This window comes from Lolium perenne, chromosome 3 (assembly GCF_019359855.2).
Source record: "Lolium perenne isolate Kyuss_39 chromosome 3, Kyuss_2.0, whole genome shotgun sequence".
Classification (NCBI taxonomy): Eukaryota; Viridiplantae; Streptophyta; class Magnoliopsida; order Poales; family Poaceae; genus Lolium; species Lolium perenne.
In genome coordinates this window covers 231,745,372-231,817,460 of record NC_067246.2, presented here as the reverse complement: position 1 = coordinate 231,817,460, position 72,089 = coordinate 231,745,372, and the positions used below count along the sequence as shown (strand labels likewise).

The window sequence follows — 72,089 nt, the reverse complement described above, 5'->3', positions numbered from 1 at the left end:
CATAATAGGCATCTGGACTTAAAAAACCGGGTGTTGACAACACCGCCTCCGTCAATCCCATCTCGAGGGATTCAGAAGATCTCCTCCGGCGCCCTGCCGGAGAGGGGAATCATCACCGGAGGACTCTACATCACCATGCCCGCCTCCGGACTGATGCGTGAGTAGTTCATCCTTGGACTATGGGTCCATAGCAGTAGCTAGATGTTTAAATCTTGTGAGCTGCCTATCATGATCAAGATCATCTATTTGTAATGCTACATGTTGTGTTTGTTGGGATCCGATGAATATGGAATACTATGTCAAGTTGATTATTGATCTATCATATATGTGTTGTTTATGATCTTGCATGCTCTCCGTTGCTAGTAGAGGCTCTGGCCAAGTTGATACTTGTGACTCCAAGTGGGGGTATTTATGCTAGATAGTGGGTTCATGCCTCCATTGAATCTGGGACAGTGATAGAAAGTTCTAAGGTTGTGGATGTGTTCTTGCCACTAGGGATAAAATATCAATGCTTTGTCTAAGGATATTTGTATTGTTTACATTACGCACAGTACTTAGTGCAATTGTCTGTTGCTTGCAACTTAATACTGGAAGGGGTGCGGATGCTAACCCGAAGGTGGACTTTTTAGGCATAGATGCATGCTGGATGGCGGTCTATGTTCTTTGTCGTAACGCAATAAGTAAATCTCATAGTAGTCATCATGATATGTATGTGCATTGTTATGCCCTATTGATGACCCACAAGTATAGGGGGTGTATCGTAGTACTTTTGATAAATAAGAGTGTCGAACCCAACGAGGAGCAGAAGGTGTTGACAAGCAGTTTCGATGAAGGATTCACTGTAAATGCTCACAGACAAGTATTCAGGGGTTTTTGAATTAGCAGACAAATAAAGTACGAGTAAGTAAAATGCGAGAGAAATAATTGCAGCGAATGGCCCAATCCTTTTTATCACAAAGGACAAGCCGGTTTGTTTACTTATAATGACCAAACGTTCTTGAGGACACACGGGGATTTAGTCTAGTGCTTTCTCTTCATATAATTGATTAATCTTCATTGTTTTGATAAGTGTTGTGTGGGTGAACCTATGCTAATGTACCGTCCTTCCTAGGACTAATACATACTTGTGATTATACCCCTTGCAAGCATCCGCAAATACAAGAAAGTAAATAAGATAAATCTAACCACAGCCTTAAACTCTGAGATCCTGCTATCCCTCCTGCATCGATATACCAACGGGGGTTCAGGTTGCTGTCACTCCGGCAACCCCACAATTAGCAAACGAATACAAGATGTATTCCCCTAGGCCCATAAAGGTGAAGTATCATGTAGTCAACGTTGACACCACTAGAAGAATAACACCACAACTTAAATATCAAACCATTTAATATTACCCAACATAATTCACTACTAACATTTAGACTTCACCCATGTCCTCAAGAACTAAATGAACTACTCACGAGACATAATATGGAACATAATCAGAGGTGATATGATGATGAATAACAATCTGAACATAAACCTTGGTTCAATGGTTTCACTCAATAACATCAATAACAAGTAGTAATCAATACCGGGAGAGTTTCCCCAATCAAACAATCAAGATTCAATCCTAGATGTTACAGCGGTGACGAGGTGCAGCGGTGGAGATGATGGTGACGGCGATGGAGATGATGGTGATGATGATCCCAATGATGTCCAGCTCGATGACGGTGACGATGGCGTCGATTTCCCCCTCCGGGAGGGAATTTCCCCGGCAGATTTCAGCCTGCCGGCGAGCTCTTTTCTCTCTGGTGTTTTCCGCCCCGCAGAGGCGGCTGTGACTCTTCGCGATTATTCTCTGGAGCTTAGGTTTTCGGGGAGAAGAAGTACGCGAAGGAGAGGCGGCTGAAGGGGGTTGTGGGCCCCCTCCCCACAAGGCGGCGCGGCCAGGGCAGGGCCCGCACCGACCTATGGGGGGCCCATGGCAGCCCTCCTCGGTCCCTCCTTTTGGCTGGCTTCATCTTCGGGAAAAATAAGATCTTCGGTGTAATTTCCGTCAATTGTTGATCTTCAGAAATATTGAATTCCGACGGTGCTTTTTCCAACAGAATCTTGACTCCGGTGAGCGATTCTCCAATAATCATGAAACATGCAAAATAGGTGAAATAACATGAGTATCATCTCTAAATATGAAATATATCAATGAATAACAGTAAATTACGATATAAAATAGTGATGCAAAATGGACGTATCAACTCCCCCCAAGCTTAGACTTCGCTTGTCCCCAAGCGAAACTGAACTCAGTAAACAAGACCACATGTTTATGGAGTGAAGAGTCGATAAATAAAATACGGACAAGAAGCATCATATTAATTCACACAAGACATTCTAGTGAACAACTTCCTCATATAATTCAACTTGAAACAAGTAGAAGGTAATCACAAATAAAGGTGCATAGGAAATCATAATTGGTGATGGTAAACTTTGTTCTTGGTCAGAGAACAGTTAACAGGTTGTACTTATCTATCGAGCAGCGCTCTTATATTAAAGCTTATACGGCAAAGCTTGCATACTCAATCATAATAATCTCCTCATAATCATTGATAACCTTCAAAGCTATATTCATTCGGATAAAACTTGTACTAAACAAGGAAGAGTAAAAGGCATGATTAAGCAGATCACAATATAAAGGGTTTGATCACAACAACTCAATTGCTTGCTTAAGATAGAGGGAAATAGGTTTACTGACTCAGCATAAAGTAAAAGATAGGCCCTTCGCAGAGGGAAGTAGTGATTAAATCATGTGCTAGAGCTTTTTCAGTTTTGAAATCATATAGAGAGCATAAAAGTAAAGTTTTGAGAGGTGTTTGTTGTTGTCAACGAATGGTAGTGGGTACTCTAACCCCCTTGCCAAACAGACTTCCAAAGAGCGGCTCCCATGAAGGACATTATCTCTACCAGCAAGGTAGATCATCCCTCTTCTCTTTTGTTTACACACGTACTTTAGTTTGTTTGGTGATGACACTCCTCCCAACCTTTTGCTTTCTCAAGCCAAGGCTAACCGAATCCTCGGGTGCCTTCCAACAATCTCATACCATGGAGGAGTGTCTATTTGCAAAATTAAGTTGCTTACTGATGAATCAGAGCAAAACATGTGAAGAGAATTATTAATGAAAGTTAATTAATTGGGGGCTAGGAACCCCGCTGCCAGCTCTTTTTGCAAAATTATTGGATAAGCGGATGAAGCCACTAATCCATTAGTGAAAGTCTGCCCAACAAGATTGAAAGATAAAACACCACATACTTCCTCATGAGCTATAAAACATTGACACAAATAAGGGATGATAACTTTGAATTGTTTAAAGGTAGCACATGAAGTATTTACTTGGAATGGCAGGGGAATACCACATAGTAGGTAGTTATGGTGGACACTGATGGCATAGGTTTTGGGTTTAGGTTTGGATGCACGAGAAGCATTCCCTCTCAGTACAGGTCTTTGGCTAGCAAGGTTGATTAGCAAGCATAAGAGTTGAGGGAAACAAACAAATACACATGTGATAGAAAAAATCATGCATCTTCCTTGTAAGCACAGACAATTTTAACTTCAGAATAATAAGCTAAGAGCTAACAAGAAAGAAATATAATGAAATAACATATTTATATGTATTTCTCTTTTCTACTTAAACTCAAAATGTTGTTGCTATTGACCAATGCTAAGTTTGCCAAAACCAAATAGATTTACTCAATGCTCCCAAAATGATACCAATACTAATAACAAGATCAATCATATAATAGAGATTGCAAAGTAAAATAAGATGTGCAATATGTAAATGAAAAGACTTCTCATTAATATTCCATAACGATAACTCACACCAAGGGATACATAGACAACCAACTAAAAGAGAGATACTTCCACACTGCAACCCATCTTATATGATAACTTCCCTAATCATGATATGACACTACTTGATAGTAAAAAAAGAGTAAAAGATAGTGATGATGTGATACCGCGGCACTCCCCCCAAGCTTGGAACAAACCAAGGGGGTGCCAATACCAATGATGAATTACTCCTTCGGCGGTGATGGTGATGAATTCTTGATAAGCTTCTTAACAAGTTCCTTTAGCTCATCAATATCGTACATGAGGTTGCGGATAATCTCCGAATTGTGCTCGACGTGGTTAAGAAGTATATCCGACGGCGAGTCCCAACTCTTAGAGTTGTTTCCCCACTCTTCAGCTTCAGGCTTCATCCTTCCTGCAGTGTTAGAACGATCTATATCCCAATTTCTAGGCAATACTACCTTGGGAATCCTTTCAATTTGACTATTATGAATTAGAGTGTGGAAGGGGTTGTAGGTGCCTGGAGGAGATGTCCTTGGAGCTAGGAAGTGACGTGGAACTTTTCCTCCTGTGCGAATTTGCGAGCTCTTCTTGGGGTTGAGAGGATTTTCCACCACTTTGATGCTTGCGATGTTGACACGTGGGTGTTCCTCCACTTCTTCTTCATCTTCTCTCTCGACTTCTTCTTTGAACTCGGGGTCTTGAATATCTTCCTCCGAAAGCCCCTTGCCCTTGTTGTTGGAGACCATGGTTCTCCTAGATCAAAAACAGATCCTGGCAGAAAACAGCTTGAAACAAAACACGACGAGAAAACGATATACGGACCTCCAGGTGTCCGGGGGATTATATAGCAGAAATTTTCACGATGAAAGGAAAGTACCAGGTCGAACCAGAGTTGGAGAGGGACACCGAGGGGCAGTCCTCATAGGGCGGCGTGGCCAGGCTGGGGCCCGCGCTGGCCTATGGGGGCACGCCCTCGTGCGTCTCCTCCACTCCGTTTAGATCTCGTAATTTTTCATATTTTCCGAAAATAGCAAAAACATTGTTCGGAAAGTTAAACGCAGACTTTTTATTACCAGTACTATTACCTATTCAAAGTCAAACTCTGCAGAACTATCAATTTGGCCTTTGATGAAAGCTTCCGGAGTCACCACTCGAATAACATAAACGTCTTCATTATAAGAATCTCCAGAAATATAATGCTTGAGCCTTTGTCCATTCACCACTTGTGTGGCATCGCCTTGCAGAGAACTAATTTTAATTGCCCCTGAACGATACACCTCCACAATGACATATGGTCCTTCCCATTTTGAGAGCAATTTCCCTGCAAAAAATCTGTGACGAGACCGATACAATAGGACTTTATCCCCAACATTAAATTCTCTTTTGATAATTCTTCTATCATGCCATTTCTTAACTTTCTCTTTAAAGAGTTTAGCATTTTCATAAGCTTCACTTCTCCATTCATCTAGAGAACTCAATTGTAGCAATCTCTTCTTACCGGCAAGTTTAGGATCTTTATTTAGTTCTCTTACAGCCCAATAAGCTTTGTGCTCTAGTTTTAAAGGTAAATGACAAGCTTTCCCATAAACCATTTTATAAGGTGACATACCCATAGGATTTTTATAAGCAGTTCTATAAGCCCATAGTGCTTCCTTCAATTTACTAGCCCAGTTCTTTCTAGATTTATAAACAGTCTTTTGCAAGATAGATTTAATCTCTCTATTTGTTAATTCTACTTGCCCACTAGTTTGAGGATGATAAGCGGAAGCAATCCTATGATTAATACCATATTTAGCAAGAGTTTTTCTTAAACCACCATGAATAAAATGAGAACCTCCATCAGTCATAAGATATCTAGGAACTCGAAATTTAGGAAAAATAATATCTAAAAGCATTCTTAAAGAGGTCTCACCATCAGCACTTTTTGTGGGTATGGCTTCCACCCATTTAGTAACATAGTCGACAACAACAAGTATATGAGTGTTACCTTCTGAAGAAGGGAAAGGACCCATGAAGTCAAATCCCAACAATCGAATGGTTCAATAACAAGAGTATAATTCATAGGCATTTCATTGCGTATGGAGATATTACCAACCCTTTGACATTCATCACAAGATAAAATAAACCTTCTTGCATCCTTGAGGAGAGTTGGCCAATAAAAACCTGATTGTAGAACCTTTTGCGCGGTTCTATCTCCGGCGTGATGTCCTCCATAAACACTACCATGACACTTACTCAATATCTCTTGTTGTTCATATTCGGGAACACATCTTCGCATAATACCATCCACTCCTTCTTTATATAAGTGTGGGTCATCCCAAAAATAATGCCTCAAGTCATAAAAGAATTTCCTCCTTTGCTGGGCTGAAAAGGTTGGAGGCAAGTACTTGGAAACAATAAAGTTAGCATAATCAGCGTACCAAGGACTATCTCGCGAGCTCACCTTTATTACAGCCAATTGTTCATTTGGAAAACTATCATTAACAGGAACAGGATCATAAGAAATATTTTCCAATCTAGATAAATTATCAGCAACAGGATTCTCAGCACCTTTCCTATCTATAATATGCAAATCGAATTCTTGCAACAGAAGCACCCATCTAATAAGCCTTGGCTTAGCATCTTTCTTTTCCATAAGGTATCTAATTGCAGCATGATCAGTATGAATTGTAACTTTTGAATCAACAATATAGGGTCTAAACTTGTCACAAGCAAAGACTACAGCTAATAATTATTTTTTAGTTGTAGCATAATTTCTTTGAGCCGCATCAAGAGTTTTACTAGCATAATGAATAACATTCAATTTTTTATCTATTCGCTATCCAAGGACAGCACCCACAGCAAAATCACTAGCATCACACATAATTTCAAAAGGTAAGTTCCAATCAGGAGGTTCAACTACAGGAGCAGTTGTTAAGGCTTTCTTTAGAGTTTCAAAAGCTTCCTTACAATCATCATCAAAAACAAAAGGTACATCTTTTTGAAGAAGATTAGTAAGAGGCTTTGAAATCTTAGAGAAATCTTTAATGAATCTCCTATAAAACCCAGCATGACAAAGAACACTACGAATACCTTTAACATCCCTAGGATAGGGCATCTTCTCAATTGCTTCAACTTTAGCTCTATCAACTTCAATACCTCTCTCAGAAATTTTATGTCCCAATACAATTCCTTCATTAACCATAAAGTGGCATTTCTCCCAATTAAGAACAAGGTTAGTTTCTTCACATCTCTACAAAACTTTATCAAGGTTCCGCAAGCGGTTATCAAAAGAATTCCCATAGACAGAAAAATCATCCATGAATACCTCTACAATCTTTTCACAAAAGCCATGAAAAATAGCAGACATGCACCTTTGAAAAGTAGCAGGAGCATTACATAAACCAACAGGCATACGCCTATAAGCATAAGTTCCATAGGGACAAGTGAAAGTGGTTTTCTCTTGATCTTTAGTTTTAACAGCAATTTGTGAAAACCCAGAATAACCATCAAGAAAGCAAAAATGAGTATTTTTAGATAACCTTTCTAACATTTGATCAATAAAAGGTAAAGGGTAATGATCTTTCTTAGTAACTTTATTAACTTTTCGATAATCAATGCACATTCTATACCCTACAACTACTCTTTGAGGGATGAGCTCATCATTATCATTAGGCACAACAGTTATTCCTCCTTTCTCAGGAACATAATGCACAGGACTAACCCATCTACTATCAGCAATAGGATATATAATACCAGCTTCAAGAAGTTTTAATACCTCATTCCTTACCACATCCTTCAACTTAGGAATTAGACGACGCTGATGCTCAACAACAGGCTTTGCATCATCTTCCATGTTGATGGCATGTTGGCAAATAGAGGGAGAAATCCCCTTCAAGTCATCGAGAGTGTAGCCAATAGCTCCTCGGTGTTTCTTCAATATTTCCAATAACCTTTCTTCCACAAACTCTGAAAGCTTAGAACTAATAATAACAGGATATATTTTCTTATCATCATTATGAGCATACTTAAGATTATCAGGCAATGGTTTTAAATCAAAAAACATGATCTTCCTTTGGTGGTGGTGTTGTACCTAGATCTTCAACCGGTAAATCATGTTTAAGAATAGGTTGATGAAGGAAAATTTCATCAAGCTCATTCCTTTCTTCCCTAAAGACTTCACTCTCATTATCCTCCAAATGTTGCTGCAAAGGATTATTAGGAGCAAGAGCAACAGATGCACACTGTTCAACTCTAAAATCATTATTAGGCAAATCAGCTTTATAAGGAGTTTTGGAAAATTTAGAGAAATTAAACTCATAAGATTCACCAGCAAATTTAGTCACAATTTTCTCTTTCTTGCAATCTATAACAGCTCCACAAGTATTTAGAAAAAGTCTACCAAAAATGATAGGACAAGACTTACTAGCAGCAGAACCAAGTACCAAAAAGTCAGCAGGATATTTAATCTTACCACATAGAACTTCCACATCTTGAACAATACCAATAGTAGAGATAGTTTCTCTATTAGCTAGCCGAATAACCACATCAATATCTTCAAGTTCACAAGAACCAATTTCATGCATGATCTCCGTGTAAAGCTCATAAGGAATAGCACTAATACTCGCACCAATGTCGCATAAACCATAATAACAATGATCACCAATTCTAACAGAGAGCATAGGAACACTGGTTTTCCTAAACTTATTAGGATGTGAAACAATATTAGAAGCATCCTCACAGAAAATAATATGACCATCTTCTACATTTTCAGTCACAAGATCTTTAACTATTGCAATAGCAGGTTCAACCTTTATTTGCTCTTCAGGTTCTATATGTTTCTTTGCACTTTTATTAACCGCACTAGTTATAACAGAATACTCCTTCATTTTAGCAGGGAAAGGAGTTTTTTCAATATAAGCTTCAGGAAGAATATGATCAACAGTTTCAATTACAACACATTTATTTATAGATGAATCAGTTTTATCTTTATACGGTTCATGATACTTAACAAAATTCTTCCTAGGCAATTCAAAATGAGAGGCAAAAGCTTTATAAAAATTTGCAACGACTTGAGAATCAAGACCATAAGTAGCACTCATATTACGAAATCTATCAGTATCCATAAAAGTTTCAATGCATTCATAATCATAATTTATACCCGACTTTCTATCTTTGTCGTTCTCCCATCCTTCAGTATTCTCCTGAATCCGATCAAGAAGGTCCCTTTTAAACTCTTCTTTGTTGCGTGTAAATGATCCAGAACAAGTAGTATCCAGCAAGGTTTTATCTTGAAAAGAAAGTCTTGCATAGAAATTATCAATGATGATATTACCAGGAAGCTCATGAATGGGGCATTTGAGCATTAAAGACTTCAATCTCCCCCATGCTTGGGCAATACTCTCTCCATCATGAGGCCAGAAATTATATATGCGGTTCCGGTCTTTGTGAATTTCACTTGGAGGATAGAATTTAGAATAAAATAGAGGCACAATATCCTTCCAGTCAAGAGAATCCCCATTCTTCAGTAATTTATACCAATGCGCCGCTTTACCAGATAGCGATATAGAGAATAGTTTCGTCCTAACTTCATCCATAGCAATACCTGCACACTTGAATAACCCGCATAATTCATGTAAGAACAGTAAATGATCTCCAGGATGGACAGTTCCATCCCCTTCATAGAGGTTATCCACAACACGTTCAATAATTTTCATAGGTATTTTGTATGGAACCTCTTTCTCACCTGGCGCCTCATCCACTACCTTTGCAGTAGTAGTAGATTTACCAAATAGGAATTCAAGAGAAGATCTCTCCATAATGAATTATAGCAGCAGGCAGAAATAAAATCAGCACGTACAGTAAAAGTTTCCCTTACCAATAGCGCTTCACTCCCCGGCAACGACGCCAGAAAATAGTCTTGATGACCCACAAGTATAGGGGGTGTATCGTAGTACTTTCGATAAATAAGAGTGTCGAACCCAACGAGGAGCAGAAGGTGTTGACAAGCAGTTTCGATGAAGGATTCATTGTAAATGCTCATAGACAAGTATTGAGGGGGTTTTGATATAGCAGACAAATAAAGTACGAGTAAGTAAAATGCGAGAGAAATAATTGCAGAGAGTGGCCCAATCCTTTTTAGCACAAAGGACAAGCCGGTTTGTTTACTTATAATGACCAAACGTTCTTGAGGACACACGGGAATTTAGTCTACTGCTTTCGCTTCATATAATTGATTAATCTTCATTGTTTTGATAAATGCCTATGCTAATGCACCGCCCTTCCTAGGACTAATACATACTTGTGATTATACCCCTTGCAAGCATCCGCAAATACAAGAAAGTAATTAAGATAAATCTAACCACAGCCTTAAACTCTGAGATCCTGCTATCCCTCCTGCATCGATATACCAACGGGGGTTCAGGTTGCTGTCACTCCGGCAACCCCACAATTAGCAAACGAATACAAGATGTATTCCCCTAGGCCCATAAAGTTGAAGTATCATGTAGTCGACGTTCACATGACACCACTAGAAGAATAACACCACAACTTAAATATCAAACCATTGAATATTACCCAACATAATTCACTACTAACATTTAGACTTCACCATGTCCTCAAGAACTAAACGAACTACTCACGAGACATCATATGGAACATAATCAGAGGTGATATGATGATGAATAACAATCTGAACATAAACCTTGGTTCAATGGTTTCACTCAATAGCATCAATAACAAGTAGTAATCAATACCGGGAGAGTTTCCCCTATCAAACAATCAAGATTCAACCCTAGATGTTACAGCGGTGACGAGGTGCAGCGGTGGAGATGATGGTGACGGCGGTGGAGATGATGGTGATGATGATCCCAATGATGTCCAGCTCGATGACGGTGACGATGGCGTCGATTTCCCCCTCTGGGTGGGAATTTCCTCGGTAGATTTCAGCCTGCCGGAGAGCTCTTTTCTCTCTGGTGTTTTCCGCCCCGCAGAGGTGGCCGTGACTCTTCGCGATTATTCTCTGGAGCTTAGGTTTTCAGGGAGAAGAAGTACGCGAAGGAGAGGCGGCCGAAGGGGGCTGTGGGCCCCCTCCCCACAAGGCGGCGCGGCCAGGGCAGGGCCCGCGCCGGCCTATGGGGGGCCCATGGCGGCCCTCCTCGGTCCCTCCTTTTGGCTGGCTTCATCTTCGGGAAAAATAAGATCTTCGGTGTAATTTCTGTCAATTGTTGATCTTCAGAAATATTGCATTCCGACGGTGTTTTTTCCAGCAGAATCCTGACTCCGGTGAGCGATTCTCCAATAATCATGAAACATGCAAAATAGGTGAAATAACATAAGTATCATCTCTAAATATGAAATATATCAATGAATAACAGTAAATTACGATATAAAATAGTGATGCAAAATGGACGTATCACCTCTCTATTTGTCAATTGCCCAACTGTAATTTGTTTACCCAGCATGTTATTTATCTTATTGGAGAGACACCACTAGTGAACTGTGGACCCCAGTCCATTCTTTTACATCTGAAATACAACCTACTGCAATCATTGTTCTCTTTTGTTTTCTACAAGCAAACATTATTTTCCACACCATACATTTAATCCTTTGTTTTCAGCAAGCTGGTGAGATTGACAACCTCACTGTTAAGTTGGGGCAAAGTAGTTTGATTGTGTTGTGCAGGTTCCACGTTGGCGCCAGAATCCCTGGTGTTGCGCCGCACTACAGTCCTTCACCAACAACCTTCACGTGATCTTCATGTCCTACTGGTTCGTTAACCTTGGTTTCTTACTGAGGGAAAACTCGCTGCTGTACTCATCATACCTTCCTCTTGGGGTTCCCAACGGACGTGTGCTTTACCGTCACAAGCAGCTACTTTTCTGGCGCCGTTGCCAGGGAGATCAAGACACGTTGTAAGGGGAGTCTCTCACACCCAATCTCTTTACTCTGTTTATTGTCTTGCTTTATTTTATTTTATGTCTTGTTTGCTTTCTTTATATCAAAAACACAAAAAATAGTTACTTGTTTTACTTTATTTAATTTGGTTTTGTTTTATTTATTTTTATTATTGCTAAAATGAGTACTCCTGAGAACACTAAGTTGTGTGACTTCACTAGCACAAATAATGATGATTTCATATGCACTCCTATTGCTCCACCTGCTTCTACAGCAGAATTTTATGAAATTAAACCTGCTTTACTAAATCTTGTTATGAGAGAGCAATTTTCTGGTGTTAGTACTGATGATGCTGCTGCCCATCTTAATAATTTTGTTGAACTTTGTGAAATGCAAAAGTATAAGGATGTAGATGGGGATATTATAAAACTGAAATTATTTCCTTTCTCCTTGAGAGGAAGAGCTAAAGATTGGTTGCTATGTTTGCCTAAAAATAGTATTAGTTCATGGACTAAATGTAAAGATGCTTTCATTGGAAGATATTATCCTCCTGCTAAAATTATATCTTTGAGAAGTAGCATTATGAACTTTAAGCAATTGGATAATGAACATGTTGCCCAAGCATGGGAGAGAATGAAATCTTTGATAAAGAATTGCCCTACCCATGGACTAACTACTTGGATGATCATCCAAACCTTTTATGCAGGATTAAATTTTTCTTCAAGGAACCTATTGGATTCAGCTGCTGGAGGTACTTTTATGTCCATCACTTTGGGTGCTGCAACAAAGCTTCTTGATGATATGATGATCAACTACTCTAAATGGCACACTGAAAGGACTCCTCAAGGTAAGAAGGTAAATTCTGTTGAAGAAACCTCTTCCTTGAGTGATAAGATTTATGTTATTATGTCTATGCTTGTTAATGGTAAATCTCATGTTGATCCTAATAATGTTCCTTTAGCTTCATTGGTCGCTCAAGAGGAGCATGTTGATGTGAACTTCATTAAAAATAATAATTTCAACAACAATGCTTATAGGAATAATTTTGGTAGCAACAACTATAGGCCATATCCTTCTAATAGTGGTAATTCTTATGGTAGATCTGTTTTGCCTAGTGAGGAAAAGATGCTGGAAATTGAAAGAGCTACTAAGAACTATATGCAATCACAATATGAGCAAAATCAATTGTTTACTAAAACTATGAATGAACAATCTGCCTTGTTGAAAAATATAGGGAATCAACTTGAGAATTTGAATATGGAAATTTCTGGTTTGTAAACTAAGCTTTCAAATGCTGAAAACCGAATTTCATACATGTCTGAGTCACAAGCTTCTTTAATTAATAAAATGGCTGCTAAACCTGAGGATAATGATAACAAAATTCTTGCTACAGCAAATGCTATCCAAGTTTGAATTAATGAAAATATTAGATTGATGGCTGAATTGCATGCTAGGTGGGAAAGAGTAGAAAAACTTGCTAAAGAGAATAATATAGCTAGAGTTTGGACTATTACCACCACTAGTAATGTTGATGCTTCACATGTTGCTAAACCTCCTACTATCAATGGTAAAATAATTGGTGTTGGCAATGTTTCTACTTCTACTACAAAGCGTGCAAAATTGCATAAGACTGCAGAAACTGTTTGTGATAAAAGTCTTGAAATTTTTCAAAGTGTTGGGGACAATGGTCCCATTGCTTTAGATCATAATGATTTTGATTTTGATAATTGTCATATTTCTGAAGTTATTAAGTTCTTGCAAAAACTTGCTAGAAGTCCTAATGCTAGTGCTATAAACTTGGCCTTTACAAAAACATATTACAAATGCTCTCATTAAAGCTAGGGAAGAGGAATTAAAACTTGAAGATTCTATCCCTAGGAAGTTGGAAGATGGTTGGGAGCCCATCATTAAAATGGAGGTCAATGATTTTGATTGTAATGCTTTATGTGATCTTGGTGCAAGTATTTCTGTTATGCCTAAGAAACTTTATGATATGCTTGACTTGCCACCTTTGGAATATTGTTATTTGGATGTTAATCTTGCTGATAATTCTATAAAGAAACCTTTGGGGAGGATTGACAATGTTCACATTACGGTTAACAATAACATTGTCCCCGTTGATTTTGTTGTTTTGGATATTGAATGCAATGCATCTTGTCCTATTGTTTTGGGAAGACCCTTTCTTCGAACTGTTGGTGCTATTATTGATATGAAAGAAGGAAATATTAAATATCAATTCCCTCTTAAGAAAGGTATGGAACACTTCCCTAGAAAGAGAATGAAGATGCCTTTTAATTCTATTATTAGAACAAATTATGATGTTGATGCTTCTTCTCTTGATGTTACTTGATTTTCACTTTCTGCGCCTAGCTGAAAGGCGTTAAAGAAAAGCGCTTATGGGAGACAACCCATTATTTTATTTCTGCAACTTTTGTTTTATATTTGAGTCAAGGTGCTTGTTACTACGGTAGCAATACCTTTGTATCTTTATTTTATTGCATTGTTGTGCCAAGTAAAGTCTTTGATAGAAAGTTGATACTAGATTTGGATTTCTGCGCAGAAACAGATTTTTAGCCTCAGATATGTACGCAACTTTCATTCAACTGGAGCTTTTCCATCTGAGCATGTTAAGTGCCTCGAAAAAATTCGTCTTTACGGACTGTTCTGTTTTGATAGATTCTGCCTTTTATTTCGCATTGCCTCTTTTACTGTGTTTGAGTGGGTTTCTTTGCTCCATTAAATTTCAGTAACCTTGCGTAATGTCCAGAAGTGTTGGGAATGATTGTGTCCTTGCTGAACATGTGAATTTTTGATTATGCACTAACCCTCTAATGAGATTGCTTTGAGTTTGGTGTGAAGGAAGTTTTCAAGGATCAAGAGAGGAGGATGATATAATATGATCAAGAAGAGTGAAAATTCTAAGCTTGGGGATGCCCCCATGGTTCATCTCTGCATATTTCGAGAAGACTCAAGCGTCTAAGCTTGGGGATGCCCAAGGCATCCCCTTCTTCATCAACAACTTATCAGGTCACCTCTAGTGAAACTATATTTTAATTCCGTCACATCAAACAATCTCTTTACTTTGTTTTTGTCTTGCTTAGTTTTATTTACTACTTTGTTTGCTGCACTAAATCAAAATACAAAAAATTAGTTGCTAGTTTTACTTTATTTGCTATCTTGTTTGCTATATCAAAAACACAAAAAAATTAGTTACTTGCATTTACTTTACTTGATTCATCATGTTTCCTTTTAATTTTACCACGAAAGATATACCGGTAGGACGTGGGTCTATAATTGGGAGAAATAATATAGAGGAATTTTTCAACCATGTCAGTACCGTTGACGATTTTGAGGATAGACACTTGGTAGACCTTGCCCCTACCTATGAAATTGCTGCTGCTGCTTTAGTTCGCATGTTGGAAACTAAATTTGTTAATCTCAATCCTACAATCCAACACATGTTTCTCACACTTGGTGATATGGAAGAAGGGGAAAAGAAAGATTTTGTTTTAGAAACCCTTCTTAGAGAATTTGGTGGTATAGCAAGAGAGGCTAGAAAGGTCTTTGCTAAATTTAATATGCTTGGTTCTTATGCCGATTTTGTTAGTCTCCTTGAAAAGATGGATATGGATAGAATAAAGTACACTAATAATATTAATGATGGTGGGGAGATCAAAGCACCAATACCATGTAAACTCTTAGCTATGAATGATGCACTAGAAAATAACTATGCTTGGCTTGTTCCTGAAAATTTGTTTGATGAGAGTAGCACGCCTAAGACTAATGAAAAGGGGGATGCTAAAACTTATGTATCTAATATACTATGCCTGGTTGAGAAAACTCCACATCCCGCTGTAGAAGTACCACCCTCCGATAATACTTGATACACACTTTCTGCGCCTAGCTGAAAGGCGTTAAAGAAAAGCGCTTATGGGAGACAACCCATGGTTTTTACTACAGTACTTTGTTTTTATTTTGTGTCTTGGAAGTTGTTTACTACTGTAGCAACCTCTCCTTATCTTAGTTTAGTGTTTTGTTGTGCCAAGTAAAGTCGTTGATAGAAAAGTTCATACTAGATTTGGATTACTGCGCAGAAACAGATTTCTTTGCTGTCACGAATCTGGGCTGTTTTCCCTGTAGGTAACTCAGAAAATTATGCCAATTTACGTGAGTGATCCTCAGATATGTACGCAACTTTCATTCAATTTGAGCATTTTCATTTGAGTAAGTCTGGTGCCTCGATAAAATTCGTCAATACGAACTGTTCTGTTTTGACAGATTCTGCCTTTTATTTCGCATTGCCTCTTTTGCTATGTTGGATGAATTTCTTTGATCCATTAATGTCCAGTAGCTTTATGCAATGTCCAGAAGTGTTAAGAATGATTGTGTCACCTCTGAACATGTTAATTTTTATTGTCGCTAACCCTCTAATGAGTTGTTCTGAGTTTGGTGTGGAGGAAGTTTTCAAGGATCAAGAGAGGAGTATGATACAACATGATCAAGGAGAGTGAAAGCTCTAAGCTTGGGGATGCCCCGGTGGTTCACCCCTGCATATTCTAAGAAGACTCAAGCGTCTAAGCTTGGGGATGCCCAAGGCATCCCCTTCTTCATCGACAACATTATCAGGTTCCTCCCCTGAAACTATATTTTTATTCCATCACATCTTATGTGCTTTGCTTGGAGCGTCGGTTTATTTTTGTTTTTTGTTTTGTTTGAATAAAATGGATCCTAGCATTCACTTTATGGGAGAGAGACACGCTCTGCTGTAGCATATGCACAAGTATGTCCTTAGCTTCTACTCATAGTATTCATGGCGAAGTTTCTTCTTCGTTAAATTGTTATATGGTTGGAATTGGAAAATGATACATGTAGTAATTTGCTATAATGTCTTGGGTAATGTGATACTTGGTAATTGTTGTGCTCATGTTTAAGCTCTTGCATCATATGCTTTGCACCCATTAATGAAGAAATACATAGAGCATGCTAAAATTTGGTTTGCATATTTGGTTTCTCTAAGGTCTAGATAATTTCTAGTATTGAGTTTGAACAACAAGGAAGACGGTGTAGAGTCTTATACTGTTTACAATATGTCTTTTATGTGAGTTTTGCGGCACCGGTTCATCCTTGTGTTTGTTTCAAATAAGCCTTGCTAGCCTAAACCTTGTATCGAGAGGGATTACTTCTCATGCATCAAATATGATCTCTTGTAGATTGCGAAGTTAACTATTGCTATGATAATATTGATGTGATCTATTCCTCCTACATATGCATGAAGGTGACAGTGTGCATGCTATGTTAGTACTTGGTTTAGTCTGTTGATCTATCTTACACTATAAGGTTACTTAAACATGAGCATTATTGTGGAGCTTGTTAACTCCGGCATTGAGGGTTCGTGTAATCCTACGCAATGTGTTCATCATCCAACAAAAGTGTAGAGTATGCATTTATCTATTCTGTTATGTGATCAATGTTGAGAGTGTCCACTAGTGAAAGTGTAATCCCTAGGCCTTGTTCCTAAATACTGCTATCGCTGCTTGTTTACTGTTTTACTGTGTTACTACTGCTGCAATACTACCACCATCAACTACACGCCCGCAAGCTATTTTCTGGCACCGTTACTACTGCTCATATATATTCATACCATCTGTATTTCACTATCTCTTCGCCGAACTAGTGCACCTATTAGGTGTGTTGGGGACACAAGAGACTTCTTGCTTTGTGGTTGCAGGGTTGCATGAGAGGGATATCTTTGACCTCTTCCTCCCTGAGTTCGATAAACCTTGGGTATCCACTTAAGGGAAAACTTGCTGCTGTTCTACAAACCTCTGCTCTTGGAGGCCCAACACTGTCTACAGGAAAGGAGGGGGAACGTAGACATCAAGCACTTTTCTGGCGCCGTTGCCGGGGAGGAAAGGTAAAAGGCACTCATACTTCGGTTCCAGGTAAAGTACTTTTCTGGCGCCATTGTGTTTGTGCTCGAAGCTATTTCCTTTAGATCCTGCAATTGCATCTTTTTGTTTCTTGTTTACACTAGTAAGGCATAATGGAAAACATCTGTGAGCTTTTTATTCTATTTCCTGAGTCAAGACATGAATGGTTTAATGCGAAAATTAAAAAAACCCATGAAACATGTTAGTATGAACACTTTGAATACCATTGTTGCTAATGATATGGAAAATTCTAAGCTTGGGGAAGCTGGCTTTGATGAGCATGATATTTTTAGTCCCCCAAGAATTGAGGAGGAAATTTACTTTGATGATTCTTTACCTCCTATTTATGATGATTATAATAATAGTGGTCTTTTGGTGCCACCTACTATGGAGAGTGAATTTGATTATGATTACAATATGCCTCCTATATTTGATGATGAGAATAATAATGATAGCTACTTTGTTGAATTTGCTCCCACTACAACTAATAAAATTGATTATGCTTATGTGGAGAGTAATAATTTTATGCATGAGACTCATGATAAGAATGCTTTATGTGATAGTTATATTGTTGAGTTTGCTCATGATGCTACTGAAAGTTATTATGAGAGAGGAAAATATGGTTGCAAAAATTTTCATGTTACTAAAACAACTCTCTATGTGCTGAAATTTTTGAAGCTACACTTGTTTTATCTTCCTATGCTTGTTACTTTGCTCTTCATGAACTTGTTTGTGTACAAGATTCCTTTGCATAGGAAGCATGTTAGACTTAAATGTGTTTCTAATTTGCCTCTTGATGCTCTCTTTTGCTTCAACTACTATTTCTTATGAGTGCATCATTAAAACTGCTGAGCCCATCTTAATGGCTATAAAGAAAAGAACTTCTTGGGAGATAACCCATGTGTTATTTTGCTACAGTACTTTGTTTTATATTTGTGTCTTGGAAGTTGTTTACTACTGTAGCAACCTCTCCTTATCTTAGTTTTGTGTTTTGTTGTGCCAAGTTAAGCCGTTGATAGAAAAGTAAGTACTAGATTTGGATTACTGCACAGTTCCAGATTTCTTTGCTGTCACGAATCTGGGTCCACCTCCCTGTAGGTAACTCAGAAAATTAAGCCAATTTACGTGCATGATCCTCAGATATGTACGCAACTTTCATTCAATTTGAGCATTTTCATTTGAGCAAGTCTGGTGCCATTTTAAAATTCGTCAATACGAACTGTTCTGTTTTGACAGATTCTGCCTTTTATTTCGCATTGCCTCTTTCGCTATGTTGGATGAATTTCTTTGATCCATTAATGTCCAGTAGCATTATGCAATGTCCAGAAGTGTTAAGAATGATTGTGTCACCTCTGAATATGTCAATTTATATTGTGCACTAACCCTCTAATGAGTTGTTTCGAGTTTGGTGTGGAGGAAGTTTTCAAGGATCAAGAGAGGAGTATGATGCAACATGATCAAGGAGAGTGAAAGCTCTAAGCTTGGGGATGCCCCGGTGGTTCACCCCTGCATATATCAAGAAGACTCAAGCGTCTAAGCTTGGGGATGCCCAAGGCATCCCCTTCTTCATCGACAAATTATCAGGTTCATCCCATGAAACTATATTTTTATTCCATCACATCTTATGTGCTTTTCTTGGAGCGTCGGTTTGTTTTTGTTTTTGTTTGTGTTTGAATAAATTGGATTACATCATGCTTGTGTGGGAGAGAGACACGCTCCGCTGGTTCGTATGAACACATGTGTTCTTAGCTCATAATATTCATGGCGAAGTTTTCTCTTCGTTAAATTGTTATATGGTTGGAATTGGAAAATGATACATGTAGTAATTGCTATAATGTCTTGGGTAATGTGATACTTGGCAATTGTTGTGCTCATGTTTAAGCTCTTGCATCATATACTTTGCACCCATTAATGAAGAAATACATAGAGCATGCTAAAATTTGGTTTGCATATTTGGTTTCTCTAGAGTCTAGATATTTTCTAGTAAGATGTTTGAACAACAAGGAAGACGATGTATAGTTTTATAATGCTTGTAATATGTCTTTTATGTGAGTTTTGCTGCACCGGTTCATCCTTGTGTTTGTTTCAAATAAGCCTTGCTAGCCTAAACCTTGTATCGAGAGGGAATACTTCTCATGCATCCAAATACTTGAGCCAACCACTATGCCATTTGTGTCCACCATACCTACCCACTACATGGTATTTCTCCGCCATTCCAAAGTAAATTGCTTTAGTGCTACCTTTAAAATTCCATCATTCACCTTTGCAATATATAGCTCATGGGACAAATAGCTTAAAAACTATTGTGGTATTGAATATGTAATTATGCACTTTATCTCTTATTAAGTTGCTTGTTGTGCGATAACCATGTTCACTGGGGACGCCATCAACTATTCATTGTTGAATTTCATGTGAGTTGCTATGCATGTCCATCTTGTCTGAAGTAAGAGAGATCTACCACCCTATGGTTAAGCATGCATATTGTTAGAGAAGAACATTGGGCCGCTAACTAAAGCCATGATCCATGGTGGAAGTTTCAGTTTTGGACATATATCCTCAATCTCAAATGAGAAAATTATTAATTGTTGTTACATGCTTATGCATAAAAGAGGAGTCCATTATCTGTTGTCTATGTTGTCCCGGTATGGATGTCTAAGTTGAAGAATAATCAATAGCGAGAAATCCAATGCGAGCTTTCTCCTTAGACCTTTGTACAGGCGGCATAGAGGTACCCCTTTGTGACACTTGGTCAAAACATGTGCATTGTGATGATCCGGTAGTCCAAGCTAATTAGGACAAGGTGCGGGCACTATTAGTACACTATGCATGAGGCTTGCAACTTGTAAGATATAATTTACATGATACATATGCTTTATTACTACCGTTGACAAAATTGTTTCATGTTTTCAAAATCAAAGCTCTAGCACAAATATAGCAATCGATGCTTTTCCTCTATGGAGGACCATTCTTTTACTTTTCAATGTTGAGTCAGTTCACCTATTTCTCTCCACCTCAAGAAGCAAACACTTGTGTGAACTGTGCATTGATTCCTACATACTTGCTTATTGCATCTATTATATTACTCTATGTTGACAATATCCATGAGATATACATGTTACAAGTTGAAAGCAACCGCTGAAACTTAATCTTCTTTTGTGTTGCTTCAATGCCTTTACTTTAAATTATTGCTTTATGTCGTGGTATCGTCACGGCATATGCCATAGGGTGGCTAATCGAAGTGGTTCCTGAGGGATCTCACGACGGTATCCGGATGCGGGTATGGGCACGAGCGACACGGCGACGTACCCAGGTTCGAGGCCCTCCGATGGAGGTAAAACCTCTACTCCTGCTATGAGTGTATATGATGATCACACAGTACAATGGTGCTCCTAGAGCTGTGTCCGGCTGCTCCTGAGAGGCTAAGGAAGACTATGGTCTCTCTCACAGGGCAGCTCTGTAGGTGGGTGAAAGCAATAAATGATCGATCCCCTGCACGAGAGGGGGTAGTGCGGCTTATATAGGCACCGGCACTTTACATATAAGACCCTATAGTTTACTGGCCGGCTTGGCCGGCTCCGGCTTCCGCTCCTTCCCGAGGCGGTGACGTCAGGAGTGGTTGAGGCATCGTGGCCTGTCCCATCCGGCTGCCACGGTCAGCGGTATGGAGGAGGTGTCCCTGTCGCCGTCAGCCACTGTAGCCAGTACGGATCGTCGTAAGCCCTGACGGCCTGTCCGGCGCGAGGCACTATTGCTCCACAGTGCCCCGCGCTTTACGGAAGATGGAGTCAGCGTGGACTTTGGGAACCCGGATCACCTACCCGGTTCCTTCCAGTACAAGACTCGCCAGCCTCGAGTCGGTCTGAGGTACAAACCCCAGTCGGATATGGCTTGTAGAAGCCGGCCCAACTACAGCATTGGTGGCCGTAGCCAGGCCGACTAGGACCTAGAGCCAGCCGGCTTCCGGACCAGCCGGCCACGGCGCCAGCCGGCTGCTCCTCAGCCGGCCTTTGCCGCGAGCCGGCCAGTGGCCAGCCGGCTGCTCCGCGTCCATTGCCCTATCCGGGGTCTTCCCCCCGACATTAGCCCCCGAAGCTGGCAAGGTCCTGCGTTTAGAAGGACCTAGGCAGGTTTTCCTGGCTTCTCGAATGTATTAGACGGCACTTGGAGGGGCCGACTGAGAATTTCCATTCAGCCGGCTGCGCCCTCATCCGGCTCGTTCCTGCCGGCTGCTTCTAGCCGGCCGCTTTTTATACTTGTGCAGTTTTTGCTTTCTCGCAAGATCTGATGGCGCCTCCGCCTTGCTGATGAATTTTGGCTCGAGTGGAACTTCTTGTCCGGCTCCGGCTCGCTGCGCGCCGGAGTCTCCGCCGCCTCGGGTCCTGCGCCCGACTTGACCGGCCTGACGCCAGGGCTCTGCCGCCGGTTCGTCTGGTCACATCAATGTCCCTCCGGATCCGGTGCGGTAGTGGGCGACGTGGTGTGGCCGTTTCTGGTAACGGTAGCGGTCGTGGGGGGAGTTACGGCGCAGTAAATCCGGAGACGTGGCCCACATCGGCCACTTGGAGGCCAACCGCCCGCCGCGGTCGGCTATAAATGCCGCGGGGGCGGTATCGAGGCGGCACTTGCCCCTTTCTTCCTCCTCGCGCTCCTGCCTCGCTCCTTCTCTTCACTCGAGTTCTTCGCTGCTCCGACGTCATTCCTCTTCCGTTCTTCTGGCGAACCTCAGCGAGCGGTCGCCCCGACGATCCTCCGCCGAGCTACCGCCGCAAACCCGCCAATCCGGCGCCACGGGGCCACGCGCATCGACGGCGCGCACTTCTCCACCGCGATCTCCTCCGGCGAGGAGCGGCTCTTCTTCGCCCTTCCGCCTCTCTTGGACCTCTTCTTCTTCATCCTCGATGGCTCAGCCGAGCGGCTCCTGGAAGGGTTCCTATATGCAGGACGATGACATTGCCCGGCTCGTGCGCCTCCGCCGCATCCCGGCGGGGGTGATTACCAGGGCGCCGGGCGCGGAGGAGGAGCCTCGGCCGGAGCCCGGCGAACGCGTGGTCTTCGGCGCGCATCTCGACCGCGGATTGGGTCTGCCGGCTTCCAACTTCTTCCGCCGGTTCCTCGATCACTTCGGCCTGCAGCCGCACCACCTGCCGGCCAACGCCATGATCCTCCTCAGCTGCTACGTGGCCTTTATGGAAGGCTACGCCGGCTTGTGGCCGGACGTGGAGTTTTGGAGCCGGCTCTTCTACATCAAGGCGCAGACGACCGAAGGCCGCCTGAGGACCTGCGGCGCCGCCTCCATCTATCCCCGTACGGGTACGTCCTTCCCGCGGATTCCGACTGTCGATTCTGTAAAGAATTGGCAGATGTCTTTCTTTTATGTGCGGAACGAGAGCCCGGCCTTCGACCGGCTCAACCTGCCGGAATACAACCCGGCTCCGCCAGTCGGCCGGATCAACTGGGGCTACAACCCCAAGTCCTCGGACCCGGACGCGGAGGTGAACCTCCTGTGGGACTTCCTGGGCGCGTGCGTCACGGGGGGCCGGCTGAGTGCCGAGGACCTCCTCTGCACCTACATCTCGCGCCGGGTCATACCGCTCCAGTGGCGCGTCCACAAGATCGGCCACATGTCCGGCCGGCTCGACCCGACACGGACGTCGAAGTTGGAGCTCTCCAAGTCCCAGGTGGCTCACCGGGTGAACAACATCACCAAGGCCAACATGCCGGACAACTGGGACTGGGGGCTGGCGCCTAACGATCGGGAGCAGCCGCCTGAACTGGTAAGTTTGATGTTTTTCCGTCTTCCGACTTGCGGCAGCATGGCCGACTCGATATTTATCTTTGTCTTGTTTTCAGCTTTTCACCCGCCAAGGCATCGAGGATGGCGACTTAGCGACGAAGGTCTGGACGCCGGATCTCGTTGACCCGGCTGACTTAGCCGGCGACCAAGCTGGCGACGACGATCTGCCGGTGGCGCAGGATCAGGGCGGCCAGGGGGAGCATAACCCGCCGCCTTCGCCTGAGCATGGGCAGGAGCAGGAGCAGGAGCAGCTGCAGGCGGAGCCGACCCAATCCGGCACGGGGCCCATCCCGGCGGTGCCTCTGCGCGCGGCGCCGCCTATGAGCACGGCGACTTCTGCGCCGAAGGGGAGGAAGCGGGCCGGCGTCGGGTCCACGGCCGCTTCGGAGGCGAGGGCCAAGAAACAGCGCCGGCTGGCGCCCAAGAAGGTCCCGGAGAAAGCCGGGTGAGTTCTTTTTCCTCTGTTGTTTGATTCCTTTTCTTTCCTTCCTCTGTACTTATCTTTTCTTGCTTGTTCGACTAGGGCCGCGATTAAGTTTACCCAGGGAGGCGGCTCTCGGCAGGCTCCTCCCGTCATGTCGCCGCTTCAGCGGCAAAGGAGGGAGCCAACCCCGCAACCTTCAGCACGCGCGCGCACGCCGCCGGCTGCTAACGTGCCGCCTGCGGCCACGCCACCTTCTGCGGGGGCGTCCTCTTCTGCCGCGCCTTCTGCGGCGCCTGGCGGCAGAGACCAGGGTCAGTCGGCGCGCCGGCCGACCTTAGACGACATGTTCCCGCGCCGCGCCCCGTTTGTGGAGCGGGCAGCCGGAGCTGGCAGGGGCATGCCATCTGCGGCAGGAGCTGGAGCTGGTGGGGCTGCGCCGCCTTCGACCGGAGTCGGCGGGCCCGCGCCCAACGTCGTGGTGCTGGAGAGTTCTCCGAAAGGAGCGCCTCAAGCGCCGGATGCGACGGCTCCCACCGGGCCGACTGCTTCGACCGCGCCGCCTCCAGCTTCGGGGCCGACGAGGAGGGAGCCGACCGGGAAGGAGCCGGCGAGGGGGGAGCCAGCGCGCTCAAAGGACGCCGACTCCCGGGCTCTGGTGAGGACGAGGGGCCCACCGGGCCCAACTGAGGGCCTTCACGTGGCCAAGGGGGCCCGGCTGCTGCATGTGCCGTCTGCCTCTGACTCCAGCCTTGGCTCGGCTGGCACCATGGAGGCTGCGTGGCATACGGCGGATTCTTGCGAGGTGTTCAACCGGGAGGGGCAGCCTGGTACAGCGCCCATGAAGATGGTCTTCTTCGGCTACCGGGCCGGCCTTAAGAACAAGGCCGCCGAGGCCCTTGCCCAGCTGGCGACGCTGGAGGATGCCGAGAAGGTGTGTTTTCTTTTGCAATTTTGTTATTATCCTGGTAGCCCTCCGAGGCATGGTCCGGCTGCTTGGAGCCGGTCCGGGTTTCGTCTGGATATCTGATTGTTTCTTTCAGGCGGTTACGGAGCGACGCACCGTCTTGTACAACAAGGTGGTGACTAGCTACCACAAGGCCAAGATCGAGCGAGCCGGCTTGGCTCGCGAGCTGGAGGCTGTCAAGGGTGAGGCCTTCTCTCTTTGCCTTTACTCTTTTTTACGCTTCTGTTTTACTGACGGCTTGTTTTTGCCGGCTTGCAGCTGAGGCCGCCCGGGTCCCACAGCTTGAGTCGGACCTCCGAGTTGCCCGCGCTCAATGCGCCACAAGTGAGGAGGCGAACCGGGCTGCTGCCGCCAAGCTGAAGGTGGCTGACGGGGAGCTGAAACGGCTGCGCCTTCTTGAGGCTAACCATCTCAAGGAACTTGCCGCCCTCAAGAAGGAACAAGAGGAAAAGCTGGAGGGTCTGAGCAAGCGGTTGGAGGAGGTGGAACGGCAACGGCTTTCGCTCCAGCAAGAGGTGACCACCAAGTCCAACGAGCTGTCGGCCACCACCAAGCGGTGGTTGGAGGAACTTAGCGCGCTCGACCGCGGCTTGGCGGGTGAGCCTTTTGTCTTATGCCTTCCCCTTTGCCGGCTTTCGGCCGTCGGCTGCCGGCTTAGGTTGGCAGCCGGCGGCAGAAACTTGATTTTTCGATATCTCCATCTTCGGGCTGGGGGCAGTCGGTTCTTGCCGGCTGTCACCAGGCTTTCTTTAGGACTTCGGAATCTCCATCTTCAGGCTGGGGGCAGTCGGATCTTTCCGGCTGCCGCCAGGCTTACTTTAGGACTTCAAAAATTTGCATTTTTCAGCTTATTTCGGCTTTGATGGCTTCTGACATGCTTTTCTTCTTTGCAGCGGCCTTCCCTGAGGCGCAGGAGGAGGCGTTAGCGGCTGTTGGCAGGGCGCGGGAGGATCGCCGGCAGGCCACTGGGGAGCAGAGCTCCGACTGCTTCACCATGGACGACTATCTGGCGTCCATCGCCGCCCGCGTGGAGCCGGTCACCAAGCTTGGCTGGGAGCTGCGGAAGGCGGCGGAGGAGCTGATCCGACTGCTGTGGCCGACGGAGACGCTGCCAGAAGATCTCTCCAAGCTCATCGCTTGGCTGGACAGGGCTCCCGACCGCTTCTTGGACTGGAAGGAGTCGGCCACGCGCGCCGGAGCCGATATGGCGCTATCTTTTGTGCTCTCCTGGTATAACGAGGTTAGCCTCGACCAGTTGGAATTCCGGCGCGCCGGCGTGGAGGACAAGCTCCCGGCGGAGAACAAGACTGCTCGGCTTGCCCGCGCCTGCGCCATTGCCGACTTCGTCGACAAGTCCATCTTCATCGCGGACCCGAATCCGCCGTCTGACGACGAGGAGGAGGCGGCTGAGGACGAGGAGGCGGACGATGTGCCCGAGGATGACCCGGCGGCCGGCGCTTAGCTTTTACCTGTTTCCTTATGCTTTTGCCAAGACAATTCGTTAAATCCCCGGGATGCCGGGTGCATATGTAAGACAATGTTATTATCCTTTTATTAAGGCACGCTTTAATGTGTTTGTTAATCATCTGTGTGCCGAGTTGCTTTCTTTCGACTCGTTCGCTTTTTCCCATCCGCCCCACTCTTTGGCTGTGCCCTTGCCGGTCGTACGTCCGACTTGCGATCCGTCGCCGGATCAAGAGCGGGCCGCTGGGTGAGGCCGACAGTATTTCAGTCGAACGAGCTGAATTCGGCAATCCGGCACTTTTATGAAAAGTTGCAAGTCAACTCGCTTTTACTCTTTCCCTTAGTCGTTTTTCGCGTGCCGGCTCCCTAGGCCTTACTCCCGCCAGCCGGACAGCCGGGTTGCGGTCTGTAGCTGGATCGGAAGCCGGCTGTCGGAAACCGGATCACGTTACTGAGCCGACCGTGTGAGAGGGTTCAAGCCAATTGGCGAAACAAGGTAAAGTACGCGAAAAACTTGTCGGAAACAGCGCTCTTGGCGCAAGCTTTTTCATAACTCACAAAAGGGATACAAGGGATACATACATTCCTGCTCTCATGTGTAAAATGGGCGGAGTAACCTGACATTCCAGGGACGTTTAGTCTCCTCGTCAGCCTTGTCCGGCTTGTTTTTCTTAGCCTCTTGGGCATCTATGAGATAGTAGGAATCATTGCCTACTGCCTTGCTCACGATGAAGGGACCCTCCCATGGGGATGATAGTTTATGCTGTCCGGCCGTCCTCTGGATCAGCCGGAGCACTAGGTCTCCCTCTCGGAATGCTAAGGGCTGGACCCTCCGGCTGTGATAGCGTCGGAGGCTTTGCTGGTAGATAGTAGATCTAGACTCAGCCAGCAGCCGGGCCTCTTCGACCAGGTCAACTCCATCTTCGCGAGCTTCTTTGGCTTCGGCTTCTGTGTAGAGCTTGATCCTTGGCGCGTCATGCTCGATATCAGTCGGCAAGACGGCTTCGGCCCCGTATACGAGGAAAAATGGTGTGAAGCCGACTGAGCGGTTTGTCGTTGTGCGCAGGCTCCACAGCACATTGGGCAGTTCTTCAATCCAGCAGCCGGCTGCTCGCTCGAGCGGCTCCACCAGCCGGGGCCGGATGCCGGCTAGGACTAAGCCGTTAGCCTTTTCCACTTGTCCGTTGGACTCTGGGTGTGCCACAGAAGATAGGGCCATCCGGATCCCCATTTCCCCGCAATAGCGAGAGAAGATGCCTTGGGAGAAGTTGGTGCCGTTGTCGGTGATGATGGTGTGGGGGTAGCCGAATCTCACAATGATTTCCTTGAGGAATGTGACGGCTGTGGACCCGTCCAGTTTCTTGATTGGCTTGGCTTCGATCCACTTGGTGAATTTGTCAATCATCACCAAGAGGTGTGTCATGCCGCCTCGCTGTTCTGAATGGGCCTACCATATCCAAGCCCCATACGGCAAACGGCCATGTGATGGGGATGGTTTTCAAGGCGGAAGCCGGCTGGTGTCTTTGCTTTGCGAAGCGCTGACAGCCGTTGCACTTCTTCACCAAATCTTCTGCGTCTCTGAGCGCAGTCGGCCAGTAAAAACCGTGCCGGAAGGCTTTGGCCACTATGGCTCTGGATGAGGCGTGATGTCCGCACTCTCCTTGATGGATTTCCCGTAGGAGTTCAATCCCTTCAGCCGGCTCGACGCACCGCTGGAACACCCCACTTACGCTGCGTTTGTACAGCTGGTGGTTGATGATGGTATAGGCCTTGGCCCTTCTCTCAATCTGCCTGGCCTGGATTCTATCATCAGGCAGCACACCGTCGGTGAGGTAGGAGAGGAATTCTTGTGCCCATGAAGGTACGCATCTTATCTCGAATACGCTGACCAACAGGGCCTCCTGCGTGGGAGCTTCCGGATTCGACTGCATGGTCGCCGGGTTCGGCTTGCTAGCCGGCGGGTTCGGCTTGCTAGCCCCCGAGTTTGGCGATGAAGCCCCCGGGTTGGACTGAGAAGTCCCCGGGTTCGGCATGCTAGCCGGCGGGTTTGGCTTGTTAGCCCCGACTTGGGCGATGAAGCCCCGGGTTCGGCTGAGCAGCCCCGGGTCAGCCGGCACGAATATTGAATCCGAGTCCGGTGACGGTATGATGGACGGCTTCTTGAGAACCGCCAAGGCGACACCCGGCGGAATGGCTTGCCGGGTTGAGCCAATCTTGGATAAGGCATCAGCCGCTTCGTTATTTGCTCGTGGCACATGGTGGAATTCGCAGCCGTCGAAGAAGCCGGATAGCTGCTGGACATGGAAGCGGTACGAGGCCATGTTGGCGTCCTTCGCGTCCCAGTCGCCAGATGCTTGCTGTATGACCAAGTCGGAGTCGCCGAAGCAGAGTATGCGACGCACGCCAATCTCCTTGGCCAGCTTCAGCCCATGAATGAGCGCTTCGTACTCCGCCACATTGTTGGAGGCGGCGAAGTGGATCTGCAGGACGTAGTCCAGCCGGTCCCCCTTGGGAGAAGTGATGACGATGCCGGCTCCCAAGCCGTTGCGCATCTTCGAGCCGTCGAAGTGCATCTTCCAATGTGTGGAATCCGGCACAGGCGGCAGGTACTGCATCTCAGCCCAGTCGACGAAGAAGTCCGCGAGGATCTGCGACTTGATGGCTGTGCGTGGCTCGTAGAGGATGGTGTGGGCGGCTAGCTCCAGGGCCCACTTGGCAACCCGGCCGTTGGCATCCTTGCTGCCTATGATTTCTGCCAAGGGCGCTGTGGCAACCACCCTGATGGGGTGCTCTTGGAAGTAGTGCTTGAGCTTCTTGGCCGCCATGTAGACGCCGTAGGTGACCTTCTGGTAATGGGGGTAGTTTTGCTTCGACTGGGAGAGCACTTCGCTAAGGTAATAGACTGGGCGCTGGACCAGCTGCTCCCTGTTGCCGGCTTCTCTGCGCTCCACCACCAGGACAACGCTAACCACTCGGTTGGTGGCTGCGATGTACAACAACATCGGCTCCATTGAACCCGGCGTTGCAAGGATTGGCGCGGTTGAGAGCACGCGCTTCAAGTCACGGAAGGCCTCATCCGCCTGCGGTGACCAGACGAATTTGTCCGCCTTCTTCATTAGTTGATACAGGGGCAGTGCCTTCTCCCCCAGCCGGCTGACGAAGCGGCTCAAGGAGGCCAGGCAGCCAGCAAACTTCTGGACGTCCTTGAGGCACTGCGGCAGTTCCATCTTCTCTAGGGCACTGATCTTGTCCGGGTTGGCTTCGATCCCTCGCTGAGAGACGAGGTAGCCAAGGAGCTGGCCAGACGGCACGCCGAATGTGCACTTGGCCGGGTTGAGCTTCATCCGGAATCTTCTCAGATTGGTGAAGGTTTCTCTCAGGTCATCAAGGAGGGTAGTCGTCTCCTTGGTCTTTACAACGACATCATCCACATATGCGTGAACGTTTCTGCCGATTTGATCCTGCAAGCATTTTTGCATGCACCTTTGGTAGGTGGCGCCTGCATTTTTCAAGCCGAACGGCATAGTCGTGTAGCAATAAGCCCCGTACGGGGTAATGAACGAAGTCTTTATTTGATCAGCCGGATTCAAAGGAATCTGGTGGTAGCCTGAATAGGCATCTAGGAAAGACAACAGTTCACAGCCGGCAGTCGAGTCTATGACTTGATCTATGCGCGGCAGGGGGAAGGGATCCTTTGGGCACGCCTTGTTCAGGCTGGTGTAGTCGATACACATGCGCCAGGAGCCGTTCTTCTTCAAAACCAGGACCGGGTTCGCCAACCAGTCCGGGTGCAGCACTTCCATGATGAAGCCGGCAGCTAGGAGCCGGGCGATTTCTTCACCGATGGCCTTCCTTCGTTCTTCGGCGAAGCGCCTGAGAGGCTGCTTCACCGGCTTGGCTTCAGGCCGGACGTGGAGGTGGTGCTCAGCCAACTCCCTCGGCACACCCGGCATGTCTCTTGGAGTCCACGCGAAGATGTCCCGATTCTCACGGAGGAAGCTGGTGAGCTCGCTTTCCTATTTCTTGTTCAAGCCGGCACCGATGGTGACGAACTTGTCCGGCTGCGCCGGGTCCAGCAGGATCTTCTTGGTGTTGTCGGCCGGCTGGAAGTGAGTCGTCCCAGCCGGGTTGCCCGCAGCCGGCATGTCTGTCTGCGCGGCTTTGGCGAGGGCGACGGCGTCGTGGATGAGCTGCTTCTCGGTGGCGATGACCAGCGTCTGGGCCATCTTGGAGCTCTGCGTGGCGCAGTCCATGGAGCGGCGATAATCGCCGGCTACGGTAATGACCCCCTTGGGGCCAGGCAGCTTCATCTTCAGGTACCCATAGTGGGGCACCGCCATGAACTTGGTCAGGGCCGGCCTGCCCAGGAGCGCGTGGTAGGGACTCACGAGGTCCACCACCTCGAACTCGATTCTCTCGGTGCGGAAGTGGTCCGGCTTCCCGAACATCACCTCCAGCGTGATCCGGCCGATCGGCTGGCAGCAATGGCCTGGCACGATGCCATGGAAGACGGTGGGGGTGGGGCGCAACTCGGCCTCCTGGATGCCCAGCTTGCGGGCGGTGTCGCGGTAGAGGATGTTGATGCTGCTGCCGCCGTCGATGAGGACGCGCGAGAAACGCACGCTGCGCCGGGTTGTGCCGATGGTGGGGTCGAGGACCATGGCGTAGCTGCCCGGCTTCGGCAGGACAGCCGGTGTGTCGCGGCGATCAAAAGTGATGGCCTGCTCTGACCAGTTTAGGTACTGGGGGACCGGCGGTATGACCGCGTTGACCTCGAGGGAACGGCGCTCTTGGCTCGTCCTGTCCTCGGGCTCGGAGGTGAAGATGATGTAGGTAGCATCTTCGGCCAGATACCGGCCGGCATGGTGCACTTGGTTAGCCTCGTGGTGCTCGAGGTTGGCGTTCTCTGCGCCGGCTTGGCCACCCGGCCCGCCGGCTGGTGGAGGTGGGGGTGGAGGCGGTAGAGGTTCACCGCTTGTCAGCCGCTTCATGAAGTGGCAGTCGCGGGTGGTGTGGTTGGAGGGGTTCTTGCCGCTGTGGTACTTGCATGGCGAGTCGAGCATCTGCTCGAAGGTGTACTTCGGCTTCCACTGCCGGTCTTGTTTCTGGCGGCGGCTGCCGCCTGCCGCGTTGTCTGCCACGGCGGCCACGTGGGCGGAGCCGTACCGACGGTCCGGCTGGTCGCTGTGACGCTTGCCGCGGTAGTTGTCCCGCCGGCTGCCGTGCGAGGCGCCCTCGGCCGGCTTGTTGTTGTCCCGTCTTGCTGGGGCCGGTGAAACATCAGCCGGCGCCTTGCCGGCTTCCTCTGCCCGGCGCGTACTTATGCTGCGATGACCATCAAGGCGGCCATCGTCTTGGGCTCGCTGCGGCGTAGCTTGTGCCACAGCATGGTGTTGGGTCGGCAGCCGCCCATGAAGAAGCTGATGGCTTGCATCTCGTGCACGCCCTCGCAAGAGTTGCGCATCTCGCACCAGCGCGTCAGGTACGCGCGATCCGTCTTGTCCGGGCCCTGCTTGCACATCTCAAGCTGTTGAGGGCGACCCGGCCGGCGATAAGTGCCGGTGAAGTTGCTGATGAAGGCGGCTTCGAAGTCCAGCCAGCCGTTTATGCTGCCGGCTGGCAGGTTGTTGAGCCACGTGCGGGCGGAGCCGAGTAGCATGAGGGGGGAGTAGCGCACAGCCCAGCGCTTGTTGCCCTTGGCGATGCCGACTGCCGTGGAGTAGTCCAGCAGCCAGTCTTCCGGCTTGGCGGTGCCGTCGTACTTGGGGGTGTCGCGCGGGAGCTGGAAGCCATCGACCATGGGCTCGTTGAGGATCCGCGGCCCGAAGCACTTTGGGCCGGCTGGCCCCTCTTCTTCCGCGATGCGGGATTGAACCAGCCGGTCGAGGCGGTCTCGGGCGTCAGCGGGCTCGATGCGCGGGCCCAGCCGGGAGTGTGCCGGCTGGCGTGCGCCGCTTGCTTCTGGAGCCGGCCGGTGATGACGGCGGGGCCCGGAGTCTTGCTCCTGGTTCCGGCTTGGAGGGGGCCGGCTGCGGCTGCTGCCGCTCGGCTGGTGGCTTGGCCGGCCCGAGCTGTGCGTGGCCCGGGAATCATGGCGCCGGCTTGGTGCTGGGGAGGAGGACTCGGCCGTGTCCCTGGCGCCTTCCCTGTCGTTGCCTGCAGCTCCACGAGCGTGAGAAGCTCTGGGGGCATTGACATACCTGGGGTCGGCGATCTGCCTGTTGGCTGCGTTGAGCAGCTCAGTCACCCGCCAGGTCTGGCGGCGTAACTCTTCGCCTTCGAGGCGGTTCAGCTCTTCTGCGGCGGCTTCTGCCGCGCGCACGTTCTTGTCGGGGGTGTTGTAGACGGGGAGCTCCGCGGACGGAGCCGGCGAAGGAGCGCCGTCGCGGGCGATCTCAGCGCCAAGGTCGCGGCCCCTGCGGCGGATGTGACCAGCTCGGCTTGGCTCGTCGCCGCCTGGGGTGAGGCCGTGGGCGCGGTTGTACTCGCGCTGGGTGATCTCCATCTGGCGCTTAGCAGCAGCCAGTTCTTCGGTTTGCTTGAGGAGGAGCTGGCGGTGCGCCTCCAAGTCCGCCTCGATGGCGGTGGGGTCTCCGCCAGGCGTGAGCGGGGTGCTCAGCTTTGCCCGGACTGCATCCAGCCGGGACGGTGGTGGTGGCGCTTTCGGGCCCGAGCCGGAGGCGTTGGGGTCGATGTTGCGCTCCAGGTTGGGGCCGCGCATGCGCGGGTTCTTGGTGGGGAGCTCGTCGCCAGCCATCATGACTTGCACGACGGCGGGGCTGGCGGGAGCGCTGCTGCCGGCTCGCGGAGGAGGGCTAGCGCAGCGCAGCACCTGCCGCGGGTAGCGCGGCGGTGCGACGGTGGCGACGTAGACGTCGAAGCCGCCGAAGGAGATGACGCTGCCGCCGGCTGGGAAGGGCCGGTCAGCGAAGCAGCCAGCGCAGCGTTGTCGGCGACGCAGTCGAGGGAGCCGAATCTCCAGATCAAGCCTGAAGCGACTCGCTCGCCGGTGGTGGTGGTGAGGCCCGTCCGGATGAAGACACCGGCCGAGGATGCTGAAGGCCCCACGGTGGGCGCCAAATGTCGTGGTATCGTCACGGCATATGCCATAGGGTGGCTAATCGAAGTGGTTCCTGAGGGATCTCACGACGGTATCCGGATGCGGGTATGGGCACGAGCGACACGGCGACGTACCCAGGTTCGAGGCCCTCCGATGGAGGTAAAACCTCTACTCCTGCTATGAGTGTATATGATGATCACACAGTACAATGGTGCTCCTAGAGCTGTGTCCGGCTGCTCCTGAGAGGCTAAGGAAGACTATGGTCTCTCTCACAGGGCAGCTCTGTAGGTGGGTGAAAGCAATAAATGATCGATCCCCTGCACGAGAGGGGGTAGTGCGGCTTATATAGGCACCGGCACTTTACATATAAGACCCTATAGTTTACTGGCCGGCTTGGCCGGCTCCGGCTTCCGCTCCTTCCCGAGGCGGTGACGTCAGGAGTGGTTGAGGCATCGTGGCCTGTCCCATCCGGCTGCCACGGTCAGCGGTATGGAGGAGGTGTCCCTGTCGCCGTCAGCCACTGTAGCCAGTACGGATCGTCGTAAGCCCTGACGGCCTGTCCGGCGCGTGGCACTATTGCTCCACAGTGCCCCGCGCTTTACGGAAGATGGAGTCAGCGTGGACTTTGGGAACCCGGATCACCTACCCGGTTCCTTCCAGTGCAAGACTCGCCAGCCTCGAGTCGGTCTGAGGTACAAACCCCAGTCGGATATGGCTTGTAGAAGCCGGCCCAACTACAGCATTGGTGGCCGTAGCCAGGCCGACTAGGACCTAGAGCCAGCCGGCTTCCGGACCAGCCGGCCACGGCGCCAGCCGGCTGCTCCTCAGCCGGCCTTTGCCGCGAGCCGGCCAGTGGCCAGCCGGCTGCTCCGCGTCCATTGCCCTATCCGGGGTCTTCCCCCCGACACTTTATGAGTTAACTCTTATGCAAGACTTAATTGATGCTTGTCTTGAAGTGCTATTCATGAAAAGTCTTTGCTTTATGATTCAGTTGTTTACTCATGTCATTACCATTGTCTTGGATTGCTGCATTCACTGCATATGCTTTACAAATAGTATGATCAAGTTTATGATGGCATGTCACTCCAGAAATTATCTGTGTTATCGTTTTACCTGCTCGGGACGAGCAGAACTAAGCTTGGGGATGCTGATACGTCTCCGACGTATCGATAATTTCTTATGTTCCATGCCACATTATTGATGTTATCTACATGTTTTATGCACACTTTATGTCATATTCGTGCATTTTCTGGAACTAACCTATTAACAAGATGCCGAAGTGCCAGTTCCTGTTTTCTGCTGTTTTTGGTTTCAGAAATCCTAGTAACGAAATATTCTCGGAATCGGACGAAATCAACGCCCAGGTTCCTATTTTTCCTGGAACCATCCAGAACACCCGAGAGCCGCCAGAGGGGAGCCCTGGGGGCCCCACACCACACCCTGGCGCGGCCAGAGGGGGGGCCACGCCGCCCTATGGTGTGGGCCCCCCAGAAGCCCTCCTGCGCCGCCTCTTCGCCTATATAAAGCCCCTGGATCGAAAACCCTGATACGATTGGCGAAAACCACAGAAACCTTCCAGAGCCGCCGCCATCGCGACGCCAAGATCTGGGGGACAGGAGTCTCTGTTCCGGCACGCTGCCGGAGTGGGGAAGTGCCCCCGGAAGGCTCCTCCATCGACACCGCTGCCATCTCCACCGCCATCTTCATCACCGCTGCTGCTCCCATGAGGAGGGAGTAGTTCTCCATCGAGGCTCGGGGCTGTACCGGTAGCTATGTGGTTAATCTCTCTCCATGTACTTCAATACAATGATCTCATGAGCTGCTTTACATGATTGAGATTCATATGAGTTTGTATCACAATTTATCTATGTGCTACTCTAGCAAAGTTATTAAAGTAGTTCTATTCCTCCTGCACGTGTGTAAAGGTGACAGTGTGTGCTATGATCATGATCTCTTGTAGATTGCGAAGTTAACTATTGCTATGATAATATTGATGTGATCTATTCCTCCTACATATGCATGAAGGTGACAGTGTGCATGCTATGTTAGTACTTGGTTTAGTCTGTTGATCTATCTTACACTATAAGGTTACTTAAACATGAGCATTATTGTGGAGCTTGTTAACTCCGGCATTGAGGGTTCGTGTAATCCTACGCAATGTGTTCATCATCCAACAAAAGTGTAGAGTATGCATTTATCTATTCTGTTATGTGATCAATGTTGAGAGTGTCCACTAGTGAAAGTGTAATCCCTAGGCCTTGTTCCTAAATACTGCTATCGCTGCTTGTTTACTGTTTTACTGTGTTACTACTGCTGCAATACTACCACCATCAACTACACGCCCGCAAGCTATTTTCTGGCACCGTTGCTACTGCTCATATATATTCATACCATCTGTATTTCACTATCTCTTCGCCGAACTAGTGCACCTATTAGGTGTGTTGGGGACACAAGAGACTTCTTGCTTTGTGGTTGCAGGGTTGCATGAGAGGGATATCTTTGACCTCTTCCTCCCTGAGTTCGATAAACCTTGGGTATCCACTTAAGGGAAAACTTGCTGCTGTTCTACAAACCTCTGCTCTTGGAGGCCCAACACTGTCTACAGGAAAGGAGGGGGAACGTAGACATCAAGCACTTTTCTGGCGCCGTTGCCGGGGAGGAAAGGTAAAAGGCACTCATACTTCGGTTCCAGGTAAAGTACTTTTCTGGCGCCATTGTGTTTGTGCTCGAAGCTATTTCCTTTAGATCCTGCAATTGCATCTTTTTGTTTCTTGTTTACACTAGTAAGGCATAATGGAAAACATCTGTGAGCTTTTTATTCTATTTCCTGAGTCAAGACATGAATGGTTTAATGCGAAAATTAAAAAACCCATGAAACATGTTAGTATGAACACTTTGAATACCATTGTTGCTAATGATATGGAAAATTCTAAGCTTGGGGAAGCTGGCTTTGATGAGCATGATATTTTTAGTCCCCCAAGAATTGAGGAGGAAATTTACTTTGATGATTCTTTACCTCCTATTTATGATGATTATAATAATAGTGGTCTTTTGGTGCCACCTACTATGGAGAGTGAATTTGATTATGATTACAATATGCCTCCTATATTTGATGATGAGAATAATAATGATAGCTACTTTGTTGAATTTGCTCCCACTACAACTAATAAAATTGATTATGCTTATGTGGAGAGTAATAATTTTATGCATGAGACTCATGATAAGAATGCTTTATGTGATAGTTATATTATTGAGTTTGCTCATGATGCTACTGAAAGTTATTATGAGAGAGGAAAATATGGTTGCAAAAATTTTCATGTTACTAAAACACCTCTCTATGTGCTGAAATTTTTGAAGCTACACTTGTTTTATCTTCCTATGCTTGTTACTTTGCTCTTCATGAACTTGTTTGTGTACAAGATTCCTTTGCATAGGAAGCATGTTAGACTTAAATGTGTTTCTAATTTGCCTCTTGATGCTCTCTTTTGCTTCAACTACTATTTCTTATGAGTGCATCATTAAAACTGCTGAGCCCATCTTAATGGCTATAAAGAAAAGAACTTCTTGGAAGATAACCCATGTGTTATTTTGCTACAGTACTTTGTTTTATATTTGTGTCTTGGAAGTTGTTTACTACTGTAGCAACCTCTCCTTATCTTAGTTTTGTGTTTTGTTGTGCCAAGTTAAGCCGTTGATAGAAAAGTAAGTACTAGATTTGGATTACTGCACAGTTCCAGATTTCTTTGCTGTCACGAATCTGGGTCCACCTCCCTGTAGGTAACTCAGAAAATTAAGCCAATTTACGTGCATAATCCTCAGATATGTACGCAACTTTCATTCAATTTGAGCATTTTCATTTGAGCAAGTCTGGTGCCATTTTAAAATTCGTCAATACGAACTGTTCTGTTTTGACACATTCTGCCTTTTATTTCGCATTGCCTCTTTCGCTATGTTGGATGAATTTCTTTGATCCATTAATGTCCAGTAGCATTATGCAATGTCCAGAAGTGTTAAGAATGATTGTGTCACCTCTGAATATGTCAATTTATATTGTGCACTAACCCTCTAATGAGTTGTTTCGAGTTTGGTGTGGAGGAAGTTTTCAAGGATCAAGAGAGGAGTATGATGCAACATGATCAAGGAGAGTGAAAGCTCTAAGCTTGGGGATGCCCCGGTGGTTCACCCCTGCATATATCAAGAAGACTCAAGCGTCTAAGCTTGGGGATGCCCAAGGCATCCCCTTCTTCATCGACAAATTATCAGGTTCCTCCCCTGAAACTATATTTTTATTCCATCACATCTTATGTGCTTTTCTTGGAGCGTCGGTTTGTTTTTGTTTTTGTTTGTGTTTGAATAAATTGGATTACATCATGCTTGTGTGGGAGAGAGACACGCTCCGCTGGTTCGTATGAACACATGTGTTCTTAGCTCATAATATTCATGGCGAAGTTTTCTCTTCGTTAAATTGTTATATGGTTGGAATTGGAAAATGATACATGTAGTAATTGCTATAATGTCTTGGGTAATGTGATACTTGGCAATTGTTGTGCTCATGTTTAAGCTCTTGCATCATATACTTTGCACCCATTAATGAAGAAATACATAGAGCATGCTAAAATTTGGTTTGCATATTTGGTTTCTCTAGAGTCTAGATATTTTCTAGTAAGATGTTTGAACAACAAGGAAGACGATGTATAGTTTTATAATGCTTGTAATATGTCTTTTATGTGAGTTTTGCTGCACCGGTTCATCCTTGTGTTTGTTTCAAATAAGCCTTGCTAGCCTAAACCTTGTATCGAGAGGGAATACTTCTCATGCATCCAAATACTTGAGCCAACCACTATGCCATTTGTGTCCACCATACCTACCCACTACATGGTATTTCTCCGCCATTCCAAAGTAAATTGCTTGAGTGCTACCTTTAAAATTCCATCATTCACCTTTGCAATATATAGCTCATGGGACAAATAGCTTAAAAACTATTGTGGTATTGAATATGTAATTATGCACTTTATCTCTTATTAAGTTGCTTGTTGTGCGATAACCATGTTCACTGGGGACGCCATCAACTATTCATTGTTGAATTTCATGTGAGTTGCTATGCATGTCCGTCTTGTCTGAAGTAAGAGAGATCTACCACCCTATGGTTAAGCATGCATATTGTTAGAGAAGAACATTGGGCCGCTAACTAAAGCCATGATCCATGGTGGAAGTTTCAGTTTTGGACATATATCCTCAATCTCAAATGAGAAAATTATTAATTGTTGTTACATGCTTATGCATAAAAGAGGAGTCCATTATCTGTTGTCTATGTTGTCCCGGTATGGATGTCTAAGTTGAAGAATAATCAATAGCGAGAAATCCAATGCGAGCTTTCTCCTTAGACCTTTGTACAGGCGGCATAGAGGTACCCCTTTGTGACACTTGGTCAAAACATGTGCATTGTGATGATCCGGTAGTCCAAGCTAATTAGGACAAGGTGCGGGCACTATTAGTACACTATGCATGAGGCTTGCAACTTGTAAGATATAATTTACATGATACATATGCTTTATTACTACCGTTGACAAAATTGTTTCATGTTTTCAAAATCAAAGCTCTAGCACAAATATAGCAATCGATGCTTTTCCTCTATGGAGGACCATTCTTTTACTTTTCAATGTTGAGTCAGTTCACCTATTTCTCTCCACCTCAAGAAGCAAACACTTGTGTGAACTGTGCATTGATTCCTACATACTTGCTTATTGCATCTATTATATTACTCTATGTTGACAATATCCATGAGATATACATGTTACAAGTTGAAAGCAACCGCTGAAACTTAATCTTCTTTTGTGTTGCTTCAATGCCTTTACTTTAAATTATTGCTTTATGAGTTAACTCTTATGCAAGACTTAATTGATGCTTGTCTTGAAGTGCTATTCATGAAAAGTCTTTGCTTTATGATTCAGTTGTTTACTCATGTCATTACCATTGTCTTGGATTGCTGCATTCACTGCATATGCTTTACAAATAGTATGATCAAGTTTATGATGGCATGTCACTCCAGAAATTATCTGTGTTATCGTTTTACCTGCTCGGGACGAGCAGAACTAAGCTTGGGGATGCTGATACGTCTCCGACGTATCGATAATTTCTTATGTTCCATGCCACATTATTGATGTTATCTACATGTTTTATGCACACTTTATGTCATATTCGTGCATTTTCTGGAACTAACCTATTAACAAGATGCCGAAGTGCCAGTTCCTATTTTCTGCTGTTTTTGGTTTCAGAAATCCTAGTAACGAAATATTCTCGGAATCGGACGAAATCAACGCCCAGGTTCCTATTTTTCCTGGAACCATCCAGAACACCCGAGAGCCGCCAGAGGGGAGCCCTGGGGGCCCCACACCACACCCTGGCGCGGCCAGAGGGGGGGCCGCGCCGCCCTATGGTGTGGGCCCCCCAGAAGCCCTCCTGCGCCGCCTCTTCGCCTATATAAAGCCCCTGGATCGAAAACCCTGATACGATTGGCGAAAACCACAGAAACCTTCCAGAGCCGCCGCCATCGCGACACCAAGATCTGGGGGACAGGAGTCTCTGTTCCGGCACGCTGCCGGAGCGGGGAAGTGCCCCCGGAAGGCTCCTCCATCGACACCGCTGCCATCTCCACCGCCATCTTCATCACCGCTGTTGCTCCCATGAGGAGGGAGTAGTTCTCCATCGAGGCTCGGGGCTGTACTGGTAGCTATGTGGTTAATCTCTCTCCATGTACTTCAATACAATGATCTCATGAGCTGCTTTACATGATTGAGATTCATATGAGTTTGTATCACAATTTATCTATGTGCTACTCTAGCAAAGTTATTAAAGTAGTTCTATTCCTCCTGCACGTGTGTAAAGGTGACAGTGTGTGCACCGTGTTAGTACTTGGTTTATGCTATGATCATGATCTCTTGTAGATTGCGAAGTTAACTATTGCTATGATAATATTGATGTGATCTATTCCTCCTACATATGCATGAAGGTGACAGTGTGCATGCTATGTTAGTACTTGGTTTAGTCTGTTGATCTATCTTACACTATAAGGTTACTTAAACATGAGCATTATTGTGGAGCTTGTTAACTCCGGCATTGAGGGTTCGTGTAATCCTACGCAATGTGTTCATCATCCAACAAAAGTGTAGAGTATGCATTTATCTATTCTGTTATGTGATCAATGTTGAGAGTGTCCACTAGTGAAAGTGTAATCCCTAGGCCTTGTTCCTAAATACTGCTATCGCTGCTTGTTTCTTGTTTCTTGTGTTACTACTGCTGCAATACTACCACCATCAACTACACGCCCGCAAGCTATTTTCTGGCACCGTTGCTACTGCTCATATATATTCATACCATCTGTATTTCACTATCTCTTCGCCGAACTAGTGCACCTATTAGGTGTGTTGGGGACACAAGAGACTTCTTGCTTTGTGGTTGCAGGGTTGCATGAGAGGGATATCTTTGACCTCTTCCTCCCTGAGTTCGATAAACCTTGGGTATCCACTTAAGGGAAAACTTGCTGCTGTTCTACAAACCTCTGCTCTTGGAGGCCCAACACTGTCTACAGGAAAGGAGGGGGAACGTAGACATCAAGGGGGTTCGGATGATAACCTGAAGGTGGACTTTTTAGGCATAGATGCATGCTGGATAGCGGTCTATGTACTTTGTCGTAATGCCCAATTAAATCTCACTATACTCATCATAATATGTATGTGCATGGTCATGCCCTCTTTATTTGTCAATTGCCCAACTATAATTTGTTCACCCAACATGCTGTTTATCTTATGGGAGAGACACCTCTAGTGAACTGTGGACCCCGGTCCAATTCTCTATACTGAAATACAATCTACTGCAATACTTGTTCTACTGTTTTCTGCAAACAATCATCTTCCACACAATACGGTTAATCCTTTGTTACAGCAAGCCGGTGAGATTGACAACCTCACTGTTTCGTTGGGGCAAAGTACTTTGGTTGTGTTGTGCAGGTTCCACGTTGGCGCCGGAATCCCTGGTGTTGCGCCGCACTACATCCCGCCGCCATCAACCTTCAACGTGCTTCTTGGCTCCTCCTGGTTCGATAAACCTTGGTTTCTTTCTGAGGGAAAACTTGCTGCTGTGCGCATCATACCTTCCTCTTGGGGTTCCCAACGAACGTGTGAATTACACGCCATCAGATGGCGGTCTATGTTCTTTGTCGTAATGCCCTAAGTAAATCTCGTAGTAGTCATCATGATATGTATGTGCATTGTTATGCCCTCTCTATTTGTCAATTGCCCAACTGTAATTTGTTTACCCCGCATTTATTTATCTTATTGGAGAGACACCACTAGTGAACTGTGGACCCCGGTCCATTCTTTTACATCTGAAATACAACCTACTGCAATCATTGTTCTCTTTTGTTTTCTGCAAGCAAACATTATTTTCCACACCATACGTTTAATCATTTGTTTCAGCAAGCCGGTGAGATTGACAACCTCACTGTTAAGTTGGGGCAAAGTAGTTTGATTGTGTTGTGCAGGTTCCACGTTGGCGCCGGAATCCCTAGTGTTGCGCCACACTACACTCCTTCACCAACAACCTTCACGTGATCTTCATCTCCTATTGGTTCGATAACCTTGGTTTCTTACTGAGGGAAAACTCGCTGCTGTACTCATCATACCTTCCTCTTGGGGTTCCCAACGGACGTGTGCTTTACCGTCACAAGCAGGCTCCTCCCGCGGCACGAGGTTGCCCGGGGCAGCAGCCTTGGGTTCGACGGTGGAGGCTGCCCTCTTCTTCACCGGAGATGGTCGGCCTGCGGATGGTGGTGGTGGGTCTTTCGATCTGTCACCGTGTTCTGGCGGCGAGGTGGAGAGGCGTGGAAGCCGGCGATGGCTGATGTCGCCGGTGGAGGGCTGACTATCGGCTGCGGTGGTGCCAGGGCGTGTGCGGTGTCTCCTGACAACGCGATCTGCACTTGGTGTCTCCGGCCGCAACTGTGGCCAGCCTGGGATGGTCGCCGGCGTGGGGGCCCGACCTGAATAAAGGCGGCGGTCCTAGGGTCTCTTTTGGACGAAGATGAAGACTTACCTGAGGTTTGCTCCTCTCGATCTAGCAGGAGAGTTGAGTTCCGGAAGGCGCCGCCGGCGAATGTAACAGTGCTTTTTTTGCCTGGAGTTGGCTGGATCGGTGGTATTCGATCGTGCGCACCCATGCTTTTATTCCAGCCAAGATTCCGGCCGATTGGTTCTGGAGGGAGCGGCGCGAAGCTCTGGTCTGTGTTAGCATCAAGAAACGTTTTGGTCCATGATGCAGTCAGATAAAGGGAATAACATGAAGGCCGGAGCGGAGGAATAACTAAGGGAGGTTCAAGTCTCCGCGTTGTTGAGGGACTTGCTTGGTGTCCCGGGCTTCACAGCAGTCATATGGAAGTGGGGGCGGCAGCACAAGTGAAGTTCAGAGTCCTACCTTTCAGGGTGAAAATCCAAGGTCTGGCCTTAACTGGTTGTGCCTGGCAATGGTCTTGTTGAAGGCATTGTTTTGAGAGCGGAGACTATCTTCAGGGTGAAAACCTAAGATCTTTGGTCGGACGTCGACGGTGCTGGTGCACTGTTTTCTTCTTGGAGGTGTCATTTTTGGAGATTCTATATTTCAGGTGTTGTCTTGGTGGTGGTTGTATTGTTGTTGCTAAGCCTAAGATGTTATAGCGGGACTTTTGTTTCTTAGTTTTTTTTTGCTGTGTGCATCCATACCGTCATTAGGGTATTGCGTTGTTGCAGAGACTGAATGTAATTGGTATCTTTTGATATTAATATATTCTCTTTATCGATTTTTTTTTGCACCGGTACACTCCCTCTGCACCGAACGGCTAAGCAATATCTGCACAGAGGTTTTTCTTGCTATGTTGCATAATGCATCACAAAAAGCAGAAGCACTTCGATTATCCACGGCCCTGGTGGCGCCCGGATTAATGCCGTGGAGGTTAGCACATAGTAATCGTGTACACACTTGTTGGTCTCCTTTTGAGTTTTGTCTGCGGATTTTTGCGCTAGCACGCTGCTGTTTCGTTGCTGGTGCTGGTAGCCTTGGTTGGTAAAGAAACATGACTCATACAAGTACATTATTTGTTCACAAGCCTATCTCGCTTTATTCTCTACGGGATACACATCACATTCAGATAGGCCCATGCAGTTAACGTGCGGAAAATACAGTACACCCTTCCTGATATTTTATACGGATTTTTGTTTTCGATAATTTGCTGGGAAATTGGAATGGACTACGTTGGAGAGACATTGTATTCTAAGGAACCTTAATGATCTCCTTATGTTATGTTTGTATGAGACGGTGCAAATATTTGAACTGAACATGACTGATTTGTGACATTGTTTCCAAGGAGAGGATTTGACATTATTTCTAGCACAGAATATTAATGGACCAGTGGTCAGGTACAGCTGAGTATTTTCTTTGGTCTCCCTAAGATGATTCACAAGTCAGGGGAGAAGGATGAAACCTTTAAATTTTCAACTTTTTTTTGAAAGATCCAACAAATGGCGGCTTTCGATGTATTAGCGGGGAAACTCAATTGAGTTTTTCTTTTTCCGTAACTTGGTTTGGGCGACATCTGTTGTATCTTTTGCTTTTCATAGTCTTCATCCCAGAGTCCAAAGGAACCAACATACTGCATGCCATGCATGAACCATGATTGTTCGAGATTTTCTTTTCAAGAAAATTTGGAAGGGGAAAAGGAAACAGAGTATTCAGCAAAGCTAAAAGATGGATTATCCTAAAAGCACACGTGCCCACGGTGCCCACACACGCACATACGAATGGTGTGATGCAAAATTTATTGAATTACCTATCCGGAAAGTTGATATCCACATAACCACTTTTTAATTACAAAGAATGTCTGATTTTTCTTATTTTGAAAAAAATGTACCTCTCATCTAGAATTTTACATAGAATATTAGAGGCAACTTTGTCCCCGATTAGGGTTTTAACCGTCACTGGAGACTGCATGCTGGAACTGAACCATGTAATTTGAACAGACTTATGATACATATGGGAAGAGTTTGATCGTTAGATTTAAGCATGCCAAAAGTTGTAATTCTCCATAATCGGTTAGGCATTTACTTAGCTTCTCCATAAGTGTTTATATCGTCCTTTATGCACTGTATCTTCAGGCACAGGAAGGACTAAATATTTCAATAAATAAAATATTATATAATGCCAAGAATAGCCTTGTCTTTTCTGCATGCTTCTTTCAGACAATGATCTTAGCAAGATGATACGCCTTTTAGGGTGTGCAAAACATCTTTCGCAATTTGCGTGTGATCTCTAATAGTACTGGAGAAAAATAGTGTACGCATCATCCTCCCATCCACCACCTTAAGGGGTACTAGTCATTTCTCTTGGGGTAGTGTGTTGCATCGAAATCTACAAGGCATCAACAACAAATAAGAAAAAAAGCAGGTGAAACATGTCACCTTGCCGAAGCCCACTAGAGTGCTGACAATTCTCTGACCACTCCAGGCTTGGACATGTTGCCCCTGGCAGCTCTCTAGGATCTGCGCACTTTGTCCTCACTCCGGTCACCTATCCTCAAACCGCTCCAGGCCAAACATGCTTAACTTCACAGTTCTTTGGGAATGAGCCCAAAGCTAGTCTTATCTAGGGTCTAGGGTTTCCGGAATGAGCTTCCGGAAAAGTAGTTGCAACATATTCATATGAGTATCCTATCAACACTATTGAGCCTTGGCTAGGATGTCACATTCATCCCTCCTTAGAAGATCGACGTCCAGGACGTCGATCAACCGAAAGCCAGGAACTTCCCCTCTTGGCACACGTTTGTGCGTCCAGTGTCGGCACATGTGCCATGCCGTGTGCCACGACAGACCACACCAGCCATGCACCAAATGCCTGAACCCCTGATCCGCACACACCCGTGTAACCGCGAAGGTCGGCTCTGATACCAAATGTAACACCCCGGCCACTCCGGGCTCGGGCCTGTTACCCTTGGCAGCTCTCTAGGATATCTAGACTAGCCCAACAGATCAACACTAGTCTTATCTGCGCACTTTGTCCTCACTCATGAGTACCCGGAAAGAACTTCCCGATCGGTCACCCTCTCAAATCGCTCCGGACCAAGCACGCTTAACCTAAGGGTTCTTTGGGAATGAGCTTCCGGAAAAGTACAACTTGTTGATATAAGTATCCTATCAATCCTATTGAGCACTGGCAGGATATCACATTGACTAAATAGATAAATGAGCCCACGCATTGCATGATCAATGAATCCAACTAATTAAAGCCCCATTTTGTCGATTGCTTTCTCCAAAAGTCCCTAGTCCACTGGATCAAATGTTATTATTGCATTATCCTAGATCATTGTTTGACAAATAAAAATACTTTGGTTCTCTAAGATTATAGACCACCATTTAATTATGAAAGTATTGCAAAGCGAAGAAATTGCTACCTCAACTTCAAAGTATTCTTAACAGGATAGATGCCTAAACCACCCAAGTCTTTTGGACAACACAAGATGCTCCATTTTGCCAGGCGGTATTCCTTCTCGTAACATAAATAAATACTAGATAAATAAAGAGTCAAGTATGTCGAGATAAATCATCTTTTAGATTCGACGCTTAAAGCACTTTCTCGTGCCAATCCAACAAGCGAAGCAGTGATTAGATGCAAAATTCGATCTAGATTCTGCATGGATCTCAACCCATCATTTGCTTTAGAATTCCAAAAAAATAGTTGTAGGAGAGCGTAAGATCGCTTTAAAATTGGAAGAAACCAACAGGGCTCACACCGATTTGACTCAAATGTTAGAAACTCACTGGCGATCTTGCTGACTCTGCCATTTGGTACTCCACTACTGAAAGCAAAGCCAACAGGAAGTAATGGAGGGCCCTCTGCCTACATCAGCAAGAAAGCATAGATTCTTCCTTCCGGGTGGCCTAAAAACTGGTGCCCAGATCTCTTAGCTGCATCTCTGCCTGAAACTCTGAAGCAAACAAGTAATCGTAGTGGCGGGCAGATTTCACTAGTCATCATAATGTAGTTTGACGGCGAGGAAAGCGTACCGGCGATCGACCAATAGGCAAGGAAACTCGTGGATATACTTTAGATTCTTATTACTTTTGTTGGTTTATTATATCCTTATCATATGTACTATGTTTTTTTTCGAGGATGAGTTATATGTACTATGTGAAGTGACACGTACAATATCTGCTCTTTTAATCCATTGTTAAGATTCTCTTTTGTGTGATTCAAGGGATTATTACTGCATCCCAAATGCTCATGCTGTATCTTAACTTCTGAAATGACGGGCTTCTTGTGGGGTACAGTAATGAAAATAACAAATAAACGGAGAGCATAATTCTGTGTGGAGCTAGGTCATAATGACAAGAAGACGACACATGCTTAATCACAATCAAGACCAAGAATCCAAGGTGTAATAATCTATCATGCATTATATTGAAAAAATACTGTATCATCCTCCCATCCACCAAAAAGCTCATATGTTATTGCTCCTGTGCAGAACCTTCTTCTTTTATCTTCCGGTCAGTGTTATGTTTCGGTAAGAAAAAGAAACGCTATTTTGGTGGAAGATACGCTTGAGGATTTACATGCCTGACCCCATTTCATCAGGAAAAATGAGCTGTGTTACACTGTTTCTAGTATTCATGCGGATTTGTAGCTACTCACGTCAAGTGCATATGCACACAATTTCGTCTAATATGCTAAGCGGGCAAGCAGGAAACGTGGAAAATATTCTAACACCTCAGCATGACGAAATCACCGAAATCGAAGCATGTGAACCACGATCTAGCCTCTTTCTTGTTCGCTGCACGAGAGCCCGTGAGCTCTGGGGTCTCTTCTTCGCCAACAATATGACCAGGATAGCTCTTCACCAGGCATTGGTGTTGTTTGCAATTCTAGGTGCCGCAACCTGGTGGAAGCCACAGTCTGCACCGCCATTGCAATATTGCATGGAATATGGAAGCGAAGGAATGGGCTTGTCTTCAAATGCCGTCGATAAGGACCTGACCATCGTCTTCCGCAGATGTCTCGAAGATATTCGGCTTTGGGCGAACCGTTGTAGCGATCCTTCCTCCGCCTCCCTCCTTAATTCTTGGTGTAACACCTTTGACCCACCTTGATGGTCCTCTGTTTCTCCTCTCCTCACTCTAAAACCTTGTAATGAACCCCTGTAACTGTTTGTGGTGTTGATATGAAAGTTCAGGCCGGCGTAAGCCCACCTTAGTTCAGGTAAAAAATAATGTAGCCTCTTTCTTTATCTCAGGATCAGATTGTTGGCTGATGCAGATTATTGTATTTTTAAATTTCATTCGATCGATCCTGTGATGATTGAATATTTGATTTGACAGCATTCTTTCCTTCCTCCCTTTGGAAGTGTCCTCTAAAGCAGTTAAGGGCGTATACTAGGAGAGCTTTGCAGTCCTTTTCAAGAATATATAGAATACGCAAAAGGAAAAAAAAAAGACAAAAAAAGCAAAAGCAACTATGCAAAAGAGGTTCTGGACTATGCATGTATCTGGCCGGGAGATAACAGTTGTGACAAAGCCATGAGCCCATGACGAGGACACATGGTATATATGTATAGTTAATATTAGTGGAAGTTTCAGCAACAATATAGTAAGAGCATCTCCACCGGCGCTCCCTAAATAGGCGCCGGTAGAGACGCCGACACTGCTGTATGGGGACGCCGACACTGCATCCTCTATTTTGAAATGTTGTTTCCACACCGGCGTCGTACCCCATACGACGGCCACTAAAACATTTTTTCTTTTTACAATATTTTGAAACAACGTATCAATCACATTTTATTCATACTATATTTAATTATTCATATAATCACACAAATAGAAATTAAATTATTCATACAATCAAACAAATAAAAATTAAATTATTCATACAATCAAACAAATAGAAATCAAATCATGCATTGTTGGCAGCTCCTATCCCCGTCCATAAATGCGTAGCTAGATCCATCTGAAGTTGAGCATTAACACCTGCATCTCGGATTTCATGATGCATGTGAAGGAAAGCGCCAAATTTCTGGGGTACATGCTCTACCTCAGCAAGAGGCTCTTGATAATCAAATGGTTGATCATCATGCACAGGTTGGTCGCGCTTGCTCTCAATGATCATCTTGTGCATGATCACACAGGTGTTCATCACCTCCCACATCTGAGACTCGGACCAAGTGAGAGCAGGATACCTGACAAGCGCTGCTGAAGCATCCCAAAAGCACGCTTAACATCCTTGCGAGCTACTTCCTAGCATGTTGCAAAACAAGCATCCATCTCCGTAGTTGGAGACGGGATTGTCTTCAGAACTGTAGCACACATCGGGTAGATACCATCATCTAGATAGTACCTCTTGTTGTATGGGTGACCATTTACCTCAAAGTTCACGGCAGAAGCTTGTCCCTCAGTTAGCCTGGAAAACACCGGAGAGCGCTGCAGCACGTTGATATCATTGTTTGTTTCTGCCATGCCAAAAAAAAGTTCGCCAAATCCAGAGGTCATGGTCTGCCACCGCCTCTAGAATGACACTTCACTCAACAGTATGCCCCTTGTAGATACCCTGCCAAGAAAAAGGGCAATTCTTCCGGCCCCAATACATATAGTCAATGCTTCCGAGCATCCCAGGAAATCCCCGTGCTGCATTATTTTTCAGGATCTGAGCTGTATCATCTGCCCTTGGTGCTCTCAAATAGTCTTTACCAAACACTGCTATGACGGCTCGGCAAAACCTGTAGAGAGTCTGTGAACATGTCGACTCTGTCATCTGTAGGTAGTCATTGACTGTATCTGGAGGAGCTCCGTAAGCAAGACAGCGCATTGCAGCAGTGCACTTCTGGATTAAGGTGAAGCCCCACAAACCTGTGCAATCTTTCTTGTCCATGAAGTAGTTGTCGTACTATGTGACACCGTAGACAATCTTTATGAACAGATCCTTGTTCATCTTAAACCGCCACCAAAATTCCTATGGGGAATGAGTCGCATCGTCGGTGAAGTAGTCGACGTCAAGCAGCGTTATGTCGGCTTGACGATGCCGGTTGATGTTCCTCCTCTTGCCTAGCTTTGAGTAGCCGCGCGGCGAACAAAGGCTGGCGAGCGCGGAGCAAGCTTGTCAGAATCAGCTATTGTTGTTGTCGCCGGACAGCCTCAGCGTTCTGCTCCTCCGTGGACAGCTGCACCATCATCTCGTCATTGCTTTCCATCGCGGCAATCCGATGAATACCTTGTGGGCGGGGTGGTTGTGCGGGGGTGGTGGCGAGCTCTGTTCCGGACGAAACAACGGTCGTCGGTCGAGGGGTGGCGGCCGTGTCGATGGACGGCGGTTCCTGGACATGCGGAGGTGTCTATTGCAAGCATGGGCGCGACGGCGACGGTGGCGATCTAGAGGGGTGGGAGTCGGCTCGAGCGTGGGTGGGAGGTGGGAAAAGCGGTGAGTCTGGCTGCCAGGCGGAGCCCACGAGCGGTTTCTGACGTGCCGCGAGGCGTCGGCGCGCCCTCTATGAAGAGGCCGGTACGGGGTTGTCGGCGCTTCTATTGGGCTCGAAAACTAACCAGCGTCTTTTATGGCGCACCGGTGCGAACCCAAAAACCACGCCGACCCCCAAAACGCTATTGGAGCCGCTACGGGGCGCGCCGGTGGAGATACTCTAACATTTTTCTTTGTGTTCAGAATATTTCTATCATTTCTGTGCGTACACACGAGTTCAAATAAGTTCAAAATCCCTCGGGATTTTTGTTGGATTTTTCAGTCAATTTCAAGTGAAAATTTTGGTTGCAATGCAAATCGAAATAGTAGAGATTTCAGTGAGTTCCGTGGTGTGTGTAATTTCTGAAACCGACATAACCATATCTAGCTACATTACCTTCAAAATAGTTATTGTTTGGGAAAAGTGATCCTTAACTTTCTTGAGAAATATATTCGCAATGAGTAAGTCCTTCGCGAGTTTTGAACGTAATGTGTTCCAACAAAATTAGGGCCGGCAGGCCTAACTGGCTAGTTAATCATACCGAAAAATATGAAAGCGTTCCACTAGGTGAAGGTGAATTAATTTAGCAAAAAAATTGGTCAGTGAAAACAATTTTGCAGTCCCTTAACTCTTAAGTGAAACGACGTCTCATGTGAGATGTACATATGATACGATTTCGCTATGAGAGCTTGGCCCACGTGGCCTGCAGGGTGCGCGGCATGGCGCCGGAGAAGGTGGAGGGGGAGAGGACGGTGGAGAGGGTGTGATGCGGTCTCTGGCCGCCGCCGTCTTTTATAGCCAGCGGCCTGGCGGGAAACTTGGACGCGAGCGCGCGCCCAAGGGCTTTTCGCGCGCGCGAGAACATTGGTGCGCGCGGGAACTTTCCCGCGCGTTCCATCTCGGCGTCGAACGCCGTGTGGGCCGCCCGCTCCTCCTCTGCTCCCTTCTCCACTTCAGCCAGGGCCTTGGCGTCCCTGACCGTGTCGAGGAGGTCGTCCGTGTTGTCGTCGTCGAAATCCTCGTCGGAGCTCGTGGCCGGGGAATGTGGAGTGGGAGGTGGAGGCGGAGGCGCGGCACCTTGCCGCGGCCGGCGCTGCTCATGGTGGCTCCGGTGGAGGCTGAGCGGCAGCGGCGCTACGGTGGAGGTTGTGCAGCGGCTAGGGTTTAGCGAGGAGGAGATGAGATGCCCGCACCCCTGTTTATATAGGTCGGAGGCAAGGCAACGGCCGATGCCACGCGTGGCATCGCCATTAACTTCGTGCGCAGGGGTAGGCGAAGGCAGCGCGCCACGCGAGACATCGCCATTTACGCGGCTGCAGACTACCGAAGCGATGCATCGGCGCCAGTATTAGCGCCGCTGAGAAGACGCATCGACGTTGGGTCACTGCCAGGCAGGCCAGACAAAACGTCCACCAGACGCGAGCGGACACTTTGCGCGTCCGCGCAGTGACCAGAGACGCATCCGAGACGCATATTTGGGTCAGGTTTGCGTCGCTGCGGACGGCCATATCACTTTGCATCCCCCACCGAAAGCGGTACTAGACGCATTTTTAGGCCCGACGGACGCAAACTGACGCTCTTCGCCCCGTTGGAGATGACCTTAGAGATTGCATACATGTATCTGATCGATCCGGTGCAAAAATAAATTTGGTAGCTAGCATAGCTCTTTGCACGTATACGTACGATTTTCAACCCGCTGGAAAATAAACACTACCTCCTGCCGCGGAGACGAGGGCGGCATGGCCCGCAGCCAGCTGCTACATCAGCCTGCCGTCGGTGCGTGGGGCGGCATGGCCCATGGGCGCTGAGGGCGACGAACTGCGATGGACGGCGACCGAACGTTCCGCCAGTGTGTGGGACGGCAGGCAGTGCCGCCTCTCTCTCCGGCGGCATGTCGCCACGTGTTGTATGGAGGCACTGCCGTCACAGCCAAGGTGGTCATTTTTGTCATTTGCATTCACAGGTGGTCCTTTTTGTCAATGAATTGGAGATGGTGGTCTCTTTTGCCAAAATTTTTAGATTAGCATGTCCCTTAACTGTCAACCAGGACCGGTGAAAACATCAGAGAGTTCAACTGTCACAGTTTGGTAAGCAGACCACACTGTGCTAAAGCAGACCGATATCAGCTGAGCAATGTGCATGGATCTGGTGCATTTGGTTATTTTTAAACCAGATAATGCCTTTGATTTGTTATTGATCAGAATATAAACGTGTAGAAACTGCAGAAGAACTATGTGCATTTAACTTTTTAAACCAGATAATGCCTTTGATTTGTTATTGATCAGAATATAAACGTGTAGAAACTGCAGAAGAACTATGTGCATTTAACATATAAAAACATGGACCCGTGAGGAAGTACCCGGTGCTCAGAGAAGGAAAAACGCTGATTAATTCAATCCAGCAAGAGGGGCATTCTGCTCCGACGTATGGTTCCCGAGCTAAGCAAGAACCCTTTATTTTAAAAAAAGGGAAATCATATTTATATGTTTCAAACAATCTGAGTATTTTGAATATACAAAATCTTTGAAAAAATGCTTTGTATTTTGGATTCAGAAAAATCGGAAAAAATGTCAGCTCTAGACTGTAGGTAGACATTACAAAGTTCATTTTTAGTCCTCTCATTTGTCTTTTTTATGTAGGTCACAAATCAAAATATAACTCGATGAAACTTATATGTAGGCACTAGACGTCCGTACATGTATTAAGTTTTTCAGAATATTTTAAATGTAAACTATGAAGTTTTCTAATGTTTCAAAAGTCAGGCTACATGAAACTTGGGTTTCCATTTGAGATTTTTGGGCAAGTGATCGTGTTCATTGGCTTTGTTTACCTATTTTATCTTCTAGTTTTTACCTTAGCAATCATATCCATTGAAAACAGTGCCGCTAGACATGACTATAGTTCTTCCCATGAATTTCATGGAGCAGACTCACATCTTCAACATGGACAAAGATTTTTCACCAAGGATATCCATTGGATAATCATCCAATTGGTGGGACTCACATGTCAGTGGCACAGATTATGTAATTGGTCCGAATCCCACTTCTTGAAAACCCAAGGGTTTAGAAAAGACCTTATTGTATTATGTGAGAATGAAACAATTAAATTTTGTGTTGGTTGGGGAAATGATTTTTTTGCAATGTTATCATTGCCATTTTTCAAAAAAAAAATTTGCTACCATCGCGGCTATTACATGTTTTCTTTGATCCATGGATATTGTATATGCATAGTGAAAGATTGCTTCACTAGCCAATTGAACCAAAAATCCGAACTGATTGAAAGAGACTAGGCAGTGTATTTATATTCAACACTCCCCCTCACGTCTAGGCTATTTTAGTCCTTAGCGTGGGTTCGGTGTGGGCCGTAGAATCTTTTTTCTTTTGTTTTTAAAGCTGCGTGAGCAGGGTCTTGAACTTGAGACCTCTTGGCTCTGATACCGTGAAAGATTGCTGCACTATCCAATTGAACCAAAAGTCCGAACTGATGGAAAGAGACTAGGCAGTGTATTTATATTCAACACATAGATAGTTAGATATTCTTTTGGTAGGTGGGATATAGAGGGCTTTACTTTCAATGGATATCTTCTCGGGTAGGCAATGGAGAGGCAAAAATGCCCATGGATCTGGCGGAGCTTTCCCTTCCAAACCTGTCGGATTGTCACCGAAATTAAATTCGGCTCCCGGGTGCATATGTTCCCTGTACCACAAAAACATATTTTGAAGTACCAGAAAGTATTGATAAAAAGTTCTACATTTACATCTCCATAATATATATGTGTCTGTCAAATTTCACCAAAATCTAATGTTTTTGTGGTCTATGTATAGAAGAGAAAATTTGTCTTGTCAAAAGCCTTATTTATAGCACTGATTTTTTGTATTTTTTACTCACGCCATAGGACAAGTCAATTTTTCATTAAAACAATTTTGTTGGCACGTAGCATGTGAAGATGTACGTGTGAACTTTTAGTTTTAATTTTTTTAACATTTCAAAATATGTCTAAGATGCATTTTAGAATATAGGGAGCATATGCTCTTATTTGCCAAAACACCACTCCTCAGATTGTCATCCCTATTTAAAGGTACAATCTATACTATTATATTGGAGTTGACATATTACACTTTATACTTTTCCTTCATAATTGAAAGCTACGATAATCACGATAATTATTAATAAGCGATACTTAGTTAATCACAATCACGATATTTAATATGCGGCAACCAATACATGGGAATTAATCAACCACAATATAATCATCCCTGCTTGTTAGTGTTTTTTTTTTACGAAAAGCCAACGGATTTTCTGGTTTCATTGATTTCATTGATGAAGAATAGGGGTTTACAAATTACAACATGAAAGTTGAAAAAAGGATACATGTTTCCGGCGCTGGAGACCGGCTTTGAAGCTCATGGTGGCTGGAAGATTATTGTTACTGCCTTGATTCCAGCCATGTGCCAAGTGAGAGCTTCATCTACAATTCTTCCCTGAAGTTGATCTGGGCTGCTTTGAGTCCAGTGGAAGATCCGTGCTTTCCCTTTTTTCCAGATTAGTCGGGTTAGAAGATGTGAGGTGGTCTTCTAGGCTTGCTGATCTTTGGGCTACAATAGTTGAAGCTGCATCACAACCCTCTCCCGCAATGAGAGCTCTCGGCATCATGGGGAAGGTTGCTGAAAGGCGCCCCACTATTGTCTTGATCTTGGTGGCGACATCTTGGACATAACCAAAAACTCCCAATGTGTTGTTTGCCATTTCAGGTGCCATGCTGCACAAAGGGAAAGTTGGATTGTGAGGGATCTTTTTCTTGGCCAATACATCTGCAGTTAGACACCTCCCTTAAAAGGACAAGCCAAGCGAAGGTTTTAGCTTGCGGAGTTGCTTTGGAGGACCAAATCAGCTCCTTGTTGTCAGACTGAAACCCGCCTTCAAACTGGAATATGGTAGGCACTTGCAGCTGAATAAACACCGTCATTAGTTCATTTACATCTCACCATGTCTTGGTTGTTGTCGTTGAACCTGATGTGTTGAGTGTAGTCCCAGAGTTCATACATTTCTCTCAACACCTGCACCGTGGGGTTTGGTTTTATGCACCTCATCCACTTGTTGTTCTCCACAACTTCTCTGATGGTGAGATGCCTCTTGATGCAATGATTGAGAAGGTTGGGCCATCAATCAATGCGCCACTGGTCGGCCGCCCAGTGAGAGGACCATAAAGAAGCAAATATACCATCCCCAATAATAATATGAGTGGAGGCTCGGAAGAGTGCTTCAGTTTCATGGTCAGTGGGTAGATGCATTTCTTTCCATGGCCTCGAGTGATCAGTACAAAGAAGACATAGCCATCGCATGCGCAATTAACGACTGTGCTTTTGGAGGCCAGTGATGCCTAAGCCAACATTCTCCTTAGGTTGGCAAACCAAGGGACAACGAAATTGGTATTTGCTACCGATAGCTATTTCTTCATTTTACCAAATAAATCCCCTTTTTGTGCTTGTCCAGTCTTTTGAACAACCAAACCGGCAGCGCAATTGCCATCATTGATAGATGTCCATGGCAGAGAGGCAAGTCTTCACTAGTTCAACTAGTTAGGAAGAGAGAAGAACTTGTCTTTCCAGACACATAGATGTTTGAGCATGTTGTCAATGATTGGTTCGAAATCCACTCTCTTGATCCTGGAATTAGACAAAGGCATGCCTAGGTAGGTGATGGGAAATTGTTGCACTGGGCATTTTGTGTCGCCAATGGCAGCCAGAATATGATCCTTGGTGCAGGCGATAGGCGAGACATCACTCTTGCGCCAGTTAGCCTACAGACTGATACGTCTCAAACGTATCTATAATTTCTTATGTTCCATGCTAGTTTTATGACAAAACCTACATGTTTTATTCATACTTTATATTATTTTTATGCATTTTGCGGTACTAACCTATTAACAAGATGCCGAAGCGCCAACTCCTGTTTTCTGCTGTTTTTGGTTTCAGAAATCCTACATAGGAAATATTGTCGGAATTGGACGAAACAAAAGCCCACGGCCTTATTTTCCACGGAGGTTCCAGAACATCAAAGAAGAGTCGGAGGCGGCCAGCAGGGGGATAGGGCGGCACGGCCTAGCCCCCTGGCGCGCCCAGGTGTGGGGAGCCCACCCCCTGGCTCCCCCGACGCTGCCTCTTCGCCTATATATTCCTTCGTATCGGAAAACCCTAGTACCGAGAGCCAAACTACGAGAAAAGTTACTGAGACGCCGCTGATACGTCTCCAACGTATCTATAATTTCTTATGTTCCATGCTACTTTTATGATGATACACACATGTTTTATACACACTTTATGTCATTATTATGCATTTTCCGGAACTAACCTATTGACAAGATGCCGAAGTGCCAGTTCCTGTTTTCTGCTGTTTTTGGTTTCAGAAATCCTAGTAAGGAAATATTCTTGGAATTGGACGAAATCAACGCCCAGTATCTTATATTTCAAGGAAGCTTCCAGAGCACCGAAGAGGGGCCAGAGGAGAGGCCCAGGGCCACCACATGTGGTGGCGGCGCGGCCAAGGGGGGGCGCCCCCTGGTGTGTGGTTTCCCCATAGCCCTTTCGACTCTGACTCTTCGCCTATAAAAGCCTCACTGACCTAAATCTTCGATACGAATAAGGCACGGTACGAGAAACCTTCCAGAGCCGCCGCCATCGCGAAGCCAAGATCTGGGGGACAGAAGTCTCTATTCCGGCACGCCACCGGGATGGGGAAGTGCCCCCGGAAGGCATCTCCATCGACACCACCGCCATCTTCATCGCCGCTGCTGTCTCCCATGAGGAGGGAGTAGTTCTCCATCGAGGCTAAGGGCTGTACCGGTAGCTATGTGGTTAATCTCTCTCCCATGTACTTCAATACAATGATCTCATGATCTGCCTTACATGATTGAGATCCATATGATGAGCTTTGTAATCTAGATGTCGTTATGCTATTCAAGTGGATTTTACTTATGTGATCTCCAGAGGCTCCTTGTCCCACGTGTGTAAAGGTGACACTGTGTGCACCGTGTGGGTCTCTTAGGCTATATTTCACAGAATACTTATTCACTGAGTTATGATTTGAGTCGGATGTCTCTATGAAATTGTGGTGTGTTAGTACCTCCCATGAATGCTCACAGTGACAGCGTGGGGTGTTTATTAGTAGTTGGGAATACATCTTTAAGGTTTGCCTACATGATGAATTAGAGTTCGTTATCTTGCCAGAGAGTAATTCAGAATAGCATAGTGAAGTGCTTATTTATATTCCTTTATGATTGCAATGTTGAGAGTGTCCACTAGTGAAAGTATGATCCCTAGGCCTTGTTTCCACATATCGAATCTCCGTTTATTTACGGTTCCATTGCATGTTTACTCGCTGCCATATTTATTTCAGATTGCTATTACCACTCATATTCATCCATACCACTTGTATTTCACTATCTCTTCGCCGAACTAGTGCACCTATACATCTGACAAGTGTATTAGGTGTGTTGGGGACACAAGAGACTTCTTGTATCGTGATTGCAGGGTTGCTTGAGAGGGATATCTTTGACCTCTTCCTCCCTAAGTTCGATAAAACCTTGGGTGATCCACTTAAGGGAAAAACGTGCTGCTGTTCTACAAACCTCTGCTCTTGGAGGCCCAACACTGTCTACAGGAAAAGAAGCCAACAGTAGACAGCAAGCTATTTTCTGGCGCCGTTGCCGGGGAACGAAAAGCTACACCACAGAGATTTCTACCTCCCACGTCAGCCACGCGCCAGTTGTGGACAGCAAGCTATTTTCTGGCGCCGTTGCCGGGGAGGTAAGGTAAAAGGCACTCACACTCCGGTCCCAGGTAACTAAGTTATTTTCTGGCGCCGTTGTAAGTGCTCGAAGCTATTTCCTTTAGATCCTGCAATTGCATCTTTTTGTTTCTTGTTTTTCACTAGCTAGGCATAATGGAAAGTAACAGTGAGCTTTTTAAGCTATTTCCTGAGTTAAGACATGGATTGTTTGATGCGAAAATTGAAAAACCTATGGAACCTTATTTGCATGCTAGTAGCAATAATATTAGTATGAACGCTTTGAACACCATTGTTGCTAATGATATGGAAAATTCTAAGCTTGGGGAAGCTGGTTTTGATGAGCATGATATTTTTAGTCCCCCAAGCATTGAGGAGAAAATTTTCTTTGATGATACTTTGCCTCCTATTTATGATGATTATAATGATAGTGGTCTTTTGGTGCCGCCTACTATGGAGGATAAATTTTATTATGATTATACTATGCCTCCTACACTTGATGAGAATAATAGTGATAGCTACTTTGTTGAATTTGCTCCCACTACAATTAATAAGAATGACTATGCTTATGTTGGGAGTAGCAATAATTTTATGCATGTAGCTCATGATAAGAATGTTTCATGTGATGGTTATATTGTTGAATTTGTTCATGATACTACTGAAAGTTATTATGAGGGAGGAAAATATGGTTGTAGAAATTTTCATGTTATTAAAACACCTCTCTTTTTGCTGAAAATCTTGAAGTTGCACTTGTCTAGTTTTCCTATGCTATTCACTTTGCTCTTCATGAATTTGTTTATTTACAAGATTCCTTTTCATAGGAAGTGGGTTAGACTTAAAAGTGTTTTGAATTTGCTTTTTGATGCTCTCTTTTGCTTCAACTCTTATTTCTTGCGAGTGCGGCATTGAAATTGCTGAGCCCATCTTAATGGCTATAAAGAAAGCACTTCTTGGGAGATAACCTATGTTTTTATTTTACTACTGCAATTTTGTTTTATACTTGAGTCTTGGAAGTTGTTACTACTGTAGCAACCTCTCCTTATCTTTATTTTATTGCATTATTGTGCCAAGTAAAGTCTTTGATAGTAAGGTTCATACAAGATTTGGATTACTGCGCAGAAACAGATTTCTTGCTGTCACGAATTTGAGTAGTATTCTCTGTAGGTAACTCAGAAAATCTGCCAATTTACGTGAGTAATCCTAAGATATGTACGCAACTTTCATTCAATTTGAGCATTTTCATTTGAGCAAGTCTAGTGCACCTGAAAAAATCGTCTTTATGGACTGTTCTGTTTTGACAGATTCTGCCTTTTATTTCGCATTGCCTGTTTTGCTATGTTTGATGGATTTCTTTATTCCATTAACTTTCAATAGCTTTGTGCAATGTCCAGAAGTGTTAAGAATGATTATGTTACCTCTGAACATGTGAATTTTTGATTATGCACTAACCCTCTAATGAGTTTGTTTTGAGTTTGGTGTGGAGGAAGTTTTCAAGGATCAAGAGAGGAGGATGATACAATATGATCAAGGAGAGTGAAAGCTCTAAGCTTGGGGATGCCCCCGTGGTTCATCCCTGAATATTTCAAGAAGACTCAAGCATCTAAGTTGGGGATGCCCAAGGCATCCCCTTCTTCATCGACAAAATTATCAGGTCACCTCTAGTGAAACTATATTTTTATTCCGTCACATCTTATGTGATTTACTTGGAGCGTCTTTATGTTCTTGTTTTTGTTTTGTTTGAATAAAATTGGATCCTAGAATTCATTGTGTGGGAGAGAGACACGCTCCGCTATTGCATATGAACACATATGTTCTTAGCTTTATCCTTAATGTTCATGGCGAAGGTTGAAACTGCTTCGTTAATTGTTATATGGTTGGAAACATAAAATGCTGCATGTGGTAATTGGTATAATGTCTTGAATAATTTGATACTTGGCAATTTGTGTGCTCATGTTTAAGCTCTTGCATCATATACTTTGCACCTATTAGTGAAGAAATATTGTAGAGCTTGTTGACATTTGGTTTGCATGATTGGTCTCTCTAAAGTCTAGATATTTTCTAGTAAGGGTTTGAGCAACAAGGAGGATAGTGTAGAGTCTTATAATGCTTGCAATATGTTCTTATGTGAGTTTTGTTGTACCGGTTCATACTTGTGTTTGCTTCAGACAACCTTGCTAGCCTAAGCCTTGTATTGAGAGGGATTACTTCTCATGCATCCAAAATCCTTGAGCCAAAAACTATGCCATTTGTGTCCACCGTACCTACCTACTACATGGTATTTTCTGCCATTCCAAAGTAAATTGCTTGAGTGTTACCTTTAAACAATTCAAAAGTTATTACCTCTTATCTGTGTCAATGTTTTATAGCTCATGAGGAAGTATGTGGTGTTTATCTTTCAATCTTGTAGGGTAACTTTTACCAATGGACTAGTGGCTTCATCCGCTTATCCAATAATTTTGCAAAAAGAGCTGGCAATGGGGTTCCCAGCCCCAATTAATTAACTTTCATAATTTTACAAATAGACACTCCTCCATGGTATGTGAAAGGTTGGACGGCACCCGAGGATTCGGTTAGCATGGCTTGAGAAAGAAAAGGTGGGGAGGAGTGTCATCTAAATAAAACTAAAATAAAAGACACTCCTTCATGGTATGAGATTGTTGGCAGGCACCCGAGGATTCGGTTAGCCATGGTTTGTGAAAGCAAAGGTTGGAAGGAGTGTCACCTAAAATTAAAAAAAAAATTCATGGGAGCCGCTCTTGAAAGTCTGTCTGGCAAGTGGGTTAGAGTGCCCACTACCATTCGTTGACAACAACAAACACCTCTCAAAACTTTACTTTTATGCTCTCTTTATGTTTTCAAAATAAAAGCTCTAGCACAAATATAGCAATCCATGCTCCCCTCTGCGAAGGGCCTTTCTTCTACTTTTATGTTGAGTAGTTTACCTACTTCTTTCTATCTTAGAAGCAAACACTTGTGTTAACTGTGCATTGATTCTTACATGCTTGCATATTTGCATTCATCATATTACTTTGCATTGACAATTATCCATGAGATATACATGTTGAAGTTGAAAGCAACCGCTGAAACTTATATCTTCCTTTGTGTTGCTTCAATGCCTTTACTTTGAATTTATTTCTTTATGAGTTAACTTTTATGCAAGACTTATGGATGCTTGTTGATACGTCCAAAACGTATCTACTTTCCCGAACACTTTTGCTATTGTTTTGCCTCTAATTTGTGTATTTTGGATACAACTAACACGGACTAACGCTATTTTCAGCAGAATTGCTCTGGTGTCTCGTTTTTGTGGAGAAATCCAACTTTCAGGAAAATACCCGGAATTTATGTCGAAGGTCTTATTTTTCCGGAAGAATTACAGAGCCAGAAGGGCAAGCCAGGTGGAGGCCCGAGGCCCCCACACACTAGGCCGGCGCGGCCCAGGAGGGGGGCGCGCCGCCCTACCGTGTGGCCGCCTCGGCTGGCCTCTGACGCCCTCATCTGGACTATTTAGGGGTTTCGATCTAAAAACGCGAGAAGAGAAGTCGAAGTCGCCAGAAACCCTCCAGAACGCCGCCACCATCGCGAAACTCCGTCTAGGGACCACAAACTCCGTTCTGGCACTCCGCCGGGACGGGGAATTGGAGGAGATCATCGCCATCATCACCACCGACGCCTCTCCATCGACCAGCCATGTTTCACCCATCCATGTGTGAGTAATTCCCCCGCTGTAGGCTGAAGGGGATGGTAGGGATTGGATGAGATTGGTCATGTAATAGCATAAGATTGTTAGGGCATACTGCCTAGTGTCCGTAATTGGTACTTTGATGATATTGTTGCAACTTGTTATGCTTAATGCTGGTCACTAGGGCCCGAGTGCCATGATCTCAGATCTGAACATGTTATTGTTTCATGATGATATGCATTGTTTTATGATCTTACCTGCAAGTTGTATACACATGTCGCTGTCCGGAACCCGAGGCCCCAAAGTGACAGAAATTGGGACCATCGGAGGGGAAGGCAGTGATGTGAGGATCACATGTGTTCACGAAGTGTTAATGCTTTGCTTCGGTACTCTATTAAAAGGAGTACCTTAATTTCCAGTAGATTCCCTAGAGGCCCGGCTGCCACCGGCTGGTAGGACAAAAGATGTTGTGCAAGTTTCTCATTGCGAGCACGTACGACTATATACGGAACACATGCCTATGGATTGCTTAGTACTTGGACACCGTTTTATTACTATCTGCAAATGCCCTGCTTTGATTGTTACATGAGTTTCTCTCATCCATGCAACGCCCGTCATCCATCCCTGTGCCTACAGTATTTTAATCCAGCTATTTACTATAATCACTACTGCTGTCTTTATTCCACTGCTGCTGTTATTTCACTACTGCTACTGCTATAAAACTGTTACTACTGATAAACTCTTGCGAGCAAGTCTGTTTCCAGGTGCAGCTGAATTGACAACTCCACTGTTAAGGCTTTCAAGTATTCTTTGTCTCCCCTTGTGTCGAATCAATAAATTGGGTTTTACTTCCCGCGAAGACTGTTGCGATCCCCTATACTTGTGGGTCATCACTTGTCTTGAAAGTACTATTCATGAAAAGTCTTTGTTATATGGTTCAGTTGTTTAAACATTATCTTTACCATTGCTTTGGATCGCTGCATTCATTACATATGCTTACAATAGTATTGATCAAAATTATGACAGCATGTCACTTCAGAAATTATCTTTGTTATCGTTTACCTACTCGAGGACGAGTAGGAACTAAGCTTGGGGATGCTGATACGTCTCCAACGTATCTATAATTTCTTATGTTCCATGCTACTTTTATGATGATACACACATGTTTTATACACACTTTATGTCATTATTATGCATTTTCCGGAACTAACCTATTGACAAGATGTCGAAGTGTCAGTTCCTGTTTTCTGCTGTTTTTGGTTTCAGAAATCCTAGTAAGGAAATATTCTCGGAATTGGACGAAATCAACGCCCAATATCTTATATTTCAAGGAAGCTTCCAGAGCACCGAAGAGGGGCCAGAGGAGAGGCCCAGGGCCACCACACGTGGTGGCGGCGCGGCGAAGGGGGGGCGCCCCCTGGTGTGTGGTTGCCCCGTAGCCCTTCCGACTCCGACTCTTCACCTATAAAAGCCTCCCTGACCTAAATCTTTGATACGAATAAGCCACGGTACGAGAAACCTTCCAGAGCCGCTGCCATCGCGAAGCAAAGGTCTGAGGGACAGAAGTCTCTGTTCCGGCACGCCGCCGGGACGGGGAAGTGCCCCCGGAAGGCATCTCCATTGACACCACCGCCATCTTCATCGCCGCTGCTGTCTCCCATGAGGAGGGAGTAGTTCTCCATCGAGGCTAAGGGCTGTACCGGTAGCTATGTGGTTAATCTCTCTCCCATGTACTTCAATACAATGATCTCATGAGCTGCCTTACATGTACTTCAATCCAATGATCCCATGTATTTCTACCTCCCACGTCAACCACGCGCCAGTTGTGGACAGCAGCCGCCACCGTCAATCCCATCTCGGGGGATTCTGAAGATCTCCTCCGGCACCCTGCTGGAGAGGGGAATCATCACCGGAGGGCTCTACATCACCATGCCCGCCTCCAGACTGATGCGTGAGTAGTTCATCCTTGGACTATGGGTCCATAGCAGTAGCTAGATGGTTGTCTTCTCCTATTGTGCCATCATGTTTAGATCTTGTGAGCTGCCTATCATGATCAAGATCATCTATTTGTAATGCTACATGTTGTGTTTGTTGGGATCCGATGAATATGGAATACTATGTCAAGTTGATTATCGATCTATCATATATGTGGTGTTTATGATCTTGCATGCTCTCCGTTGCTAGTAGAGGCTCTGGCCAAGTTGATACTTGTAACTCCAAGAGGGGGTATTTATGCTAGATAGTGAGTTCATGCCTCCATTGAATCTGGGACAGTGACAGAAAGTTCTAAGGTTGTGGATGTGCTGTTGCCACTAGGGATAAAACATCAATGCTTTGTCTAAGGATATTTGTATTGTTTACATTACGCACAGTACTTAATGCAATTGTCTGTTGTTTGCAACTTAATACTGGAAGGGGTGCGGATGCTAACCCGAAGGTGGACTTTTTAGGCATAGATGCATGCTGGATGACGGTCTATGTTCTTTGTCGTAATGCCCTAAGTAAATCTCATAGTAGTCATCATGATATGTATGTGCATTGTTATGCCTTCTCTATTTGTCAATTGCCCAACTGTAATTTGTTCACCCAACATGTTATTTATCTTATTGGAGAGACACCACTAGTGAACTTTGGACCCCGGTCCATTCTTTTACATCTGAAATACAACCTACTGCAATCATTGTTCTCTGTTGTTCTTTGCAAGCAAACATCATTCTCCACACCATACGTTTAATCCTTTGTTTTCAGCAAGCCGGTGAGATTGACAACCTCACTGTTAAGTTGGGGCAAATTATCTTGATTGTGTTGTGCAGGTTCCACGCTGGCACCGGAATCTCTAGTGTTGCGCCGCACTACACTCCTTCACCAACAACCTTCACGTGGTCTTCATCTCCTACTGGTTCGATAACCTTGGTTTCTTACTGAGGGAAAACTCGCTGTTATATGCATCATACTTTCCTCTTGGGGTTCCCAACGGACGTGTGCTTTACCGTCACAAGAAGCTACTTTCTAGCACCGTTGCAAGCCCTGTCACGCGCAAGCAGCTACTTTTCTGCGCCGTTGCCGGGGACCTGAAGAAAAGTTACACCACAGAGATTTATAACTCTCACGTCAACTGCACACCAGCAGCTACTTTTCTAGCGCCGTTGCCGGGGAGATCAAGACACGCTGCAAGGGGAGTGTCTCACACCCAATCTCTTTACTTTGTTTATTGTCTTGCTTTATTTATTTTCTATCTTGTTTGCTTTCTTTATATCAAAAACACAAAAAAAATTAGTTACTTGTTTTACCTTATTTAATTCGGTCTAGCTTTATTTATTTTTATTGTTGCTAAAATGAATACTCCTGAGAACACTAAGTTGTGTGACTTCACTAGCACAAATAATAATGATTTCATATGCACTCCTATTGCTCCACCTGCTTCTACAGCAGAATTTTATGAAATTAAACCTGCTTTACTAAATCTTGTTATGAGAGAGCAATTTTCTGGTGTTAGTACTGATGATGTTGCTGCCCATCTTAATAATTTTGTTGAACTTTGTGAACTGCAAAAATATAAGGATGTAGATGGGGATATTATAAAACTGAAATTGTTTCCTTTCACCTTGAGAGGAAGAGCTAAAGATTGGTTGCTATCTTTGCCTAAAAATAGTATTGATTCATGGACTAAATGTAAAGATGCTTTCATTGGAAGATATTATCCTCCTGCTAAAATTATATCTTTGAGAAGTAACATTATGAACTTTAAGCAATTGGATAATGAACATGTTGCCCAAGCATGGGAGAGAATGAAATCTTTGGTAAAGAATTGCCCTACTCATGGACTAACTACTTGGATGATCATCCAAACCTTTTATGCAGGATTAAATTTTTCTTCAAGGAACCTATTGGATTCAGCTGCTGGAGGTACTTTTATGTCCATCACTTTGGGTGCTGCAACAAAGCTTCTTGATGATATGATGATCAACTACTCTGAATGGCACACTGAAAGGACTCCTCAAGGTAAGAAGGTAAATTATGTTGAAGAAACCTCCTCCTTGAGTGATAAGATTGGTGTTATTATGTCTATGCTTGTTAATGGTAAATCTCATGTTGATCCTAATAATGTTCCCTTAGCTTCATTGGTTGCTCAAGAAGAGCATGTTGATGTGAACTTCATTAAAAATAATAATTTCAACAACAATGCTTATAGGAATAATTTTGGTAACAACTATAGGCCATATCCTTCTAATAATAGTAATGGTTATGGTAATTCTTATGGTAATTCTTACAACAATAGTAGGAGTGTACCCTCTGGTCTTGAAGTCATGCTTAAAGAATTTATTAGTACACAAAGTTCTTTTAACAAATCTGTTGAGGAAAAGCTTGGTAAAATTGATGTTCTTGCTTCTAAGGTTGATAGTCTTGCTGCTGATGTTGATCTTTTAAAAATGAAAGTTATGCCTAATGAAACTAAAGATATTAAGTCATTTGCTACAGCAAATTCTATCCAAGTTCGAATTGATTACAATATTAGGATGATGGCTGAATTGGATGCTAGGTGGGAAAGAGAAGAAAAACTTGCTAAAGAGAATAATATAGCTAGAGTTTGTACTATTACCACCACTAGTAATGTTGATGCTTCACATGTTGCTAAACCTCCTACTATCAATGGTAAAATAATTGGTGTTGGCAATGTTTCTACTTCTACTACAAAGCGTGCAAAATTGCCTGAAACTGCTGAAACTGTTTGTGATAAAAGTGCTGAAATTTTTCAAAGTGTTGGGGACAATGGTCCCATTGCTTTAGATCATAATGGTTTTGATTTTGATAATTGTCATATTTCTGAAGTTATTAAGTTCTTGCAAAAACTTGCTAGAAGTCCTAATGCTAGTTCTATAAACTTGGCCTTTACAAAACATATTACAAATGCTCTCATTAAAGCTAGGGAAGAGGAATTAAAACTTGAAACTTCTATCCCTAGGAAGTTGGAAGATGGTTGGGAGCCCGCCATTAAAATGAAGGTCAATGATTTTGATTGTAATGCTTTATGTGATCTTGGTGCAAGTATGAAAGTTCAGAGATGGTAAACCTAGAGGGGGGTGAATAGGTTTCTACAAATTTTAATTCTTTCTTTGCAATATTAGGCTTTGCGGAATATAAAGATGAGCCTAATGCAAACTAGGTGAAACAACCTATATGAGGATACAACTAACTCGAGCACGAAGGCTCTCACAGGCAGATAAATCACAAGTAAGGAGTTCGGTTAGAGATAACCGATAGCACGCGGAGACGAGGATGTATTCCCGTGTTCCCTTCCTTTGCAAGAAGGTACGTCACGTTTGGAGGGGTGGAGGTCCCACGAAGGATTCCCCACGCCACGAAGGCTCACCCTATTCTCCGGAGCCTATCCCACGAAGGAATAGCTCACTCACTTGTGGTAGACTTTGAGGTAGCCTCCAAACCTTCACAATCTTGTCAGGAGCAAATCCACAGCCCGGATGCTTCCGGACCACTCTTGCCCACCTAGGGTTTCCAAGGAACCCTAGGAAGCAAGCTTCTTGATGAATACAAGGGAGAATGAGATTTGGCTTGATAGAACAGTAGATCGGGTCCTCCTCTATCGTTTCCCCGGAGGGATTTGAGTTTGGGTGGAGGAGGAGGGAGATCTGAGGCTTTTGGTGTTTCTAGCAATGGAGTATGAGAGAGAGAGCTCAAGAACAGCTTGTAGTGTAGTGCCTACCCCTTCAAATGTAGGAGAAGGGGTATTTATAGCGTTCTTATAAATCTGGCCATTGCTCACTTGACACATCATCAAATTCCTCGAGGAACCCGGTCGACCGGATTTGGCGCCGGACTGGCCGGTGCATAGGCCGGTCAGACCAGGCCAGTGACCGGACCATCCGGTTTCAACCGGAGCTGGGACCGGGTCTTGACCGGACGAGCTTCTGAGGCTTACTGAATGCTACCCGGATGGCACAAGCGCGTAGTCCAGTTGGGCGCCGGGGCAGCCGGTCTGGAACCCGGTCCGACCGGGCCATGGACCGGATTGGCCGGTCCAAACTGGGCTGGCGACCAGATGCTGACTGGGTGCTCGCCCAACCTTTACTGGATCCTGCCCGGATGGCACAAGCGCTGGGGCCGGTCGGCGCCGGGCTGTCCGGTGCCAGGGCCGGTCTGACCGGGTCTGGGACCGGCCAGGCTCTGGAAAAACCCTGTTGATTTTTCATCGAAGTGGGGGGTCTCCCATTGCCTTCTTGTTCCATTGATACACCATTATACCTCTTTGGCTAATACCTGGGAATCATCTTGTAGACATGTATTAGTCCAAATACACTATCACAGTGTCATAGTTACCAAAATAATGGATAAGGGCAAAATACCCTTACAATCTCCCCCTTTTTGGTATACGATGACAAACCGAGCTATCGTCATATATAGATATTATGATAAGCTTTAAACCTTGATTCCATATAAGATATTGAGACGGCTCCCCCATAAAGTGTGCACTTGGAGAATTTGCGTTTGAATGCAAAGTGCAACATTTGTGGAACATGAGAAGCTCCCCCAATATCTTTAGGAAACAAGCATGGTATGGAGATGTGCATATCAAGATATATAAGCATAGCAGACATAATCATCCTAACATAGAGCAGCACACATAATAGAGTTTAAGCATATAGGTACATGTCCATACATGAGTTACTTAAAATAGCAAATGGTTCTTGGAACGATAAAAGCAAATAAGCACAATCCATATAAGAATCAAATAAAGCAACACCCATGGCTTGTGACATCCAAAGCAACACCCGTGAATCCTAGACTCTACTCTCTTCTCCCCCTTTGGCATCGGAACACCAAAAAGGCGAAGAAAAGAGGAGAGATGCTAGCGTACCCATCAGTAGAACTCATGCCCAACAGAATATGAGATCTCGCCATCATCACGCGCATCCGCATCCGCATCACCTTCATCCTCGTCAGCATCATCATCAGCAGGGACACATGCAGGCCTAGGAGGAGGACCACCAAAAGTGTGCAAGGAGGGATCAAAGTTCTGGAACATCTGATCAGAGATGGGAGGCATCTCCCAGTTAGGTGCATGTATAGGCTCCAACTCAGGGCCAGGAGGAGGAACAGGTGCATTCCTACTAGCCATGAACTCATTTTGGCGCCTCCTCGTCTCTTGGTTCAAAGCAAGACTTTGATGTGCAACATCATTGGTATTTTTGCACATCTGCCATAAGCTAGAGAAGAACCGTGAGACACCATGCTGTGGGCGCCTAGAGGAGCTGGAGCTAGCAGGGTCATGGCGTTCCTTGGACCGGCACTCAGAAGGCATCATGTCAGCGACGTCCGGTCTATCACCTCGGATAGGTACCCTGAAGGCTTCCATCTTGACCCGTTCACCTTGCGTATTGAGAGGTGCTGGCACAACCTTGTTGATGAGCAGCTGAACATACTGAGCATAGTTAGGAGTCATCCGTTCGCGAACACATCGCCTCAGCTCACAGTAGAGGAAATCACAGCCATCAATGAGTTCCGGTACTCGGGGCGGCAGTAGTACATCAATTTCAGATGATAGCCACGGCATTCACTTGTATCGCCGGACTTGCTGATGAGAGTCTCACAGAAGAGCTTGGCAAGTAGCAGGTAGGAGTAGTACATGCCAGAAATAGTGGGAGGTCCAGCTGTGGGTTCCGGAGGATAGCAGAAGGCAATGTCTCCTTTGGTGAACTTCTGCTGAGAGTATATCTTGAAACCACGAGCATGACCTCCACCAAACCCCATGGCTTCACAGAAATCAAGATAGTTGCAAGTGTATTTCTGTTTGCCAGTCATCCAAGTCATAGTCCGAGCTGCATCATCATGGAAAAAGACGGTGCAATGAAACTGCCTCACCAAGATTGGACAGTAGCACTCATCAGTAGGCGTCAGGCACATAAGCTCATACAACCCCATCCGCTGCAAGGTCTCAACCACAAAATGAAACTTGGTGGCTTCATGCATTGCAAGAACATCCTTGATGGCCTTGGGCATAATAAAGGTACCATTCTTCATGTGATCTTGGGTGTCGTAGTACTCTTCCCACATCACTTGATGTGTCTTAGTCCAGAAAAAGTGATCTCCCCCTGTGTAAGTGGGTGCCGCAAAGCGATAGGGGTTGTCCTCTCTAAGTCTTCTCCATGCACCAACTTGTACATCGCCAACATTAAATGTTGGCAAGATCTCATCATCTTCTTGTGCTGGATGTTTATCTCTCTTTCTGTTGGCAACTGACTTGGTTCTTCCAGATGAGGCGCCATCAGTAGTCGGAGGTGCACCGGAAGGCACACGACCGCTAGTACGGCGGGCTGGAGGCCCCGAACGCCTTCCCCTCTTGGCAACAGTGCCATACTCCTCACTACTCGAATCAACTGTGAATTAGTAGAATAAAGAGAGAATAGCAGTGGGGTAAGTATACATGTCATCAGTAAATAGGGAGGCCAATAAGCATAGCAAATATCCAAGTGTTTCGACGAGATTATGCGAAGAACTGGGCGATCCGGCGCAAAGGCCGGTCCAACCGGACGACAGACCGGACGAGCCGGTTGACAATCCGGTTGACCAGGCGGCACGCCGGGCCGGCCGGTTGAGAGGCCGGTTGACCGGGCTGTAAACCGGGTGCTGTCGACTTGTGATGTTTTCCCAAAAATTCATCCACAAAATCATGCAAAAACTCACAAACTTGAACATAGACTATAGCATTTAGAGTGAACAATGTGCATAGGGGTGTGAGACACTCTAGATGGCATGAGGACTTACTAACCCTAACCCTAACCCTAACTTTTCTCAACTTTCCTCAAATTTTGGCAATGGGAGAGGAAAAGCAAGAGGGAGAGGGAATGGGAGGAAGATTTACCCGAAGACATCGTCCTCTTTGCCCAAGTGAGCAAGAAGAACACGTGAAGAGGGCTTGAGGGCCAAATCCCCAAGATCTCCCAAAATAGCTTGAGAGGGACCAAATCCTTTGGTGAAGAGGCTTGAGAGATCCCGATCTACGATTGGGTGAAGTTTGGGGAGAAACTAGTGGTGGGAAGGGCCTAGGACGTGGTGGAGATGGTGGAGGCGGCGGCCATGGAGGTTTTGGAGGTGGGGGATAATGAGGAAGAAGACCCCCAAGGGGTATCCTCCTCCAAACATAACCAGCCGCACGGCCGGTCGGCCGCCCGGTTGACCGGGCCAGGCGCCGAATGGTGATAACCCACAAGTATAGGGGATCGCAACAGTCTTCGAGGGAAGTAAAACCCAAATTTATTGATTCGACACAAGGGGAGACAAAGAATACTTATAAGCCTTAACAACTGAGTTGTCAATTCAGCTGCACCTGGAAAAGCACTAGTGACAGGGGTGATGTGAAAGCAGCAGTAATATGAGAGCAATAGTAACAGTAACACAGTAGCAGTAGCAGTAACACAGAGGCAATGGCACCAAAAAATAGTTGATACTACTTCTAATGGCATATAGGACCGAGTGAGTATTTGATGATGAAAGATGGACCGGGGTTCCCAGCTATCTACACTAGTGGTAACTCTCCAATAACAAGTGTTGGGTGAACAAATTACAGTTGGGCAATTGACATAATTATTATAGCATTAAGACAGAACGTCCAGTTTATTAATCATGTAGGCATGTTTTCCATATATAGTCATACGTGCTCACAATGAGAAACTTGCATAACATCTTTTGTCCTACCAGCCGGTGGCAGCCGGGCCTCTAGGGAAACTACTGGTAATTAAGGTACTCCTTTTAATAGAGCACCGGAGCAAAGCATTAACACTTGGTGAAAACATGTGATCCTCATATCTAAGCCATCCCCTCCAGTTATCCCAGTTGCTGTCACTCTGGGGCCTCGGGTTCCGGACATAGACATGTGCAAACAACTTGTAGATACAATCTAAGCAATAATTATAGAGCTTAAATCTAAGATCATTCCACTCGTGCACTAGTGACAAGCATTAAACACAACAAGATTGCAGCAACAATAACTTCACAAACCTTATAGATAGACTGATCATAATGTAACAATTCATCGGATCCCAACAAACACAACACCGATTACATCAGATGGATCTCAATCATGTAAGGCAGCTCATGAGATCATTGTATTGAAGTACATGGGAGAGAGAGAGAGTACCAACTAGCTACTGCTAGAACCCGTAGTCCAGGGGGGACTACTTACGGAGCATGATGGAGGCGGTGGTGTCGATGGAGAAGGCTCCGGGGGTCGATCCCCGTCCCGGCAGGGTGCCGAAACAGGAACTTCTGACCCCCGAAACTAGGTTTCGCGATGGCGGCGGCGCTCCAGGAGTCTTTCTGGAGTATGATAGATATATCTCGGGTTTTCGCGTCGTGGGGGAATAAATAGGCAAAGAGGCGATGTCGGTGGAGTCCCGAGGTGGGCTCCCCACCTGCCGACGCGCCTGTGGGCCTGGTCGCGCCGCCCTATGGTGAGGAGGCCGTGGGCCTCCCCCTGGCTTGCCCTTATGGCTCCGTGTGTCCCTCGGAAAAATAGGAGGTTTGGCTTTTGTTTCGTCGAATTCCGAGAATATTGCCCGAACGCTTTTCTGGAACCAAAAACAGCAGAAAACAGGAACTGGCACTGTGGCATCTTGTTAATAGGTTAGTACCGGAAAATGCACAAAAATGATATAAAGTATGAGTAAAACATGTAGGTATTGTCATAAAACTAGCATGGAACATAAGAAATTATAGATACGTTTGAGACGTATCAGATGGCCCGGCGCAAA

General features: G+C 45.6%; 1 protein-coding gene across 1 annotated transcript; it reads left to right on the top strand.

The window, feature by feature from the left end:
- Window positions 1-24,687: 24,687 nt before the first annotated feature.
- LOC139838113 (uncharacterized) lies at window positions 24,688-53,290 on the top strand. Its single transcript, XM_071827465.1, has 4 exons — window positions 24,688-24,718; window positions 25,072-25,410; window positions 25,707-26,053; window positions 53,261-53,290. Exons 1-4 carry the CDS (start codon window positions 24,688-24,690, stop codon window positions 53,288-53,290), a joined length of 747 nt encoding a protein of 248 aa, XP_071683566.1.
- The last annotated feature ends 18,799 nt before the right edge of the window (window positions 53,291-72,089 follow it).

Excerpts from the sequence above, each read along its gene's own strand:
- LOC139838113 (XM_071827465.1), top strand. The coding sequence starts at position 24,688 with ATGAAGATGGTCTTCTTCGGCTACCGGGCCG. Across the intron at positions 24,719-25,071 it reads CTTCTTCGGCTACCGGGCCG|CTGAGGCCGCCCGGGTCCCA; the intron begins GCCTTAAGAACA and ends GCCGGCTTGCAG. Across the intron at positions 25,411-25,706 it reads GCTCGACCGCGGCTTGGCGG|CGGCCTTCCCTGAGGCGCAG; the intron begins GTGAGCCTTTTG and ends TCTTCTTTGCAG.